Source organism: Eubalaena glacialis, chromosome 2 (assembly GCF_028564815.1).
Source record: "Eubalaena glacialis isolate mEubGla1 chromosome 2, mEubGla1.1.hap2.+ XY, whole genome shotgun sequence".
Taxonomy (NCBI): Eukaryota; Metazoa; Chordata; class Mammalia; order Artiodactyla; family Balaenidae; genus Eubalaena; species Eubalaena glacialis.
Window position 1 is genome coordinate 87215476 of NC_083717.1, and position 72089 is coordinate 87287564.

Genomic DNA, 72089 nt, shown 5'->3' on the forward strand with positions numbered 1-72089 from the left:
GGATACAAACAAAATGTCCATCATCAGATAAATGGACAAAGAAGAAGTGGTATACGTACCGAATGGAATAGTAGCCTCAGAAAAAAATGAACAGTGCCGTTTTCAGGACTACAGATGAGCCTGGAAATAATCATATTAGGTTAAGTTATTCAAAAGGGAATAACAAATATCCTATGATATCATTTATACATGTTATCCTAAGATTTCTACCAATGAACATATTTCCACAGAAAAAGACACTCACAGACTTATAAAACAAACGAATGGTTCGCCAAAATGAAAGGTGGGAGGATGGATAAATTAGGACTATGGGGATAACATACATATACTAATGTATGTTAAATGTATATAAACATATAACATATAAACTCTATGAATTATATAATCACCAATACATATAAAATATATAATCACGAAACACCTGCCAAATACCAAGGGACGTCTACTCAACATCCTGTAAAAAATTACATGGTAACAGGATCCGAAGATGAACAGACATATGTATGAATCATTGAGCACATTCTGTACAGCCAGACAATCACAACACTCTAATCGAATTTACTCCGATAAGAAAGAGAAATTAAATTTAAAAAACAAACATAAGTAAGGAGACATAAACTTCTGGGGGCTTATCCCAGCACACTCCTCTCTAATTTACAACCTCGGAACACTACCTCCAGGAAGACTCTGTTGCCCTAGTAACAAGAGGTGAGAACGTAATAATGCTGCCGCCTTGTGGCTGTTTCCCACAACAGCAGCTTTAAACCCAGTGCTAATGGTTGCTTAATAGTCACAAGGACTGCAGGGCTGTAAATGACACCTGCCCTCAAAAAATGCCCTGGGGTAGGGAATAGGCAAGAAAATTCAAGTTTTCTTTGACAAGTTTTTGAAGAAGTCAATATGAAGAGGGAAGTTGTACTCACACTTTAAAAAAAAAAGGAAAAGAATAAAAAGCACATGCCTAAAGCTCAGTATAAGGAATTATTAGTCACATGCAAATCCAACCTCCAAAAAGGTTTCAGCTCACACCAGTCAAATGACCATCAGCAAACAGTCTACAAACTGTAAATGCTGAAGGGATTTTAGAGAACTGTGTACCTTGTAGCTGCTGTTGGGATGTAAAGTGGTAAGAGCACTAACGAAAACTGAATGGAGCTGCTTTAAAAGGTAAAAATTGAGCTACCATATGACGCGGCAGGGCACCTTTTGGGCCTGTAACCTAAGACCACCAGAATCGGAAAGACAGAGGCAGGCAAATGTGCACTGCAGCATTACTGAAACAGCCAAGACGTGGAAGCAAAAAAAAGGTCCATAAACAGATGAATGGACAAAGAAGAAGTGGTATACGGACTAAATGGAATAGTAGCCTCGGGAAAAAAATGAAAAATGCCGTTTTCAGGACTACAGATGAGCCTAGAAATAATCATATCAGGTTAAGTAAGTCAAAAGGGAATGACAAATATCCTATGATATCATTTATACCTGTTATCCTAAGATTGCTACAAATGGACATATTTCCACAGAAAAAGACACTCACAGACTTATAAAAGAAACTACTGGTTAACCAAAATGAAAGGTGGGAGGATGGATAAATTAGGATTATGGGGCTAACATACATATCCTAATGTATGTTAAATGTATATAAACATATAACATATAAACTCTATGAATTATATAATCACCAATACATATAAAATATATAATGACAAAACACCTACCAAATACCATGCGAGGTCTACTCAACATTCTGTAATAAGACACATGGTAACAGAATCCGAAAATGAACAGACATATGTATGAATCATTGAGCAGATTCTGTACAGCCAGACAATCACAACACTCTAAACCAATATTCTCCGATAAGAAATAGAAATTAAATTAAAAAACAAACAGAAGTAAGGAGACATAAACTTCTGGGGGCTTGTCCCAGCACATTCCCCTCTAATTTACAACCTCGGAACACTACGTCCAGGAAGACTCTGGTGCCCTAATAACAAGAGGTGAGAACGTAATGATGCTGCCGCCTAGTGGGTGTTTCCCACAACAGCAGCTTTAAACCCAGTGCTAATGGTTGCTTAATAGTCACAAGGACTCAGGGCTGTAAATGGCATCTGCCCTCAAAAAATGCCCTGGGGTAGGGAATAGGCAAGAAAATTCAACACATGACAAATCTTTCAAGAAGTCAACATGAAGAGGGAAGTTGTACTCACACTTTAAAAAAAAAAGGAAAACAAAAAAATGGACATGCCTAAAGCTCAGTACAAGGAATTATTAGCCACATACAAATCCAACCTCCAAAAAGGTTTCAGCTCACACCAGTCAAATGACCATCAGCAAACAGTCTACAAACTAGAAATGCTGAAGGGGTTTTAGAGAACTGTGTACCTTCTAGCTGCTGGTGGGATGTAATTGGTAACAGCACTAACGAAAACTGAATGCAGCTGCTTTAAAAGGTAAAAATTGAGCTACCATATGATGCGGCAGGGCACCTTTTGGGCCTATAACCTAAGACCACCAGAATCGGAAAGACAGAGGCAGGCAAATGTGCACTGCAGCAATATTGAAATAGCCACGACATGGAAGCCAAAAGAAGGTCCATAAAACAGATGAATGGACAGAGAAGAAGTGGTATATGGACAGAATGGAATATCAGTCACGAAAAAAATAAAAGAATGGCATATGCAGCACCACAGATGAGCCTAGAGATAATCACACAACGTGAAGTAAGTCAGAATGCGAAAGACAAATGTCCTATGATATCCCTTATGTTATCTGAAAATTCATAAACATGAACATATTTCCATAGAGAAAGACAATCTCAGAATGAGAAGACAACTTATGGTTAAGCCAAAGAAATGGTGTGAGGAATGGATAAATTAGGATATTGGGGTTAACACACATATACTAATACATATAAAAAATATAATCCCCAAAGACCTATGGAATACCAAGAGTGGTCTACTCAACACTCTGTAATAACCGACATGCAACAAGGACCCAAAGATCAATAGATATATGTATATGTGTAAATGAACAAGATTCTGTACACCTAGAACAAAAGACATTTTTCAATCAAATTTGCTCTGATAAAAACTACAACTTAAAGACACAAACAAGAATTAAGGAGGCTAAAACTTATCGGGGTTTGTCCTGGCACATTCCACTCTAATCTGCAACCTCAAAGCACAACTTGCAGCAAGGTTCTGTTTCCCTAGCAAGCAGAGTTGGCAACTTAGAAATGCTGCCACCCTAAGGCCGTTTCCTCAAAGAGCAGCTTTAAATCTACTGCTCATGGTCACTAATATTCACAAGGACGGCAGGGCTGTAAATGACTCATGCCCTCAAAAAATGTCCTGGGGTAGGGAATGGCCATAAAAATCCAAACGCGGTAAATTTTTCAAGAAGGCAATTTGAAGTTGTAAGTTTAGCTCAATCTTAAAAAAAATGAAAAGGACACTGAGAAATGCAAAACATCAGGAATTATTAGACGCATGCAAATCCAATCTACACAAAGGTATCACCTAACACCAGTCACAATGACCATCAGCAAAAAGTCAACAAACAATAGATGTTGAAGAAGTTGTGGAGAATAGTGTAACCTCTCGGTCTAAGTGGGATGTAAACTGGTAACAGCCAATAATAGGAACAGAATGGCAGTGCGTATAAAGGTAAAAATTGAGTCACCATATGATCCGGAAGGCCCACTATTGGGCCTGTCACTTGTGAAAGCCAGAATCAAAAAGACACGGGATGGAAAATCGTGTATTGCAGCAGTATTTACAATAGCTAAGACATGGATACAAACAAAATGTCCATCATCAGATAAATGGACAAAGAAGAAGTGGTATACGTACCGAATGGAATAGTAGCCTCAGAAAAAAATGAACAGTGCCGTTTTCAGGACTACAGATGAGCCTAGAAATAATCATATTAGGTTAAGTTATTCAAAAGGGAATAACAAATATCCTATGATATCATTTATACATGTTATCCTAAGATTTCTACCAATGAACATATTTCCACAGAAAAAGACACTCACAGACTTATAAAACAAACGAATGGTTCGCCAAAATGAAAGGTGGGAGGATGGATAAATTAGGACTATGGGGATAACATACATATACTAATGTATGTTAAATGTATATAAACATATAACATATAAACTCTATGAATTATATAATCACCAATACATATAAGATATATAATCACGAAACACCTGCCAAATACCAAGGGAGGTCTACTCAACATTCTGTAAAAAATTACATGGTAACAGGATCCGAGGATGAACAGACATATGTATGAATCATTGAGCACATTCTGTACAGCCAGACAATCACAACACTCTAATCGAATTTACTCCGATAAGAAAGAGAAATTAAATTTAAAAAACAAACATAAGTAAGGAGACATAAACTTCTGGGGGCTTATCCCAGCACACTCCTCTCTAATTTACAACCTCGGAACACTACCTCCAGGAAGACTCTGTTGCCCTAGTAACAAGAGGTGAGAACGTAATAATGCTGCCGCCTTGTGGCTGTTTCCCACAACAGCAGCTTTAAACCCAGTGCTAATGGTTGCTTAATAGTCACAAGGACTGCAGGGCTGTAAATGACACCTGCCCTCAAAAAATGCCCTGGGGTAGGGAATAGGCAAGAAAATTCAAGTTTTCTTTGACAAGTTTTTGAAGAAGTCAATATGAAGAGGGAAGTTGTACTCACTCTTTAAAAAAAAAAGGAAAAGAATAAAAAGCACATGCCTAAAGCTCAGTATAAGGAATTATTAGTCACATGCAAATCCAACCTCCAAAAAGGTTTCAGCTCACACCAGTCAAATGACCATCAGCAAACAGTCTACAAACTGTAAATGCTGAAGGGATTTTAGAGAACTGTGTACCTTGTAGCTGCTGGTGGGATGTAAAGTGGTAAGAGCACTAACGAAAACTGAATGGAGCTGCTTTAAAAGGTAAAAATTGAGCTACCATATGACGCGGCAGGGCACCTTCTGGGCCTGTAACCTAAGACCACCAGAATCGGAAAGACAGAGGCAGGCAAATGTGCACTGCAGCATTACTGAAATAGCCAAGACGTGGAAGCAAAAAAAAGGTCCATAAACAGATGAATGGACAAAGAAGAAGTGGTATACGGACTAAATGGAATAGTAGCCTCGGGAAAAAAATGAAAAATGCCGTTTTCAGGACTACAGATGAGCCTAGAAATAATCATATCAGGTTAAGTAAGTCAAAAGGGAATGACAAATATCCTATGATATCATTTATACCTGTTATCCTAAGATTGCTACAAATGGACATATTTCCACAGAAAAAGACACTCACAGACTTATAAAAGAAACTACTGGTTAACCAAAATGAAAGGTGGGAGGATGGATACATTAGGATTATGGGGCTAACATACATATCCTAATGTATGTTAAATGTATATAAACATATAACATATAAACTCTATGAATTATATAATCACCAATACATATAAAATATATAATGACAAAACACCTACCAAATACCATGCGAGGTCTACTCAACATTCTGTAATAAGACACATGGTAACAGAATCCGAACATGAACAGACATATGTATGAATCATTGAGCAGATTCTGTACAGCCAGACAATCACAACACTCTAATCCAATATTCTCCGATAAGAAACAGAAATTAAATTAAAAAACAAACAGAAGTAAGGAGACATAAACTTCTGGGGGCTTGTCCCAGCACATTCCCCTCTAATTTACAACCTCGGAACACTACGTCCAGGAAGACTCTGGTGCCCTAATAACAAGAGGTGAGAACGTAATGATGCTGCCGCCTAGTGGGTGTTTCCCACAACAGCAGCTTTAAACCCAGTGCTAATGGTTGCTTAATAGTCACAAGGACTCAGGGCTGTAAATGGCATCTGCCCTCAAAAAATGCCCTGGGGTAGGGAATAGGCAAGAAAATTCAACACATGACAAATCTTTCAAGAAGTCAACATGAAGAGGGAAGTTGTACTCACACTTTAAAAAAAAAAGGAAAACAAAAAAATGGACATGCCTAAAGCTCAGTACAAGGAATTATTAGCCACATACAAATCCAACCTCCAAAAAGGTTTCAGCTCACACCAGTCAAATGACCATCAGCAAACAGTCTACAAACTAGAAATGCTGAAGGGGTTTTAGAGAACTGTGTACCTTCTAGCTGCTGGTGGGATGTAATTGGTAACAGCACTAACGAAAACTGAATGCAGCTGCTTTAAAAGGTAAAAATTGAGCTACCATATGATGCGGCAGGGCACCTTTTGGGCCTATAACCTAAGACCACCAGAATCGGAAAGACAGAGGCAGGCAAATGTGCACTGCAGCAATATTGAAATAGCCACGACATGGAAGCCAAAAGAAGGTCCATAAACAGATGAATGGACAGAGAAGAAGTGGTATATGGACAGAATGGAATATCAGTCACGAAAAAAATAAAAGAATGGCATATGCAGCACCACAGATGAGCCTAGAGATAATCACACAACGTGAAGTAAGTCAGAATGCGAAAGACAAATGTCCTATGATATCCCTTATGTTATCTGAAAATTCATAAACATGAACATATTTCCATAGAGAAAGACAATCTCAGACTGAGAAGACAACTTATGGTTAAGCCAAAGAAATGGTGTGAAGAATGGATAAATTAGGATATTGGGGTTAACACACATATACTAATACATATAAAAAATACAATCCCCAAAGACCTATGGAATACCAAGAGTGGTCTACTCAACACTCTGTAATAACCGACATGGAAAAGGACCCAAAGATCAATAGATATATGTATATGTGTAAATGAACAAGATTCTGTACACCTAGAACAAAAGACATTTTTCAATCAAATTTGCTCTGATAAAAACTACAACTTAAAGACACAAACAAGAATTAAGGAGGCTAAAACTTATCGGGGTTTGTCCTGGCACATTCCACTCTAATCTGCAACCTCAAAGCACAACTTGCAGCAAGGTTCTGTTTCCCTAGCAAGCAGAGTTGGCAACTTAGAAATGCTGCCACCCTAAGGCCGTTTCCTCAAAGAGCAGCTTTAAATCTACTGCTCATGGTCACTAATATTCACAAGGACGGCAGGGCTGTAAATGACTCATGCCCTCAAAAAATGTCCTGGGGTAGGGAATGGCCATAAAAATCCAAACGCGGTAAATTTTTCAAGAAGGCAATTTGAAGTTGTAAGTTTAGCTCAATCTTAAAAAAAATGAAAAGGACACTGAGAAATGCAAAACATCAGGAATTTTATTAGACGCATGCAAATCCAATCTACACAAAGGTATCACCTAACACCAGTCACAATGACCATCAGCAAAAAGTCAACAAACAATAGATGTTGAAGAAGTTGTGGAGAATAGTGTAACCTCTCGGTCTAAGTGGGATGTAAACTGGTAACAGCCAATAATAGGAACAGAATGGCAGTGCGTTTAAAGGTAAAAATTGAGTCACCATATGATCCGGAAGGCCCACTATTGGGCCTGTCACTTGTGAAAGCCAGAATCAAAAAGACACGGGATGGAAAATCGTGTATTGCAGCAGTATTTACAATAGCTAAGACATGGATACAAACAAAATGTCCATCATCAGATAAATGGACAAAGAAGAAGTGGTATACGTACCAAATGGAATAGTAGCCTCAGAAAAAAATGAACAGTGCCGTTTTCAGGACTACAGATGAGCCTAGAAATAATCATATTAGGTTAAGTTATTCAAAAGGGAATAACAAATATCCTATGATATCATTTATACATGTTATCCTAAGATTTCTACCAATGAACATATTTCCACAGAAAAAGACACTCACAGACTTATAAAACAAACGAATGGTTCGCCAAAATGAAAGGTGGGAGGATGGATAAATTAGGACTATGGGGATAACATACATATACTAATGTATGTTAAATGTATATAAACATATAACATATAAACTCTATGAATTATATAATCACCAATACATATAAAATATATAATCACGAAACACCTGCCAAATACCAAGGGAGGTCTACTCAACATCCTGTAAAAAATTACATGGTAACAGGATCCGAAGATGAACAGACATATGTATGAATCATTGAGCACATTCTGTACAGCCAGACAATCACAACACTCTAATCGAATTTACTTCGATAAGAAAGAGAAATTAAATTTAAAAAACAAACATAAGTAAGGAGACATAAACTTCTGGGGGCTTATCCCAGCACACTCCTCTCTAATTTACAACCTCGGAACACTACCTCCAGGAAGACTCTGTTGCCCTAGTAACAAGAGGTGAGAACGTAATAATGCTGCCGCCTTGTGGCTGTTTCCCACAACAGCAGCTTTAAACCCAGTGCTAATGGTTGCTTAATAGTCACAAGGACTGCAGGGCTGTAATTGACACCTGCCCTCAAAAAATGCCCTGGGGTAGGGAATAGGCAAGAAAATTCAAGTTTTCTTTGACAAGTTTTTGAAGAAGTCAATATGAAGAGGGAAGTTGTACTCACTCTTTAAAAAAAAAAAGGAAAAGAATAAAAAGCACATGCCTAAAGCTCAGTATAAGGAATTATTAGTCACATGCAAATCCAACCTCCAAAAAGGTTTCAGCTCACACCAGTCAAATGACCATCAGCAAACAGTCTACAAACTGTAAATGCTGAAGGGATTTTAGAGAACTGTGTACCTTGTAGCTGCTGGTGGGATGTAAAGTGGTAAGAGCACTAACGAAAACTGAATGGAGCTGCTTTAAAAGGTAAAAATTGAGCTACCATATGACGCGGCAGGGCACCTTCTGGGCCTGTAACCTAAGACCACCAGAATCGGAAAGACAGAGGCAGGCAAATGTGCACTGCAGCATTACTGAAATAGCCAAGACGTGGAAGCAAAAAAAAGGTCCATAAACAGATGAATTGACAAAGAAGTGGTATACGGACTAAATGGAATAGTAGCCTCGGGAAAAAAATGAAAAATGCCGTTTTCAGGACTACAGATGAGCCTAGAAATAATCATATCAGGTTAAGTAAGTCAAAAGGGAATGACAAATATCCTATGATATCATTTATACCTGTTATCCTAAGATTGCTACAAATGGACATATTTCCACAGAAAAAGACACTCACAGACTTATAAAAGAAACTACTGGTTAACCAAAATGAAAGGTGGGAGGATGGATACATTAGGATTATGGGGCTAACATACATATCCTAATGTATGTTAAATGTATATAAACATATAACATATAAACTCTATGAATTATATAATCACCAATACATATAAAATATATAATGACAAAACACCTACCAAATACCATGCGAGGTCTACTCAACATTCTGTAATAAGACACATGGTAACAGAATCCGAACATGAACAGACATATGTATGAATCATTGAGCAGATTCTGTACAGCCAGACAATCACAACACTCTAATCCAATATTCTCCGATAAGAAACAGAAATTAAATTAAAAAACAAACAGAAGTAAGGAGACATAAACTTCTGGGGGCTTGTCCCAGCACATTCCCCTCTAATTTACAACCTCGGAACACTACGTCCAGGAAGACTCTGGTGCCCTAATAACAAGAGGTGAGAACGTAATGATGCTGCCGCCTAGTGGGTGTTTCCCACAACAGCAGCTTTAAACCCAGTGCTAATGGTTGCTTAATAGTCACAAGGACTCAGGGCTGTAAATGGCATCTGCCCTCAAAAAATGCCCTGGGGTAGGGAATAGGCAAGAAAATTCAACACATGACAAATCTTTCAAGAAGTCAACATGAAGAGGGAAGTTGTACTCACACTTTAAAAAAAAAGGAAAACAAAAAAATGGACATGCCTAAAGCTCAGTACAAGGAATTATTAGCCACATACAAATCCAACCTCCAAAAAGGTTTCAGCTCACACCAGTCAAATGACCATCAGCAAACAGTCTACAAACTAGAAATGCTGAAGGGGTTTTAGAGAACTGTGTACCTTCTAGCTGCTGGTGGGATGTAATTGGTAACAGCACTAACGAAAACTGAATGCAGCTGCTTTAAAAGGTAAAAATTGAGCTACCATATGATGCGGCAGGGCACCTTTTGGGCCTATAACCTAAGACCACCAGAATCGGAAAGACAGAGGCAGGCAAATGTGCACTGCAGCAATATTGAAATAGCCACGACATGGAAGCCAAAAGAAGGTCCATAAACAGATGAATGGACAGAGAAGAAGTGGTATATGGACAGAATGGAATATCAGTCACGAAAAAAATAAAAGAATGGCATATGCAGCACCACAGATGAGCCTAGAGATAATCACACAACGTGAAGTAAGTCAGAATGCGAAAGACAAATGTCCTATGATATCCCTTATGTTATCTGAAAATTCATAAACATGAACATATTTCCATAGAGAAAGACAATCTCAGACTGAGAAGACAACTTATGGTTAAGCCAAAGAAATGGTGTGAAGAATGGATAAATTAGGATATTGGGGTTAACACACATATACTAATACATATAGAAAATACAATCCCCAAAGACCTATGGAATACCAAGAGTGGTCTACTCAACACTCTGTAATAACCGACATGGAAAAGGACCCAAAGATCAATAGATATATGTATATGTGTAAATGAACAAGATTCTGTACACCTAGAACAAAAGACATTTTTCAATCAAATTTGCTCTGATAAAAACTACAACTTAAAGACACAAACAAGAATTAAGGAGGCTAAAACTTATCGGGGTTTGTCCTGGCACATTCCACTCTAATCTGCAACCTCAAAGCACAACTTGCAGCAAGGTTCTGTTTCCCTAGCAAGCAGAGTTGGCAACTTAGAAATGCTGCCACCCTAAGGCCGTTTCCTCAAAGAGCAGCTTTAAATCTACTGCTCATGGTCACTAATATTCACAAGGACGGCAGGGCTGTAAATGACTCATGCCCTCAAAAAATGTCCTGGGGTAGGGAATGGCCATAAAAATCCAAACGCGGTAAATTTTTCAAGAAGGCAATTTGAAGTTGTAAGTTTAGCTCAATCTTAAAAAAAATGAAAAGGACACTGAGAAATGCAAAACATCAGGAATTTTATTAGACGCATGCAAATCCAATCTACACAAAGGTATCACCTAACACCAGTCACAATGACCATCAGCAAAAAGTCAACAAACAATAGATGTTGAAGAAGTTGTGAAGCATAGTGTAACCTCTCGGTCTAAGTGGGATGTAAACTGGTAACAGCCAATAATAGGAACAGAATGGCAGTGCGTTTAAAGGTAAAAATTGAGTCACCATATGATCCGGAAGGCCCACTATTGGGCCTGTCACTTGTGAAAGCCAGAATCAAAAAGACACGGGATGGAAAATCGTGTATTGCAGCAGTATTTACAATAGCTAAGACATGGATACAAACAAAATGTCCATCATCAGATAAATGGACAAAGAAGAAGTGGTATACGTACTGAATGGAATAGTAGCCTCAGAAAAAAATGAACAGTGCCGTTTTCAGGACTACAGATGAGCCTGGAAATAATCATATTAGGTTAAGTTATTCAAAAGGGAATAACAAATATCCTATGATATCATTTATACATGTTATCCTAAGATTTCTACCAATGAACATATTTCCACAGAAAAAGACACTCACAGACTTATAAAACAAACGAATGGTTCGCCAAAATGAAAGGTGGGAGGATGGATAAATTAGGACTATGGGGATAACATAATATACTAATGTATGTTAAATGTATATAAACATATAACATATAAACTCTATGAATTATATAATCACCAATACATATAAAATATATAATCACGAAACACCTGCCAAATACCAAGGGAGGTCTACTCAACATTCTGTAAAAAATTACATGGTAACAGGATCCGAAGATGAACAGACATATGTATGAATCATTGAGCACATTCTGTACAGCCAGACAATCACAACACTCTAATCGAATTTACTCCGATAAGAAAGAGAAATTAAATTTAAAAAACAAACATAAGTAAGGAGACATAAACTTCTGGGGGCTTATCCCAGCACACTCCTCTCTAATTTACAACCTCGGAACACTACCTCCAGGAAGACTCTGTTGCCCTAGTAACAAGAGGTGAGAACGTAATAATGCTGCCGCCTTGTGGCTGTTTCCCACAACAGCAGCTTTAAACCCAGTGCTAATGGTTGCTTAATAGTCACAAGGACTGCAGGGCTGTAATTGACACCTGCCCTCAAAAAATGCCCTGGGGTAGGGAATAGGCAAGAAAATTCAAGTTTTCTTTGACAAGTTTTTGAAGAAGTCAATATGAAGAGGGAAGTTGTACTCACTCTTTAAAAAAAAAAGGAAAAGAATAAAAAGCACATGCCTAAAGCTCAGTATAAGGAATTATTAGTCACATGCAAATCCAACCTCCAAAAAGGTTTCAGCTCACACCAGTCAAATGACCATCAGCAAACAGTCTACAAACTAGAAATGCTGAAGGGGTTTTAGAGAACTGTGTACCTTCTAGCTGCTGGTGGGATGTAATTGGTAACAGCACTAACGAAAACTGAATGCAGCTGCTTTAAAAGGTAAAAATTGAGCTACCATATGATGCGGCAGGGCACCTTTTGGGCCTATAACCTAAGACCACCAGAATCGGAAAGACAGAGGCAGGCAAATGTGCACTGCAGCAATATTGAAATAGCCACGACATGGAAGCCAAAAGAAGGTCCATAAAACAGATGAATGGACAGAGAAGAAGTGGTATATGGACAGAATGGAATATCAGTCACGAAAAAAATAAAAGAATGGCATATGCAGCACCACAGATGAGCCTAGAGATAATCACACAACGTGAAGTAAGTCAGAATGCGAAAGACAAATGTCGTATGATATCCCTTATGTTATCTGAAAATTCATAAACATGAACATATTTCCATAGAGAAAGACAATCTCAGAATGAGAAGACAACTTATGGTTAAGCCAAAGAAATGGTGTGAGGAATGGATAAATTAGGATATTGGGGTTAACACACATATACTAATACATATAAAAAATATAATCCCCAAAGACCTATGGAATACCAAGAGTGGTCTACTCAACACTCTGTAATAACCGACATGCAACAAGGACCCAAAGATCAATAGATATATGTATATGTGTAAATGAACAAGATTCTGTACACCTAGAACAAAAGACATTTTTCAATCAAATTTGCTCTGATAAAAACTACAACTTAAAGACACAAACAAGAATTAAGGAGGCTAAAACTTATCGGGGTTTGTCCTGGCACATTCCACTCTAATCTGCAACCTCAAAGCACAACTTGCAGCAAGGTTCTGTTTCCCTAGCAAGCAGAGTTGGCAACTTAGAAATGCTGCCACCCTAAGGCCGTTTCCTCAAAGAGCAGCTTTAAATCTACTGCTCATGGTCACTAATATTCACAAGGACGGCAGGGCTGTAAATGACTCATGCCCTCAAAAAATGTCCTGGGGTAGGGAATGGCCATAAAAATCCAAACGCGGTAAATTTTTCAAGAAGGCAATTTGAAGTTGTAAGTTTAGCTCAATCTTAAAAAAAATGAAAAGGACACTGAGAAATGCAAAACATCAGGAATTTTATTAGACGCATGCAAATCCAATCTACACAAAGGTATCACCTAACACCAGTCACAATGACCATCAGCAAAAAGTCAACAAACAATAGATGTTGAAGAAGTTGTGAAGCATAGTGTAACCTCTCGGTCTAAGTGGGATGTAAACTGGTAACAGCCAATAATAGGAACAGAATGGCAGTGCGTTTAAAGGTAAAAATTGAGTCACCATATGATCCGGAAGGCCCACTATTGGGCCTGTCACTTGTGAAAGCCAGAATCAAAAAGACACGGGATGGAAAATCGTGTATTGCAGCAGTATTTACAATAGCTAAGACATGGATACAAACAAAATGTCCATCATCAGATAAATGGACAAAGAAGAAGTGGTATACGTACCGAATGGAATAGTAGCCTCAGAAAAAAATGAACAGTGCCGTTTTCAGGACTACAGATGAGCCTGGAAATAATCATATTAGGTTAAGTTATTCAAAAGGGAATAACAAATATCCTATGATATCATTTATACATGTTATCCTAAGATTTCTACCAATGAACATATTTCCACAGAAAAAGACACTCACAGACTTATAAAACAAACGAATGGTTCGCCAAAATGAAAGGTGGGAGGATGGATAAATTAGGACTATGGGGATAACATACATATACTAATGTATGTTAAATGTATATAAACATATAACATATAAACTCTATGAATTATATAATCACCAATACATATAAAATATATAATCACGAAACACCTGCCAAATACCAAGGGAGGTCTACTCAACATTCTGTAAAAAATTACATGGTAACAGGATCCGAAGATGAACAGACATATGTATGAATCATTGAGCACATTCTGTACAGCCAGACAATCACAACACTCTAATCGAATTTACTCCGATAAGAAAGAGAAATTAAATTTAAAAAACAAACATAAGTAAGGAGACATAAACTTCTGGGGGCTTATCCCAGCACACTCCTCTCTAATTTACAACCTCGGAACACTACCTCCAGGAAGACTCTGTTGCCCTAGTAACAAGAGGTGAGAACGTAATAATGCTGCCGCCTTGTGGCTGTTTCCCACAACAGCAGCTTTAAACCCAGTGCTAATGGTTGCTTAATAGTCACAAGGACTGCAGGGCTGTAATTGACACCTGCCCTCAAAAAATGCCCTGGGGTAGGGAATAGGCAAGAAAATTCAAGTTTTCTTTGACAAGTTTTTGAAGAAGTCAATATGAAGAGGGAAGTTGTACTCACTCTTTAAAAAAAAAAAGGAAAAGAATAAAAAGCACATGCCTAAAGCTCAGTATAAGGAATTATTAGTCACATGCAAATCCAACCTCCAAAAAGGTTTCAGCTCACACCAGTCAAATGACCATCAGCAAACAGTCTACAAACTGTAAATGCTGAAGGGATTTTAGAGAACTGTGTACCTTGTAGCTGCTGGTGGGATGTAAAGTGGTAAGAGCACTAACGAAAACTGAATGGAGCTGCTTTAAAAGGTAAAAATTGAGCTACCATATGACGCGGCAGGGCACCTTCTGGGCCTGTAACCTAAGACCACCAGAATCGGAAAGACAGAGGCAGGCAAATGTGCACTGCAGCATTACTGAAATAGCCAAGACGTGGAAGCAAAAAAAAGGTCCATAAACAGATGAATTGACAAAGAAGTGGTATACGGACTAAATGGAATAGTAGCCTCGGGAAAAAAATGAAAAATGCCGTTTTCAGGACTACAGATGAGCCTAGAAATAATCATATCAGGTTAAGTAAGTCAAAAGGGAATGACAAATATCCTATGATATCATTTATACCTGTTATCCTAAGATTGCTACAAATGGACATATTTCCACAGAAAAAGACACTCACAGACTTATAAAAGAAACTACTGGTTAACCAAAATGAAAGGTGGGAGGATGGATACATTAGGATTATGGGGCTAACATACATATCCTAATGTATGTTAAATGTATATAAACATATAACATATAAACTCTATGAATTATATAATCACCAATACATATAAAATATATAATGACAAAACACCTACCAAATACCATGCGAGGTCTACTCAACATTCTGTAATAAGACACATGGTAACAGAATCCGAACATGAACAGACATATGTATGAATCATTGAGCAGATTCTGTACAGCCAGACAATCACAACACTCTAATCCAATATTCTCCGATAAGAAACAGAAATTAAATTAAAAAACAAACAGAAGTAAGGAGACATAAACTTCTGGGGGCTTGTCCCAGCACATTCCCCTCTAATTTACAACCTCGGAACACTACGTCCAGGAAGACTCTGGTGCCCTAATAACAAGAGTTGAGAACGTAATGATGCTGCCGCCTAGTGGGTGTTTCCCACAACAGCAGCTTTAAACCCAGTGCTAATGGTTGCTTAATAGTCACAAGGACTCAGGGCTGTAAATGGCATCTGCCCTCAAAAAATGCCCTGGGGTAGGGAATAGGCAAGAAAATTCAACACATGACAAATCTTTCAAGAAGTCAACATGAAGAGGGAAGTTGTACTCACACTTTAAAAAAAAAAGGAAAACAAAAAAATGGACATGCCTAAAGCTCAGTACAAGGAATTATTAGCCACATACAAATCCAACCTCCAAAAAGGTTTCAGCTCACACCAGTCAAATGACCATCAGCAAACAGTCTACAAACTAGAAATGCTGAAGGGGTTTTAGAGAACTGTGTACCTTCTAGCTGCTGGTGGGATGTAATTGGTAACAGCACTAACGAAAACTGAATGCAGCTGCTTTAAAAGGTAAAAATTGAGCTACCATATGATGCGGCAGGGCACCTTTTGGGCCTATAACCTAAGACCACCAGAATCGGAAAGACAGAGGCAGGCAAATGTGCACTGCAGCAATATTGAAATAGCCACGACATGGAAGCCAAAAGAAGGTCCATAAACAGATGAATGGACAGAGAAGAAGTGGTATATGGACAGAATGGAATATCAGTCACGAAAAAAATAAAAGAATGGCATATGCAGCACCACAGATGAGCCTAGAGATAATCACACAACGTGAAGTAAGTCAGAATGCGAAAGACAAATGTCCTATGATATCCCTTATGTTATCTGAAAATTCATAAACATGAACATATTTCCATAGAGAAAGACAATCTCAGACTGAGAAGACAACTTATGGTTAAGCCAAAGAAATGGTGTGAAGAATGGATAAATTAGGATATTGGGGTTAACACACATATACTAATACATATAGAAAATACAATCCCCAAAGACCTATGGAATACCAAGAGTGGTCTACTCAACACTCTGTAATAACCGACATGGAAAAGGACCCAAAGATCAATAGATATATGTATATGTGTAAATGAACAAGATTCTGTACACCTAGAACAAAAGACATTTTTCAATCAAATTTGCTCTGATAAAAACTACAACTTAAAGACACAAACAAGAATTAAGGAGGCTAAAACTTATCGGGGTTTGTCCTGGCACATTCCACTCTAATCTGCAACCTCAAAGCACAACTTGCAGCAAGGTTCTGTTTCCCTAGCAAGCAGAGTTGGCAACTTAGAAATGCTGCCACCCTAAGGCCGTTTCCTCAAAGAGCAGCTTTAAATCTACTGCTCATGGTCACTAATATTCACAAGGACGGCAGGGCTGTAAATGACTCATGCCCTCAAAAAATGTCCTGGGGTAGGGAATGGCCATAAAAATCCAAACGCGGTAAATTTTTCAAGAAGGCAATTTGAAGTTGTAAGTTTAGCTCAATCTTAAAAAAAATGAAAAGGACACTGAGAAATGCAAAACATCAGGAATTTTATTAGACGCATGCAAATCCAATCTACACAAAGGTATCACCTAACACCAGTCACAATGACCATCAGCAAAAAGTCAACAAACAATAGATGTTGAAGAAGTTGTGAAGCATAGTGTAACCTCTCGGTCTAAGTGGGATGTAAACTGGTAACAGCCAATAATAGGAACAGAATGGCAGTGCGTTTAAAGGTAAAAATTGAGTCACCATATGATCCGGAAGGCCCACTATTGGGCCTGTCACTTGTGAAAGCCAGAATCAAAAAGACACGGGATGGAAAATCGTGTATTGCAGCAGTATTTACAATAGCTAAGACATGGATACAAACAAAATGTCCATCATCAGATAAATGGACAAAGAAGAAGTGGTATACGTACCGAATGGAATAGTAGCCTCAGAAAAAAATGAACAGTGCCGTTTTCAGGACTACAGATGAGCCTGGAAATAATCATATTAGGTTAAGTTATTCAAAAGGGAATAACAAATATCCTATGATATCATTTATACATGTTATCCTAAGATTTCTACCAATGAACATATTTCCACAGAAAAAGACACTCACAGACTTATAAAACAAACGAATGGTTCGCCAAAATGAAAGGTGGGAGGATGGATAAATTAGGACTATGGGGATAACATACATATACTAATGTATGTTAAATGTATATAAACATATAACATATAAACTCTATGAATTATATAATCACCAATACATATAAAATATATAATCACGAAACACCTGCCAAATACCAAGGGAGGTCTACTCAACATTCTGTAAAAAATTACATGGTAACAGGATCCGAAGATGAACAGACATATGTATGAATCATTGAGCACATTCTGTACAGCCAGACAATCACAACACTCTAATCGAATTTACTCCGATAAGAAAGAGAAATTAAATTTAAAAAACAAACATAAGTAAGGAGACATAAACTTCTGGGGGCTTATCCCAGCACACTCCTCTCTAATTTACAACCTCGGAACACTACCTCCAGGAAGACTCTGTTGCCCTAGTAACAAGAGGTGAGAACGTAATAATGCTGCCGCCTTGTGGCTGTTTCCCACAACAGCAGCTTTAAACCCAGTGCTAATGGTTGCTTAATAGTCACAAGGACTGCAGGGCTGTAAATGACACCTGCCCTCAAAAAATGCCCTGGGGTAGGGAATAGGCAAGAAAATTCAAGTTTTCTTTGACAAGTTTTTGAAGAAGTCAATATGAAGAGGGAAGTTGTACTCACTCTTTAAAAAAAAAAAAGGAAAAGAATAAAAAGCACATGCCTAAAGCTCAGTATAAGGAATTATTAGTCACATGCAAATCCAACCTCCAAAAAGGTTTCAGCTCACACCAGTCAAATGACCATCAGCAAACAGTCTACAAACTGTAAATGCTGAAGGGATTTTAGAGAACTGTGTACCTTGTAGCTGCTGGTGGGATGTAAAGTGGTAAGAGCACTAACGAAAACTGAATGGAGCTGCTTTAAAAGGTAAAAATTGAGCTACCATATGACGCGGCAGGGCACCTTCTGGGCCTGTAACCTAAGACCACCAGAATCGGAAAGACAGAGGCAGGCAAATGTGCACTGCAGCATTACTGAAATAGCCAAGACGTGGAAGCCAAAAAAAGGTCCATAAACAGATGAATGGACAAAGAAGAAGTGGTATACGGACTAAATGGAATAGTAGCCTCGGGAAAAAAATGAAAAATGCCGTTTTCAGGACTACAGATGAGCCTAGAAATAATCATATCAGGTTAAGTAAGTCAAAAGGGAATGACAAATATCCTATGATATCATTTATACCTGTTATCCTAAGATTGCTACAAATGGACATATTTCCACAGAAAAAGACACTCACAGACTTATAAAAGAAACTACTGGTTAACCAAAATGAAAGGTGGGAGGATGGATACATTAGGATTATGGGGCTAACATACATATCCTAATGTATGTTAAATGTATATAAACATATAACATATAAACTCTATGAATTATATAATCACCAATACATATAAAATATATAATGACAAAACACCTACCAAATACCATGCGAGGTCTACTCAACATTCTGTAATAAGACACATGGTAACAGAATCCGAACATGAACAGACATATGTATGAATCATTGAGCAGATTCTGTACAGCCAGACAATCACAACACTCTAATCCAATATTCTCCGATAAGAAACAGAAATTAAATTAAAAAACAAACAGAAGTAAGGAGACATAAACTTCTGGGGGCTTGTCCCAGCACATTCCCCTCTAATTTACAACCTCGGAACACTACGTCCAGGAAGACTCTGGTGCCCTAATAACAAGAGTTGAGAACGTAATGATGCTGCCGCCTAGTGGGTGTTTCCCACAACAGCAGCTTTAAACCCAGTGCTAATGGTTGCTTAATAGTCACAAGGACTCAGGGCTGTAAATGGCATCTGCCCTCAAAAAATGCCCTGGGGTAGGGAATAGGCAAGAAAATTCAACACATGACAAATCTTTCAAGAAGTCAACATGAAGAGGGAAGTTGTACTCACACTTTAAAAAAAAAAGGAAAACAAAAAAATGGACATGCCTAAAGCTCAGTACAAGGAATTATTAGCCACATACAAATCCAACCTCCAAAAAGGTTTCAGCTCACACCAGTCAAATGACCATCAGCAAACAGTCTACAAACTAGAAATGCTGAAGGGGTTTTAGAGAACTGTGTACCTTCTAGCTGCTGGTGGGATGTAATTGGTAACAGCACTAACGAAAACTGAATGCAGCTGCTTTAAAAGGTAAAAATTGAGCTACCATATGATGCGGCAGGGCACCTTTTGGGCCTATAACCGAAGACCACCAGAATCGGAAAGACAGAGGCAGGCAAATGTGCACTGCAGCAATATTGAAATAGCCACGACATGGAAGCCAAAAGAAGGTCCATAAACAGATGAATGGACAGAGAAGAAGTGGTATATGGACAGAATGGAATATCAGTCACGAAAAAAATAAAAGAATGGCATATGCAGCACCACAGATGAGCCTAGAGATAATCACACAACGTGAAGTAAGTCAGAATGCGAAAGACAAATGTCCTATGATATCCCTTATGTTATCTGAAAATTCATAAACATGAACATATTTCCATAGAGAAAGACAATCTCAGACTGAGAAGACAACTTATGGTTAAGCCAAAGAAATGGTGTGAAGAATGGATAAATTAGGATATTGGGGTTAACACACATATACTAATACATATAGAAAATACAATCCCCAAAGACCTATGGAATACCAAGAGTGGTCTACTCAACACTCTGTAATAACCGACATGGAAAAGGACCCAAAGATCAATAGATATATGTATATGTGTAAATGAACAAGATTCTGTACACCTAGAACAAAAGACATTTTTCAATCAAATTTGCTCTGATAAAAACTACAACTTAAAGACACAAACAAGAATTAAGGAGGCTAAAACTTATCGGGGTTTGTCCTGGCACATTCCACTCTAATCTGCAACCTCAAAGCACAACTTGCAGCAAGGTTCTGTTTCCCTAGCAAGCAGAGTTGGCAACTTAGAAATGCTGCCACCCTAAGGCCGTTTCCTCAAAGAGCAGCTTTAAATCTACTGCTCATGGTCACTAATATTCACAAGGACGGCAGGGCTGTAAATGACTCATGCCCTCAAAAAATGTCCTGGGGTAGGGAATGGCCATAAAAATCCAAACGCGGTAAATTTTTCAAGAAGGCAATTTGAAGTTGTAAGTTTAGCTCAATCTTAAAAAAAATGAAAAGGACACTGAGAAATGCAAAACATCAGGAATTTTATTAGACGCATGCAAATCCAATCTACACAAAGGTATCACCTAACACCAGTCACAATGACCATCAGCAAAAAGTCAACAAACAATAGATGTTGAAGAAGTTGTGGAGAATAGTGTAACCTCTCGGTCTAAGTGGGATGTAAACTGGTAACAGCCAATAATAGGAACAGAATGGCAGTGCGTTTAAAGGTAAAAATTGAGTCACCATATGATCCGGAAGGCCCACTATTGGGCCTGTCACTTGTGAAAGCCAGAATCAAAAAGACACGGGATGGAAAATCGTGTATTGCAGCAGTATTTACAATAGCTAAGACATGGATACAAACAAAATGTCCATCATCAGATAAATGGACAAAGAAGAAGTGGTATACGTACCGAATGGAATAGTAGCCTCAGAAAAAAATGAACAGTGCCGTTTTCAGGACTACAGATGAGCCTGGAAATAATCATATTAGGTTAAGTTATTCAAAAGGGAATAACAAATATCCTATGATATCATTTATACATGTTATCCTAAGATTTCTACCAATGAACATATTTCCACAGAAAAAGACACTCACAGACTTATAAAACAAACGAATGGTTCGCCAAAATGAAAGGTGGGAGGATGGATAAATTAGGACTATGGGGATAACATACATATACTAATGTATGTTAAATGTATATAAACATATAACATATAAACTCTATGAATTATATAATCACCAATACATATAAAATATATAATCACGAAACACCTGCCAAATACCAAGGGAGGTCTACTCAACATTCTGTAAAAAATTACATGGTAACAGGATCCGAAGATGAACAGACATATGTATGAATCATTGAGCACATTCTGTACAGCCAGACAATCACAACACTCTAATCGAATTTACTCCGATAAGAAAGAGAAATTAAATTTAAAAAACAAACATAAGTAAGGAGACATAAACTTCTGGGGGCTTATCCCAGCACACTCCTCTCTAATTTACAACCTCGGAACACTACCTCCAGGAAGACTCTGTTGCCCTAGTAACAAGAGGTGAGAACGTAATAATGCTGCCGCCTTGTGGCTGTTTCCCACAACAGCAGCTTTAAACCCAGTGCTAATGGTTGCTTAATAGTCACAAGGACTGCAGGGCTGTAAATGACACCTGCCCTCAAAAAATGCCCTGGGGTAGGGAATAGGCAAGAAAATTCAAGTTTTCTTTGACAAGTTTTTGAAGAAGTCAATATGAAGAGGGAAGTTGTACTCACTCTTTAAAAAAAAAAGGAAAAGAATAAAAAGCACATGCCTAAAGCTCAGTATAAGGAATTATTAGTCACATGCAAATCCAACCTCCAAAAAGGTTTCAGCTCACACCAGTCAAATGACCATCAGCAAACAGTCTACAAACTGTAAATGCTGAAGGGATTTTAGAGAACTGTGTACCTTGTAGCTGCTGGTGGGATGTAAAGTGGTAAGAGCACTAACGAAAACTGAATGGAGCTGCTTTAAAAGGTAAAAATTGAGCTACCATATGACGCGGCAGGGCACCTTCTGGGCCTGTAACCTAAGACCACCAGAATCGGAAAGACAGAGGCAGGCAAATGTGCACTGCAGCATTACTGAAATAGCCAAGACGTGGAAGCAAAAAAAAGGTCCATAAACAGATGAATGGACAAAGAAGAAGTGGTATACGGACTAAATGGAATAGTAGCCTCGGGAAAAAAATGAAAAATGCCGTTTTCAGGACTACAGATGAGCCTAGAAATAATCATATCAGGTTAAGTAAGTCAAAAGGGAATGACAAATATCCTATGATATCATTTATACCTGTTATCCTAAGATTGCTACAAATGGACATATTTCCACAGAAAAAGACACTCACAGACTTATAAAAGAAACTACTGGTTAACCAAAATGAAAGGTGGGAGGATGGATACATTAGGATTATGGGGCTAACATACATATCCTAATGTATGTTAAATGTATATAAACATATAACATATAAACTCTATGAATTATATAATCACCAATACATATAAAATATATAATGACAAAACACCTACCAAATACCATGCGAGGTCTACTCAACATTCTGTAATAAGACACATGGTAACAGAATCCGAACATGAACAGACATATGTATGAATCATTGAGCAGATTCTGTACAGCCAGACAATCACAACACTCTAATCCAATATTCTCCGATAAGAAACAGAAATTAAATTAAAAAACAAACAGAAGTAAGGAGACATAAACTTCTGGGGGCTTGTCCCAGCACATTCCCCTCTAATTTACAACCTCGGAACACTACGTCCAGGAAGACTCTGGTGCCCTAATAACAAGAGTTGAGAACGTAATGATGCTGCCGCCTAGTGGGTGTTTCCCACAACAGCAGCTTTAAACCCAGTGCTAATGGTTGCTTAATAGTCACAAGGACTCAGGGCTGTAAATGGCATCTGCCCTCAAAAAATGCCCTGGGGTAGGGAATAGGCAAGAAAATTCAACACATGACAAATCTTTCAAGAAGTCAACATGAAGAGGGAAGTTGTACTCACACTTTAAAAAAAAAAGGAAAACAAAAAAATGGACATGCCTAAAGCTCAGTACAAGGAATTATTAGCCACATACAAATCCAACCTCCAAAAAGGTTTCAGCTCACACCAGTCAAATGACCATCAGCAAACAGTCTACAAACTAGAAATGCTGAAGGGGTTTTAGAGAACTGTGTACCTTCTAGCTGCTGGTGGGATGTAATTGGTAACAGCACTAACGAAAACTGAATGCAGCTGCTTTAAAAGGTAAAAATTGAGCTACCATATGATGCGGCAGGGCACCTTTTGGGCCTATAACCGAAGACCACCAGAATCGGAAAGACAGAGGCAGGCAAATGTGCACTGCAGCAATATTGAAATAGCCACGACATGGAAGCCAAAAGAAGGTCCATAAACAGATGAATGGACAGAGAAGAAGTGGTATATGGACAGAATGGAATATCAGTCACGAAAAAAATAAAAGAATGGCATATGCAGCACCACAGGTGAGCCTAGAGATAATCACACAACGTGAAGTAAGTCAGAATGCGAAAGACAAATGTCCTATGATATCCCTTATGTTATCTGAAAATTCATAAACATGAACATATTTCCATAGAGAAAGACAATCTCAGACTGAGAAGACAACTTATGGTTAAGCCAAAGAAATGGTGTGAAGAATGGATAAATTAGGATATTGGGGTTAACACACATATACTAATACATATAGAAAATACAATCCCCAAAGACCTATGGAATACCAAGAGTGGTCTACTCAACACTCTGTAATAACCGACATGGAAAAGGACCCAAAGATCAATAGATATATGTATATGTGTAAATGAACAAGATTCTGTACACCTAGAACAAAAGACATTTTTCAATCAAATTTGCTCTGATAAAAACTACAACTTAAAGACACAAACAAGAATTAAGGAGGCTAAAACTTATCGGGGTTTGTCCTGGCACATTCCACTCTAATCTGCAACCTCAAAGCACAACTTGCAGCAAGGTTCTGTTTCCCTAGCAAGCAGAGTTGGCAACTTAGAAATGCTGCCACCCTAAGGCCGTTTCCTCAAAGAGCAGCTTTAAATCTACTGCTCATGGTCACTAATATTCACAAGGACGGCAGGGCTGTAAATGACTCATGCCCTCAAAAAATGTCCTGGGGTAGGGAATGGCCATAAAAATCCAAACGCGGTAAATTTTTCAAGAAGGCAATTTGAAGTTGTAAGTTTAGCTCAATCTTAAAAAAAATGAAAAGGACACTGAGAAATGCAAAACATCAGGAATTTTATTAGACGCATGCAAATCCAATCTACACAAAGGTATCACCTAACACCAGTCACAATGACCATCAGCAAAAAGTCAACAAACAATAGATGTTGAAGAAGTTGTGAAGCATAGTGTAACCTCTCGGTCTAAGTGGGATGTAAACTGGTAACAGCCAATAATAGGAACAGAATGGCAGTGCGTTTAAAGGTAAAAATTGAGTCACCATATGATCCGGAAGGCCCACTATTGGGCCTGTCACTTGTGAAAGCCAGAATCAAAAAGACACGGGATGGAAAATCGTGTATTGCAGCAGTATTTACAATAGCTAAGACATGGATACAAACAAAATGTCCATCATCAGATAAATGGACAAAGAAGAAGTGGTATACGTACCGAATGGAATAGTAGCCTCAGAAAAAAATGAACAGTGCCGTTTTCAGGACTACAGATGAGCCTGGAAATAATCATATTAGGTTAAGTTATTCAAAAGGGAATAACAAATATCCTATGATATCATTTATACATGTTATCCTAAGATTTCTACCAATGAACATATTTCCACAGAAAAAGACACTCACAGACTTATAAAACAAACGAATGGTTCGCCAAAATGAAAGGTGGGAGGATGGATAAATTAGGACTATGGGGATAACATACATATACTAATGTATGTTAAATGTATATAAACATATAACATATAAACTCTATGAATTATATAATCACCAATACATATAAAATATATAATCACGAAACACCTGCCAAATACCAAGGGACGTCTACTCAACATTCTGTAAAAAATTACATGGTAACAGGATCCGAAGATGAACAGACATATGTATGAATCATTGAGCACATTCTGTACAGCCAGACAATCACAACACTCTAATCGAATTTACTCCGATAAGAAAGAGAAATTAAATTTAAAAAACAAACATAAGTAAGGAGACATAAACTTCTGGGGGCTTATCCCAGCACACTCCTCTCTAATTTACAACCTCGGAACACTACCTCCAGGAAGACTCTGTTGCCCTAGTAACAAGAGGTGAGAACGTAATAATGCTGCCGCCTTGTGGCTGTTTCCCACAACAGCAGCTTTAAACCCAGTGCTAATGGTTGCTTAATAGTCACAAGGACTGCAGGGCTGTAAATGACACCTGCCCTCAAAAAATGCCCTGGGGTAGGGAATAGGCAAGAAAATTCAAGTTTTCTTTGACAAGTTTTTGAAGAAGTCAATATGAAGAGGGAAGTTGTACTCACTCTTTAAAAAAAAAAGGAAAAGAATAAAAAGCACATGCCTAAAGCTCAGTATAAGGAATTATTAGTCACATGCAAATCCAACCTCCAAAAAGGTTTCAGCTCACACCAGTCAAATGACCATCAGCAAACAGTCTACAAACTGTAAATGCTGAAGGGATTTTAGAGAACTGTGTACCTTGTAGCTGCTGGTGGGATGTAAAGTGGTAAGAGCACTAACGAAAACTGAATGGAGCTGCTTTAAAAGGTAAAAATTGAGCTACCATATGACGCGGCAGGGCACCTTCTGGGCCTGTAACCTAAGACCACCAGAATCGGAAAGACAGAGGCAGGCAAATGTGCACTGCAGCATTACTGAAATAGCCAAGACGTGGAAGCAAAAAAAAGGTCCATAAACAGATGAATGGACAAAGAAGAAGTGGTATACGGACTAAATGGAATAGTAGCCTCGGGAAAAAAATGAAAAATGCCGTTTTCAGGACTACAGATGAGCCTAGAAATAATCATATCAGGTTAAGTAAGTCAAAAGGGAATGACAAATATCCTATGATATCATTTATACCTGTTATCCTAAGATTGCTACAAATGGACATATTTCCACAGAAAAAGACACTCACAGACTTATAAAAGAAACTACTGGTTAACCAAAATGAAAGGTGGGAGGATGGATACATTAGGATTATGGGGCTAACATACATATCCTAATGTATGTTAAATGTATATAAACATATAACATATAAACTCTATGAATTATATAATCACCAATACATATAAAATATATAATGACAAAACACCTACCAAATACCATGCGAGGTCTACTCAACATTCTGTAATAAGACACATGGTAACAGAATCCGAACATGAACAGACATATGTATGAATCATTGAGCAGATTCTGTACAGCCAGACAATCACAACACTCTAATCCAATATTCTCCGATAAGAAACAGAAATTAAATTAAAAAACAAACAGAAGTAAGGAGACATAAACTTCTGGGGGCTTGTCCCAGCACATTCCCCTCTAATTTACAACCTCGGAACACTACGTCCAGGAAGACTCTGGTGCCCTAATAACAAGAGTTGAGAACGTAATGATGCTGCCGCCTAGTGGGTGTTTCCCACAACAGCAGCTTTAAACCCAGTGCTAATGGTTGCTTAATAGTCACAAGGACTCAGGGCTGTAAATGGCATCTGCCCTCAAAAAATGCCCTGGGGTAGGGAATAGGCAAGAAAATTCAACACATGACAAATCTTTCAAGAAGTCAACATGAAGAGGGAAGTTGTACTCACACTTTAAAAAAAAAAGGAAAAGAACAACATGGACATGCCTAAAGCTCAGTACAAGGAATTATTAGCCACATACAAATCCAACCTCCAAAAAGGTTTCAGCTCACACCAGTCAAATGACCATCAGCAAACAGTCTACAAACTAGAAATGCTGAAGGGGTTTTAGAGAACTGTGTACCTTCTAGCTGCTGGTGGGATGTAATTGGTAACAGCACTAACGAAAACTGAATGCAGCTGCTTTAAAAGGTAAAAATTGAGCTACCATATGATGCGGCAGGGCACCTTTTGGGCCTATAACCTAAGACCACCAGAATCGGAAAGACAGAGGCAGGCAAATGTGCACTGCAGCAATATTGAAATAGCCACGACATGGAAGCCAAAAGAAGGTCCATAAACAGATGAATGGACAGAGAAGAAGTGGTATATGGACAGAATGGAATATCAGTCACGAAAAAAATAAAAGAATGGCATATGCAGCACCACAGGTGAGCCTAGAGATAATCACACAACGTGAAGTAAGTCAGAATGCGAAAGACAAATGTCCTATGATATCCCTTATGTTATCTGAAAATTCATAAACATGAACATATTTCCATAGAGAAAGACAATCTCAGACTGAGAAGACAACTTATGGTTAAGCCAAAGAAATGGTGTGAAGAATGGATAAATTAGGATATTGGGGTTAACACACATATACTAATACATATAGAAAATACAATCCCCAAAGACCTATGGAATACCAAGAGTGGTCTACTCAACACTCTGTAATAACCGACATGGAAAAGGACCCAAAGATCAATAGATATATGTATATGTGTAAATGAACAAGATTCTGTACACCTAGAACAAAAGACATTTTTCAATCAAATTTGCTCTGATAAAAACTACAACTTAAAGACACAAACAAGAATTAAGGAGGCTAAAACTTATCGGGGTTTGTCCTGGCACATTCCACTCTAATCTGCAACCTCAAAGCACAACTTGCAGCAAGGTTCTGTTTCCCTAGCAAGCAGAGTTGGCAACTTAGAAATGCTGCCACCCTAAGGCCGTTTCCTCAAAGAGCAGCTTTAAATCTACTGCTCATGGTCACTAATATTCACAAGGACGGCAGGGCTGTAAATGACTCATGCCCTCAAAAATTGTCCTGGGGTAGGGAATGGCCATAAAAATCCAAACGCGGTAAATTTTTCAAGAAGGCAATTTGAAGTTGTAAGTTTAGCTCAATCTTAAAAAAAATGAAAAGGACACTGAGAAATGCAAAACATCAGGAATTATTAGACGCATGCAAATCCAATCTACACAAAGGTATCACCTAACACCAGTCACAATGACCATCAGCAAAAAGTCAACAAACAATAGATGTTGAAGAAGTTGTGGAGAATAGTGTAACCTCTCGGTCTACGTGGGATGTAAACTGGTAACAGCCAATAATAGGAACAGAATGGCAGTGCGTTTAAAGGTAAAAATTGAGTCACCATATGATCCGGAAGGCCCACTATTGGGCCTGTCACTTGTGAAAGCCAGAATCAAAAAGACACGGGATGGAAAATCGTGTATTGCAGCAGTATTTACAATAGCTAAGACATGGATACAAACAAAATGTCCATCATCAGATAAATGGACAAAGAAGAAGTGGTATACGTACCGAATGGAATAGTAGCCTCAGAAAAAAATGAACAGTGCCGTTTTCAGGACTACAGATGAGCCTAGAAATAATCATATTAGGTTAAGTTATTCAAAAGGGAATAACAAATATCCTATGATATCATTTATACATGTTATCCTAAGATTTCTACCAATGAACATATTTCCACAGAAAAAGACACTCACAGACTTATAAAACAAACGAATGGTTCGCCAAAATGAAAGGTGGGAGGATGGATAAATTAGGACTATGGGGATAACATACATATACTAATGTATGTTAAATGTATATAAACATATAACATATAAACTCTATGAATTATATAATCACCAATACATATAAGATATATAATCACGAAACACCTGCCAAATACCAAGGGAGGTCTACTCAACATTCTGTAAAAAATTACATGGTAACAGGATCCGAGGATGAACAGACATATGTATGAATCATTGAGCACATTCTGTACAGCCAGACAATCACAACACTCTAATCGAATTTACTCCGATAAGAAAGAGAAATTAAATTTAAAAAACAAACATAAGTAAGGAGACATAAACTTCTGGGGGCTTATCCCAGCACACTCCTCTCTAATTTACAACCTCGGAACACTACCTCCAGGAAGACTCTGTTGCCCTAGTAACAAGAGGTGAGAACGTAATAATGCTGCCGCCTTGTGGCTGTTTCCCACAACAGCAGCTTTAAACCCAGTGCTAATGGTTGCTTAATAGTCAGAAGGACTGCAGGGCTGTAAATGACACCTGCCCTCAAAAAATGCCCTGGGGTAGGGAATAGGCAAGAAAATTCAAGTTTTCTTTGACAAGTTTTTGAAGAAGTCAATATGAAGAGGGAAGTTGTACTCACTCTTTAAAAAAAAAAGGAAAAGAATAAAAAGCACATGCCTAAAGCTCAGTATAAGGAATTATTAGTCACATGCAAATCCAACCTCCAAAAAGGTTTCAGCTCACACCAGTCAAATGACCATCAGCAAACAGTCTACAAACTGTAAATGCTGAAGGGATTTTAGAGAACTGTGTACCTTGTAGCTGCTGGTGGGATGTAAAGTGGTAAGAGCACTAACGAAAACTGAATGGAGCTGCTTTAAAAGGTAAAAATTGAGCTACCATATGACGCGGCAGGGCACCTTCTGGGCCTGTAACCTAAGACCACCAGAATCGGAAAGACAGAGGCAGGCAAATGTGCACTGCAGCATTACTGAAATAGCCAAGACGTGGAAGCAAAAAAAAGGTCCATAAACAGATGAATGGACAAAGAAGAAGTGGTATACGGACTAAATGGAATAGTAGCCTCGGGAAAAAAATGAAAAATGCCGTTTTCAGGACTACAGATGAGCCTAGAAATAATCATATCAGGTTAAGTAAGTCAAAAGGGAATGACAAATATCCTATGATATCATTTATACCTGTTATCCTAAGATTGCTACAAATGGACATATTTCCACAGAAAAAGACACTCACAGACTTATAAAAGAAACTACTGGTTAACCAAAATGAAAGGTGGGAGGATGGATACATTAGGATTATGGGGCTAACATACATATCCTAATGTATGTTAAATGTATATAAACATATAACATATAAACTCTATGAATTATATAATCACCAATACATATAAAATATATAATGACAAAACACCTACCAAATACCATGCGAGGTCTACTCAACATTCTGTAATAAGACACATGGTAACAGAATCCGAACATGAACAGACATATGTATGAATCATTGAGCAGATTCTGTACAGCCAGACAATCACAACACTCTAATCCAATATTCTCCGATAAGAAATAGAAATTAAATTAAAAAACAAACAGAAGTAAGGAGACATAAACTTCTGGGGGCTTGTCCCAGCACATTCCCCTCTAATTTACAACCTCGGAACACTACGTCCAGGAAGACTCTGGTGCCCTAATAACAAGAGTTGAGAACGTAATGATGCTGCCGCCTAGTGGGTGTTTCCCACAACAGCAGCTTTAAACCCAGTGCTAATGGTTGCTTAATAGTCACAAGGACTCAGGGCTGTAAATGGCATCTGCCCTCAAAAAATGCCCTGGGGTAGGGAATAGGCAAGAAAATTCAACACATGACAAATCTTTCAAGAAGTCAACATGAAGAGGGAAGTTGTACTCACACTTTAAAAAAAAAAGGAAAACAAAAAAATGGACATGCCTAAAGCTCAGTACAAGGAATTATTAGCCACATACAAATCCAACCTCCAAAAAGGTTTCAGCTCACACCAGTCAAATGACCATCAGCAAACAGTCTACAAACTAGAAATGCTGAAGGGGTTTTAGAGAACTGTGTACCTTCTAGCTGCTGGTGGGATGTAATTGGTAACAGCACTAACGAAAACTGAATGCAGCTGCTTTAAAAGGTAAAAATTGAGCTACCATATGATGCGGCAGGGCACCTTTTGGGCCTATAACCTAAGACCACCAGAATCGGAAAGACAGAGGCAGGCAAATGTGCACTGCAGCAATATTGAAATAGCCACGACATGGAAGCCAAAAGAAGGTCCATAAAACAGATGAATGGACAGAGAAGAAGTGGTATATGGACAGAATGGAATATCAGTCACGAAAAAAATAAAAGAATGGCATATGCAGCACCACAGATGAGCCTAGAGATAATCACACAACGTGAAGTAAGTCAGAATGCGAAAGACAAATGTCCTATGATATCCCTTATGTTATCTGAAAATTCATAAACATGAACATATTTCCATAGAGAAAGACAATCTCAGAATGAGAAGACAACTTATGGTTAAGCCAAAGAAATGGTGTGAGGAATGGATAAATTAGGATATTGGGGTTAACACACATATACTAATACATATAAAAAATATAATCCCCAAAGACCTATGGAATACCAAGAGTGGTCTACTCAACACTCTGTAATAACCGACATGGAAAAGGACCCAAAGATCAATAGATATATGTATATGTGTAAATGAACAAGATTCTGTACACCTAGAACAAAAGACATTTTTCAATCAAATTTGCTCTGATAAAAACTACAACTTAAAGACACAAACAAGAATTAAGGAGGCTAAAACTTATCGGGGTTTGTCCTGGCACATTCCACTCTAATCTGCAACCTCAAAGCACAACTTGCAGCAAGGTTCTGTTTCCCTAGCAAGCAGAGTTGGCAACTTAGAAATGCTGCCACCCTAAGGCCGTTTCCTCAAAGAGCAGCTTTAAATCTACTGCTCATGGTCACTAATATTCACAAGGACGGCAGGGCTGTAAATGACTCATGCCCTCAAAAAATGTCCTGGGGTAGGGAATGGCCATAAAAATCCAAACGCGGTAAATTTTTCAAGAAGGCAATTTGAAGTTGTAAGTTTAGCTCAATCTTAAAAAAAATGAAAAGGACACTGAGAAATGCAAAACATCAGGAATTATTAGACGCATGCAAATCCAATCTACACAAAGGTATCACCTAACACCAGTCACAATGACCATCAGCAAAAAGTCAACAAACAATAGATGTTGAAGAAGTTGTGGAGAATAGTGTAACCTCTCGGTCTAAGTGGGATGTAAACTGGTAACAGCCAATAATAGGAACAGAATGGCAGTGCGTTTAAAGGTAAAAATTGAGTCACCATATGATCCGGAAGGCCCACTATTGGGCCTGTCACTTGTGAAAGCCAGAATCAAAAAGACACGGGATGGAAAATCGTGTATTGCAGCAGTATTTACAATAGCTAAGACATGGATACAAACAAAATGTCCATCATCAGATAAATGGACAAAGAAGAAGTGGTATACGTACCGAATGGAATAGTAGCCTCAGAAAAAAATGAACAGTGCCGTTTTCAGGACTACAGATGAGCCTGGAAATAATCATATTAGGTTAAGTTATTCAAAAGGGAATAACAAATATCCTATGATATCATTTATACATGTTATCCTAAGATTTCTACCAATGAACATATTTCCACAGAAAAAGACACTCACAGACTTATAAAACAAACGAATGGTTCGCCAAAATGAAAGGTGGGAGGATGGATAAATTAGGACTATGGGGATAACATACATATACTAATGTATGTTAAATGTATATAAACATATAACATATAAACTCTATGAATTATATAATCACCAATACATATAAAATATATAATCACGAAACACCTGCCAAATACCAAGGGACGTCTACTCAACATCCTGTAAAAAATTACATGGTAACAGGATCCGAAGATGAACAGACATATGTATGAATCATTGAGCACATTCTGTACAGCCAGACAATCACAACACTCTAATCGAATTTACTCCGATAAGAAAGAGAAATTAAATTTAAAAAACAAACATAAGTAAGGAGACATAAACTTCTGGGGGCTTATCCCAGCACACTCCTCTCTAATTTACAACCTCGGAACACTACCTCCAGGAAGACTCTGTTGCCCTAGTAACAAGAGGTGAGAACGTAATAATGCTGCCGCCTTGTGGCTGTTTCCCACAACAGCAGCTTTAAACCCAGTGCTAATGGTTGCTTAATAGTCACAAGGACTGCAGGGCTGTAAATGACACCTGCCCTCAAAAAATGCCCTGGGGTAGGGAATAGGCAAGAAAATTCAAGTTTTCTTTGACAAGTTTTTGAAGAAGTCAATATGAAGAGGGAAGTTGTACTCACACTTTAAAAAAAAAAGGAAAAGAATAAAAAGCACATGCCTAAAGCTCAGTATAAGGAATTATTAGTCACATGCAAATCCAACCTCCAAAAAGGTTTCAGCTCACACCAGTCAAATGACCATCAGCAAACAGTCTACAAACTGTAAATGCTGAAGGGATTTTAGAGAACTGTGTACCTTGTAGCTGCTGTTGGGATGTAAAGTGGTAAGAGCACTAACGAAAACTGAATGGAGCTGCTTTAAAAGGTAAAAATTGAGCTACCATATGACGCGGCAGGGCACCTTTTGGGCCTGTAACCTAAGACCACCAGAATCGGAAAGACAGAGGCAGGCAAATGTGCACTGCAGCATTACTGAAACAGCCAAGACGTGGAAGCAAAAAAAAGGTCCATAAACAGATGAATGGACAAAGAAGAAGTGGTATACGGACTAAATGGAATAGTAGCCTCGGGAAAAAAAATGAAAAATGCCGTTTTCAGGACTACAGATGAGCCTAGAAATAATCATATCAGGTTAAGTAAGTCAAAAGGGAATGACAAATATCCTATGATATCATTTATACCTGTTATCCTAAGATTGCTACAAATGGACATATTTCCACAGAAAAAGACACTCACAGACTTATAAAAGAAACTACTGGTTAACCAAAATGAAAGGTGGGAGGATGGATAAATTAGGATTATGGGGCTAACATACATATCCTAATGTATGTTAAATGTATATAAACATATAACATATAAACTCTATGAATTATATAATCACCAATACATATAAAATATATAATGACAAAACACCTACCAAATACCATGCGAGGTCTACTCAACATTCTGTAATAAGACACATGGTAACAGAATCCGAAAATGAACAGACATATGTATGAATCATTGAGCAGATTCTGTACAGCCAGACAATCACAACACTCTAAACCAATATTCTCCGATAAGAAATAGAAATTAAATTAAAAAACAAACAGAAGTAAGGAGACATAAACTTCTGGGGGCTTGTCCCAGCACATTCCCCTCTAATTTACAACCTCGGAACACTACGTCCAGGAAGACTCTGGTGCCCTAATAACAAGAGGTGAGAACGTAATGATGCTGCCGCCTAGTGGGTGTTTCCCACAACAGCAGCTTTAAACCCAGTGCTAATGGTTGCTTAATAGTCACAAGGACTCAGGGCTGTAAATGGCATCTGCCCTCAAAAAATGCCCTGGGGTAGGGAATAGGCAAGAAAATTCAACACATGACAAATCTTTCAAGAAGTCAACATGAAGAGGGAAGTTGTACTCACACTTTAAAAAAAAAAGGAAAACAAAAAAATGGACATGCCTAAAGCTCAGTACAAGGAATTATTAGCCACATACAAATCCAACCTCCAAAAAGGTTTCAGCTCACACCAGTCAAATGACCATCAGCAAACAGTCTACAAACTAGAAATGCTGAAGGGGTTTTAGAGAACTGTGTACCTTCTAGCTGCTGGTGGGATGTAATTGGTAACAGCACTAACGAAAACTGAATGCAGCTGCTTTAAAAGGTAAAAATTGAGCTACCATATGATGCGGCAGGGCACCTTTTGGGCCTATAACCTAAGACCACCAGAATCGGAAAGACAGAGGCAGGCAAATGTGCACTGCAGCAATATTGAAATAGCCACGACATGGAAGCCAAAAGAAGGTCCATAAAACAGATGAATGGACAGAGAAGAAGTGGTATATGGACAGAATGGAATATCAGTCACGAAAAAAATAAAAGAATGGCATATGCAGCACCACAGATGAGCCTAGAGATAATCACACAACGTGAAGTAAGTCAGAATGCGAAAGACAAATGTCCTATGATATCCCTTATGTTATCTGAAAATTCATAAACATGAACATATTTCCATAGAGAAAGACAATCTCAGAATGAGAAGACAACTTATGGTTAAGCCAAAGAAATGGTGTGAGGAATGGATAAATTAGGATATTGGGGTTAACACACATATACTAATACATATAAAAAATATAATCCCCAAAGACCTATGGAATACCAAGAGTGGTCTACTCAACACTCTGTAATAACCGACATGCAACAAGGACCCAAAGATCAATAGATATATGTATATGTGTAAATGAACAAGATTCTGTACACCTAGAACAAAAGACATTTTTCAATCAAATTTGCTCTGATAAAAACTACAACTTAAAGACACAAACAAGAATTAAGGAGGCTAAAACTTATCGGGGTTTGTCCTGGCACATTCCACTCTAATCTGCAACCTCAAAGCACAACTTGCAGCAAGGTTCTGTTTCCCTAGCAAGCAGAGTTGGCAACTTAGAAATGCTGCCACCCTAAGGCCGTTTCCTCAAAGAGCAGCTTTAAATCTACTGCTCATGGTCACTAATATTCACAAGGACGGCAGGGCTGTAAATGACTCATGCCCTCAAAAAATGTCCTGGGGTAGGGAATGGCCATAAAAATCCAAACGCGGTAAATTTTTCAAGAAGGCAATTTGAAGTTGTAAGTTTAGCTCAATCTTAAAAAAAATGAAAAGGACACTGAGAAATGCAAAACATCAGGAATTATTAGACGCATGCAAATCCAATCTACACAAAGGTATCACCTAACACCAGTCACAATGACCATCAGCAAAAAGTCAACAAACAATAGATGTTGAAGAAGTTGTGGAGAATAGTGTAACCTCTCGGTCTAAGTGGGATGTAAACTGGTAACAGCCAATAATAGGAACAGAATGGCAGTGCGTTTAAAGGTAAAAATTGAGTCACCATATGATCCGGAAGGCCCACTATTGGGCCTGTCACTTGTGAAAGCCAGAATCAAAAAGACACGGGATGGAAAATCGTGTATTGCAGCAGTATTTACAATAGCTAAGACATGGATACAAACAAAATGTCCATCATCAGATAAATGGACAAAGAAGAAGTGGTATACGTACCGAATGGAATAGTAGCCTCAGAAAAAAATGAACAGTGCCGTTTTCAGGACTACAGATGAGCCTAGAAATAATCATATTAGGTTAAGTTATTCAAAAGGGAATAACAAATATCCTATGATATCATTTATACATGTTATCCTAAGATTTCTACCAATGAACATATTTCCACAGAAAAAGACACTCACAGACTTATAAAACAAACGAATGGTTCGCCAAAATGAAAGGTGGGAGGATGGATAAATTAGGACTATGGGGATAACATACATATACTAATGTATGTTAAATGTATATAAACATATAACATATAAACTCTATGAATTATATAATCACCAATACATATAAGATATATAATCACGAAACACCTGCCAAATACCAAGGGAGGTCTACTCAACATTCTGTAAAAAATTACATGGTAACAGGATCCGAGGATGAACAGACATATGTATGAATCATTGAGCACATTCTGTACAGCCAGACAATCACAACACTCTAATCGAATTTACTCCGATAAGAAAGAGAAATTAAATTTAAAAAACAAACATAAGTAAGGAGACATAAACTTCTGGGGGCTTATCCCAGCACACTCCTCTCTAATTTACAACCTCGGAACACTACCTCCAGGAAGACTCTGTTGCCCTAGTAACAAGAGGTGAGAACGTAATAATGCTGCCGCCTTGTGGCTGTTTCCCACAACAGCAGCTTTAAACCCAGTGCTAATGGTTGCTTAATAGTCACAAGGACTGCAGGGCTGTAAATGACACCTGCCCTCAAAAAATGCCCTGGGGTAGGGAATAGGCAAGAAAATTCAAGTTTTCTTTGACAAGTTTTTGAAGAAGTCAATATGAAGAGGGAAGTTGTACTCACTCTTTAAAAAAAAAAGGAAAAGAATAAAAAGCACATGCCTAAAGCTCAGTATAAGGAATTATTAGTCACATGCAAATCCAACCTCCAAAAAGGTTTCAGCTCACACCAGTCAAATGACCATCAGCAAACAGTCTACAAACTGTAAATGCTGAAGGGATTTTAGAGAACTGTGTACCTTGTAGCTGCTGGTGGGATGTAAAGTGGTAAGAGCACTAACGAAAACTGAATGGAGCTGCTTTAAAAGGTAAAAATTGAGCTACCATATGACGCGGCAGGGCACCTTCTGGGCCTGTAACCTAAGACCACCAGAATCGGAAAGACAGAGGCAGGCAAATGTGCACTGCAGCATTACTGAAATAGCCAAGACGTGGAAGCAAAAAAAAGGTCCATAAACAGATGAATGGACAAAGAAGAAGTGGTATACGGACTAAATGGAATAGTAGCCTCGGGAAAAAAATGAAAAATGCCGTTTTCAGGACTACAGATGAGCCTAGAAATAATCATATCAGGTTAAGTAAGTCAAAAGGGAATGACAAATATCCTATGATATCATTTATACCTGTTATCCTAAGATTGCTACAAATGGACATATTTCCACAGAAAAAGACACTCACAGACTTATAAAAGAAACTACTGGTTAACCAAAATGAAAGGTGGGAGGATGGATACATTAGGATTATGGGGCTAACATACATATCCTAATGTATGTTAAATGTATATAAACATATAACATATAAACTCTATGAATTATATAATCACCAATACATATAAAATATATAATGACAAAACACCTACCAAATACCATGCGAGGTCTACTCAACATTCTGTAATAAGACACATGGTAACAGAATCCGAACATGAACAGACATATGTATGAATCATTGAGCAGATTCTGTACAGCCAGACAATCACAACACTCTAATCCAATATTCTCCGATAAGAAACAGAAATTAAATTAAAAAACAAACAGAAGTAAGGAGACATAAACTTCTGGGGGCTTGTCCCAGCACATTCCCCTCTAATTTACAACCTCGGAACACTACGTCCAGGAAGACTCTGGTGCCCTAATAACAAGAGTTGAGAACGTAATGATGCTGCCGCCTAGTGGGTGTTTCCCACAACAGCAGCTTTAAACCCAGTGCTAATGGTTGCTTAATAGTCACAAGGACTCAGGGCTGTAAATGGCATCTGCCCTCAAAAAATGCCCTGGGGTAGGGAATAGGCAAGAAAATTCAACACATGACAAATCTTTCAAGAAGTCAACATGAAGAGGGAAGTTGTACTCACACTTTAAAAAAAAAAGGAAAACAAAAAAATGGACATGCCTAAAGCTCAGTACAAGGAATTATTAGCCACATACAAATCCAACCTCCAAAAAGGTTTCAGCTCACACCAGTCAAATGACCATCAGCAAACAGTCTACAAACTAGAAATGCTGAAGGGGTTTTAGAGAACTGTGTACCTTCTAGCTGCTGGTGGGATGTAATTGGTAACAGCACTAATGAAAACTGAATGCAGCTGCTTTAAAAGGTAAAAATTGAGCTACCATATGATGCGGCAGGGCACCTTTTGGGCCTATAACCTAAGACCACCAGAATCGGAAAGACAGAGGCAGGCAAATGTGCACTGCAGCAATATTGAAATAGCCACGACATGGAAGCCAAAAGAAGGTCCATAAACAGATGAATGGACAGAGAAGAAGTGGTATATGGACAGAATGGAATATCAGTCACGAAAAAAATAAAAGAATGGCATATGCAGCACCACAGATGAGCCTAGAGATAATCACACAACGTGAAGTAAGTCAGAATGCGAAAGACAAATGTCCTATGATATCCCTTATGTTATCTGAAAATTCATAAACATGAACATATTTCCATAGAGAAAGACAATCTCAGACTGAGAAGACAACTTATGGTTAAGCCAAAGAAATGGTGTGAAGAATGGATAAATTAGGATATTGGGGTTAACACACATATACTAATACATATAAAAAATACAATCCCCAAAGACCTATGGAATACCAAGAGTGGTCTACTCAACACTCTGTAATAACCGACATGGAAAAGGACCCAAAGATCAATAGATATATGTATATGTGTAAATGAACAAGATTCTGTACACCTAGAACAAAAGACATTTTTCAATCAAATTTGCTCTGATAAAAACTACAACTTAAAGACACAAACAAGAATTAAGGAGGCTAAAACTTATGGGGGTTTGTCCTGGCACATTCCACTCTAATCTGCAACCTCAAAGCACAACTTGCAGCAAGGTTCTGTTTCCCTAGCAAGCAGAGTTGGCAACTTAGAAATGCTGCCACCCTAAGGCCGTTTCCTCAAAGAGCAGCTTTAAATCTACTGCTCATGGTCACTAATATTCACAAGGACGGCAGGGCTGTAAATGACTCATGCCCTCAAAAAATGTCCTGGGGTAGGGAATGGCCATAAAAATCCAAACGCGGTAAATTTTTCAAGAAGGCAATTTGAAGTTGTAAGTTTAGCTCAATCTTAAAAAAAATGAAAAGGACACTGAGAAATGCAAAACATCAGGAATTATTAGACGCATGCAAATCCAATCTACACAAAGGTATCACCTAACACCAGTCACAATGACCATCAGCAAAAAGTCAACAAACAATAGATGTTGAAGAAGTTGTGGAGAATAGTGTAACCTCTCGGTCTAAGTGGGATGTAAACTGGTAACAGCCAATAATAGGAACAGAATGGCAGTGCGTTTAAAGGTAAAAATTGAGTCACCATATGATCCGGAAGGCCCACTATTGGGCCTGTCACTTGTGAAAGCCAGAATCAAAAAGACACGGGATGGAAAATCGTGTATTGCAGCAGTATTTACAATAGCTAAGACATGGATACAAACAAAATGTCCATCATCAGATAAATGGACAAAGAAGAAGTGGTATACGTACCGAATGGAATAGTAGCCTCAGAAAAAAATGAACAGTGCCGTTTTCAGGACTACAGATGAGCCTAGAAATAATCATATTAGGTTAAGTTATTCAAAAGGGAATAACAAATATCCTATGATATCATTTATACATGTTATCCTAAGATTTCTACCAATGAACATATTTCCACAGAAAAAGACACTCACAGACTTATAAAACAAACGAATGGTTCGCCAAAATGAAAGGTGGGAGGATGGATAAATTAGGACTATGGGGATAACATACATATACTAATGTATGTTAAATGTATATAAACATATAACATATAAACTCTATGAATTATATAATCACCAATACATATAAAATATATAATCACGAAACACCTGCCAAATACCAAGGGACGTCTACTCAACATCCTGTAAAAAATTACATGGTAACAGGATCCGAAGATGAACAGACATATGTATGAATCATTGAGCACATTCTGTACAGCCAGACAATCACAACACTCTAATCGAATTTACTCCGATAAGAAAGAGAAATTAAATTTAAAAAACAAACATAAGTAAGGAGACATAAACTTCTGGGGGCTTATCCCAGCACACTCCTCTCTAATTTACAACCTCGGAACACTACCTCCAGGAAGACTCTGTTGCCCTAGTAACAAGAGGTGAGAACGTAATAATGCTGCCGCCTTGTGGCTGTTTCCCACAACAGCAGCTTTAAACCCAGTGCTAATGGTTGCTTAATAGTCAGAAGGACTGCAGGGCTGTAAATGACACCTGCCCTCAAAAAATGCCCTGGGGTAGGGAATAGGCAAGAAAATTCAAGTTTTCTTTGACAAGTTTTTGAAGAAGTCAATATGAAGAGGGAAGTTGTACTCACTCTTTAAAAAAAAAAAAGGAAAAGAATAAAAAGCACATGCCTAAAGCTCAGTATAAGGAATTATTAGTCACATGCAAATCCAACCTCCAAAAAGGTTTCAGCTCACACCAGTCAAATGACCATCAGCAAACAGTCTACAAACTGTAAATGCTGAAGGGATTTTAGAGAACTGTGTACCTTGTAGCTGCTGGTGGGATGTAAAGTGGTAAGAGCACTAACGAAAACTGAATGGAGCTGCTTTAAAAGGTAAAAATTGAGCTACCATATGACGCAGCAGGGCACCTTTTGGGCCTGTAACCTAAGACCACCAGAATCGGAAAGACAGAGGCAGGCAAATGTGCACTGCAGCATTACTGAAATAGCCAAGACGTGGAAGCAAAAAAAAGGTCCATAAACAGATGAATGGACAAAGAAGAAGTGGTATACGGACTAAATGGAATAGTAGCCTCGGGAAAAAAATGAAAAATGCCGTTTTCAGGACTACAGATGAGCCTAGAAATAATCATATCAGGTTAAGTAAGTCAAAAGGGAATGACAAATATCCTATGATATCATTTATACCTGTTATCCTAAGATTGCTACAAATGGACATATTTCCACAGAAAAAGACACTCACAGACTTATAAAAGAAACTACTGGTTAACCAAAATGAAAGGTGGGAGGATGGATACATTAGGATTATGGGGCTAACATACATATCCTAATGTATGTTAAATGTATATAAACATATAACATATAAACTCTATGAATTATATAATCACCAATACATATAAAATATATAATGACAAAACACCTACCAAATACCATGCGAGGTCTACTCAACATTCTGTAATAAGACACATGGTAACAGAATCCGAACATGAACAGACATATGTATGAATCATTGAGCAGATTCTGTACAGCCAGACAATCACAACACTCTAATCCAATATTCTCCGATAAGAAATAGAAATTAAATTAAAAAACAAACAGAAGTAAGGAGACATAAACTTCTGGGGGCTTGTCCCAGCACATTCCCCTCTAATTTACAACCTCGGAACACTACGTCCAGGAAGACTCTGGTGCCCTAATAACAAGAGGTGAGAACGTAATGATGCTGCCGCCTAGTGGGTGTTTCCCACAACAGCAGCTTTAAACCCAGTGCTAATGGTTGCTTAATAGTCACAAGGACTCAGGGCTGTAAATGGCATCTGCCCTCAAAAAATGCCCTGGGGTAGGGAATAGGCAAGAAAATTCAACACATGACAAATCTTTCAAGAAGTCAACATGAAGAGGGAAGTTGTACTCACACTTTAAAAAAAAAAGGAAAACAAAAAAATGGACATGCCTAAAGCTCAGTACAAGGAATTATTAGCCACATACAAATCCAACCTCCAAAAAGGTTTCAGCTCACACCAGTCAAATGACCATCAGCAAACAGTCTACAAACTAGAAATGCTGAAGGGGTTTTAGAGAACTGTGTACCTTCTAGCTGCTGGTGGGATGTAATTGGTAACAGCACTAACGAAAACTGAATGCAGCTGCTTTAAAAGGTAAAAATTGAGCTACCATATGATGCGGCAGGGCACCTTTTGGGCCTATAACCTAAGACCACCAGAATCGGAAAGACAGAGGCAGGCAAATGTGCACTGCAGCAATATTGAAATAGCCACGACATGGAAGCCAAAAGAAGGTCCATAAAACAGATGAATGGACAGAGAAGAAGTGGTATATGGACAGAATGGAATATCAGTCACGAAAAAAATAAAAGAATGGCATATGCAGCACCACAGATGAGCCTAGAGATAATCACACAACGTGAAGTAAGTCAGAATGCGAAAGACAAATGTCCTATGATATCCCTTATGTTATCTGAAAATTCATAAACATGAACATATTTCCATAGAGAAAGACAATCTCAGAATGAGAAGACAACTTATGGTTAAGCCAAAGAAATGGTGTGAGGAATGGATAAATTAGGATATTGGGGTTAACACACATATACTAATACATATAAAAAATATAATCCCCAAAGACCTATGGAATACCAAGAGTGGTCTACTCAACACTCTGTAATAACCGACATGGAAAAGGACCCAAAGATCAATAGATATATGTATATGTGTAAATGAACAAGATTCTGTACACCTAGAACAAAAGACATTTTTCAATCAAATTTGCTCTGATAAAAACTACAACTTAAAGACACAAACAAGAATTAAGGAGGCTAAAACTTATCGGGGTTTGTCCTGGCACATTCCACTCTAATCTGCAACCTCAAAGCACAACTTGCAGCAAGGTTCTGTTTCCCTAGCAAGCAGAGTTGGCAACTTAGAAATGCTGCCACCCTAAGGCCGTTTCCTCAAAGAGCAGCTTTAAATCTACTGCTCATGGTCACTAATATTCACAAGGACGGCAGGGCTGTAAATGACTCATGCCCTCAAAAAATGTCCTGGGGTAGGGAATGGCCATAAAAATCCAAACGCGGTAAATTTTTCAAGAAGGCAATTTGAAGTTGTAAGTTTAGCTCAATCTTAAAAAAAATGAAAAGGACACTGAGAAATGCAAAACATCAGGAATTATTAGACGCATGCAAATCCAATCTACACAAAGGTATCACCTAACACCAGTCACAATGACCATCAGCAAAAAGTCAACAAACAATAGATGTTGAAGAAGTTGTGGAGAATAGTGTAACCTCTCGGTCTAAGTGGGATGTAAACTGGTAACAGCCAATAATAGGAACAGAATGGCAGTGCGTTTAAAGGTAAAAATTGAGTCACCATATGATCCGGAAGGCCCACTATTGGGCCTGTCACTTGTGAAAGCCAGAATCAAAAAGACACGGGATGGAAAATCGTGTATTGCAGCAGTATTTACAATAGCTAAGACATGGATACAAACAAAATGTCCATCATCAGATAAATGGACAAAGAAGAAGTGGTATACGTACCGAATGGAATAGTAGCCTCAGAAAAAAATGAACAGTGCCGTTTTCAGGACTACAGATGAGCCTGGAAATAATCATATTAGGTTAAGTTATTCAAAAGGGAATAACAAATATCCTATGATATCATTTATACATGTTATCCTAAGATTTCTACCAATGAACATATTTCCACAGAAAAAGACACTCACAGACTTATAAAACAAACGAATGGTTCGCCAAAATGAAAGGTGGGAGGATGGATAAATTAGGACTATGGGGATAACATACATATACTAATGTATGTTAAATGTATATAAACATATAACATATAAACTCTATGAATTATATAATCACCAATACATATAAAATATATAATCACGAAACACCTGCCAAATACCAAGGGACGTCTACTCAACATCCTGTAAAAAATTACATGGTAACAGGATCCGAAGATGAACAGACATATGTATGAATCATTGAGCACATTCTGTACAGCCAGACAATCACAACACTCTAATCGAATTTACTCCGATAAGAAAGAGAAATTAAATTTAAAAAACAAACATAAGTAAGGAGACATAAACTTCTGGGGGCTTATCCCAGCACACTCCTCTCTAATTTACAACCTCGGAACACTACCTCCAGGAAGACTCTGTTGCCCTAGTAACAAGAGGTGAGAACGTAATAATGCTGCCGCCTTGTGGCTGTTTCCCACAACAGCAGCTTTAAACCCAGTGCTAATGGTTGCTTAATAGTCACAAGGACTGCAGGGCTGTAAATGACACCTGCCCTCAAAAAATGCCCTGGGGTAGGGAATAGGCAAGAAAATTCAAGTTTTCTTTGACAAGTTTTTGAAGAAGTCAATATGAAGAGGGAAGTTGTACTCACACTTTAAAAAAAAAAGGAAAAGAATAAAAAGCACATGCCTAAAGCTCAGTATAAGGAATTATTAGTCACATGCAAATCCAACCTCCAAAAAGGTTTCAGCTCACACCAGTCAAATGACCATCAGCAAACAGTCTACAAACTGTAAATGCTGAAGGGATTTTAGAGAACTGTGTACCTTGTAGCTGCTGTTGGGATGTAAAGTGGTAAGAGCACTAACGAAAACTGAATGGAGCTGCTTTAAAAGGTAAAAATTGAGCTACCATATGACGCGGCAGGGCACCTTTTGGGCCTGTAACCTAAGACCACCAGAATCGGAAAGACAGAGGCAGGCAAATGTGCACTGCAGCATTACTGAAACAGCCAAGACGTGGAAGCAAAAAAAAGGTCCATAAACAGATGAATGGACAAAGAAGAAGTGGTATACGGACTAAATGGAATAGTAGCCTCGGGAAAAAAATGAAAAATGCCGTTTTCAGGACTACAGATGAGCCTAGAAATAATCATATCAGGTTAAGTAAGTCAAAAGGGAATGACAAATATCCTATGATATCATTTATACCTGTTATCCTAAGATTGCTACAAATGGACATATTTCCACAGAAAAAGACACTCACAGACTTATAAAAGAAACTACTGGTTAACCAAAATGAAAGGTGGGAGGATGGATAAATTAGGATTATGGGGCTAACATACATATCCTAATGTATGTTAAATGTATATAAACATATAACATATAAACTCTATGAATTATATAATCACCAATACATATAAAATATATAATGACAAAACACCTACCAAATACCATGCGAGGTCTACTCAACATTCTGTAATAAGACACATGGTAACAGAATCCGAAAATGAACAGACATATGTATGAATCATTGAGCAGATTCTGTACAGCCAGACAATCACAACACTCTAAACCAATATTCTCCGATAAGAAATAGAAATTAAATTAAAAAACAAACAGAAGTAAGGAGACATAAACTTCTGGGGGCTTGTCCCAGCACATTCCCCTCTAATTTACAACCTCGGAACACTACGTCCAGGAAGACTCTGGTGCCCTAATAACAAGAGGTGAGAACGTAATGATGCTGCCGCCTAGTGGGTGTTTCCCACAACAGCAGCTTTAAACCCAGTGCTAATGGTTGCTTAATAGTCACAAGGACTCAGGGCTGTAAATGGCATCTGCCCTCAAAAAATGCCCTGGGGTAGGGAATAGGCAAGAAAATTCAACACATGACAAATCTTTCAAGAAGTCAACATGAAGAGGGAAGTTGTACTCACACTTTAAAAAAAAAAGGAAAACAAAAAAATGGACATGCCTAAAGCTCAGTACAAGGAATTATTAGCCACATACAAATCCAACCTCCAAAAAGGTTTCAGCTCACACCAGTCAAATGACCATCAGCAAACAGTCTACAAACTAGAAATGCTGAAGGGGTTTTAGAGAACTGTGTACCTTCTAGCTGCTGGTGGGATGTAATTGGTAACAGCACTAACGAAAACTGAATGCAGCTGCTTTAAAAGGTAAAAATTGAGCTACCATATGATGCGGCAGGGCACCTTTTGGGCCTATAACCTAAGACCACCAGAATCGGAAAGACAGAGGCAGGCAAATGTGCACTGCAGCAATATTGAAATAGCCACGACATGGAAGCCAAAAGAAGGTCCATAAAACAGATGAATGGACAGAGAAGAAGTGGTATATGGACAGAATGGAATATCAGTCACGAAAAAAATAAAAGAATGGCATATGCAGCACCACAGATGAGCCTAGAGATAATCACACAACGTGAAGTAAGTCAGAATGCGAAAGACAAATGTCCTATGATATCCCTTATGTTATCTGAAAATTCATAAACATGAACATATTTCCATAGAGAAAGACAATCTCAGAATGAGAAGACAACTTATGGTTAAGCCAAAGAAATGGTGTGAGGAATGGATAAATTAGGATATTGGGGTTAACACACATATACTAATACATATAAAAAATATAATCCCCAAAGACCTATGGAATACCAAGAGTGGTCTACTCAACACTCTGTAATAACCGACATGCAACAAGGACCCAAAGATCAATAGATATATGTATATGTGTAAATGAACAAGATTCTGTACACCTAGAACAAAAGACATTTTTCAATCAAATTTGCTCTGATAAAAACTACAACTTAAAGACACAAACAAGAATTAAGGAGGCTAAAACTTATCGGGGTTTGTCCTGGCACATTCCACTCTAATCTGCAACCTCAAAGCACAACTTGCAGCAAGGTTCTGTTTCCCTAGCAAGCAGAGTTGGCAACTTAGAAATGCTGCCACCCTAAGGCCGTTTCCTCAAAGAGCAGCTTTAAATCTACTGCTCATGGTCACTAATATTCACAAGGACGGCAGGGCTGTAAATGACTCATGCCCTCAAAAAATGTCCTGGGGTAGGGAATGGCCATAAAAATCCAAACGCGGTAAATTTTTCAAGAAGGCAATTTGAAGTTGTAAGTTTAGCTCAATCTTAAAAAAAATGAAAAGGACACTGAGAAATGCAAAACATCAGGAATTATTAGACGCATGCAAATCCAATCTACACAAAGGTATCACCTAACACCAGTCACAATGACCATCAGCAAAAAGTCAACAAACAATAGATGTTGAAGAAGTTGTGGAGAATAGTGTAACCTCTCGGTCTAAGTGGGATGTAAACTGGTAACAGCCAATAATAGGAACAGAATGGCAGTGCGTTTAAAGGTAAAAATTGAGTCACCATATGATCCGGAAGGCCCACTATTGGGCCTGTCACTTGTGAAAGCCAGAATCAAAAAGACACGGGATGGAAAATCGTGTATTGCAGCAGTATTTACAATAGCTAAGACATGGATACAAACAAAATGTCCATCATCAGATAAATGGACAAAGAAGAAGTGGTATACGTACCGAATGGAATAGTAGCCTCAGAAAAAAATGAACAGTGCCGTTTTCAGGACTACAGATGAGCCTAGAAATAATCATATTAGGTTAAGTTATTCAAAAGGGAATAACAAATATCCTATGATATCATTTATACATGTTATCCTAAGATTTCTACCAATGAACATATTTCCACAGAAAAAGACACTCACAGACTTATAAAACAAACGAATGGTTCGCCAAAATGAAAGGTGGGAGGATGGATAAATTAGGACTATGGGGATAACATACATATACTAATGTATGTTAAATGTATATAAACATATAACATATAAACTCTATGAATTATATAATCACCAATACATATAAGATATATAATCACGAAACACCTGCCAAATACCAAGGGAGGTCTACTCAACATTCTGTAAAAAATTACATGGTAACAGGATCCGAGGATGAACAGACATATGTATGAATCATTGAGCACATTCTGTACAGCCAGACAATCACAACACTCTAATCGAATTTACTCCGATAAGAAAGAGAAATTAAATTTAAAAAACAAACATAAGTAAGGAGACATAAACTTCTGGGGGCTTATCCCAGCACACTCCTCTCTAATTTACAACCTCGGAACACTACCTCCAGGAAGACTCTGTTGCCCTAGTAACAAGAGGTGAGAACGTAATAATGCTGCCGCCTTGTGGCTGTTTCCCACAACAGCAGCTTTAAACCCAGTGCTAATGGTTGCTTAATAGTCACAAGGACTGCAGGGCTGTAAATGACACCTGCCCTCAAAAAATGCCCTGGGGTAGGGAATAGGCAAGAAAATTCAAGTTTTCTTTGACAAGTTTTTGAAGAAGTCAATATGAAGAGGGAAGTTGTACTCACTCTTTAAAAAAAAAAGGAAAAGAATAAAAAGCACATGCCTAAAGCTCAGTATAAGGAATTATTAGTCACATGCAAATCCAACCTCCAAAAAGGTTTCAGCTCACACCAGTCAAATGACCATCAGCAAACAGTCTACAAACTGTAAATGCTGAAGGGATTTTAGAGAACTGTGTACCTTGTAGCTGCTGGTGGGATGTAAAGTGGTAAGAGCACTAACGAAAACTGAATGGAGCTGCTTTAAAAGGTAAAAATTGAGCTACCATATGACGCGGCAGGGCACCTTCTGGGCCTGTAACCTAAGACCACCAGAATCGGAAAGACAGAGGCAGGCAAATGTGCACTGCAGCATTACTGAAATAGCCAAGACGTGGAAGCAAAAAAAAGGTCCATAAACAGATGAATGGACAAAGAAGAAGTGGTATACGGACTAAATGGAATAGTAGCCTCGGGAAAAAAATGAAAAATGCCGTTTTCAGGACTACAGATGAGCCTAGAAATAATCATATCAGGTTAAGTAAGTCAAAAGGGAATGACAAATATCCTATGATATCATTTATACCTGTTATCCTAAGATTGCTACAAATGGACATATTTCCACAGAAAAAGACACTCACAGACTTATAAAAGAAACTACTGGTTAACCAAAATGAAAGGTGGGAGGATGGATACATTAGGATTATGGGGCTAACATACATATACTAATGTATGTTAAATGTATATAAACATATAACATATAAACTCTATGAATTATATAATCACCAATACATATAAAATATATAATGACAAAACACCTACCAAATACCATGCGAGGTCTACTCAACATTCTGTAATAAGACACATGGTAACAGAATCCGAACATGAACAGACATATGTATGAATCATTGAGCAGATTCTGTACAGCCAGACAATCACAACACTCTAATCCAATATTCTCCGATAAGAAACAGAAATTAAATTAAAAAACAAACAGAAGTAAGGAGACATAAACTTCTGGGGGCTTGTCCCAGCACATTCCCCTCTAATTTACAACCTCGGAACACTACGTCCAGGAAGACTCTGGTGCCCTAATAACAAGAGTTGAGAACGTAATGATGCTGCCGCCTAGTGGGTGTTTCCCACAACAGCAGCTTTAAACCCAGTGCTAATGGTTGCTTAATAGTCACAAGGACTCAGGGCTGTAAATGGCATCTGCCCTCAAAAAATGCCCTGGGGTAGGGAATAGGCAAGAAAATTCAACACATGACAAATCTTTCAAGAAGTCAACATGAAGAGGGAAGTTGTACTCACACTTTAAAAAAAAAAGGAAAACAAAAAATGGACATGCCTAAAGCTCAGTACAAGGAATTATTAGCCACATACAAATCCAACCTCCAAAAAGGTTTCAGCTCACACCAGTCAAATGACCATCAGCAAACAGTCTACAAACTAGAAATGCTGAAGGGGTTTTAGAGAACTGTGTACCTTCTAGCTGCTGGTGGGATGTAATTGGTAACAGCACTAACGAAAACTGAATGCAGCTGCTTTAAAAGGTAAAAATTGAGCTACCATATGATGCGGCAGGGCACCTTTTGGGCCTATAACCTAAGACCACCAGAATCGGAAAGACAGAGGCAGGCAAATGTGCACTGCAGCAATATTGAAATAGCCACGACATGGAAGCCAAAAGAAGGTCCATAAACAGATGAATGGACAGAGAAGAAGTGGTATATGGACAGAATGGAATATCAGTCACGAAAAAAATAAAAGAATGGCATATGCAGCACCACAGATGAGCCTAGAGATAATCACACAACGTGAAGTAAGTCAGAATGCGAAAGACAAATGTCCTATGATATCCCTTATGTTATCTGAAAATTCATAAACATGAACATATTTCCATAGAGAAAGACAATCTCAGACTGAGAAGACAACTTATGGTTAAGCCAAAGAAATGGTGTGAAGAATGGATAAATTAGGATATTGGGGTTAACACACATATACTAATACATATAAAAAATACAATCCCCAAAGACCTATGGAATACCAAGAGTGGTCTACTCAACACTCTGTAATAACCGACATGGAAAAGGACCCAAAGATCAATAGATATATGTATATGTGTAAATGAACAAGATTCTGTACACCTAGAACAAAAGACATTTTTCAATCAAATTTGCTCTGATAAAAACTACAACTTAAAGACACAAACAAGAATTAAGGAGGCTAAAACTTATCGGGGTTTGTCCTGGCACATTCCACTCTAATCTGCAACCTCAAAGCACAACTTGCAGCAAGGTTCTGTTTCCCTAGCAAGCAGAGTTGGCAACTTAGAAATGCTGCCACCCTAAGGCCGTTTCCTCAAAGAGCAGCTTTAAATCTACTGCTCATGGTCACTAATATTCACAAGGACGGCAGGGCTGTAAATGACTCATGCCCTCAAAAAATGTCCTGGGGTAGGGAATGGCCATAAAAATCCAAACGCGGTAAATTTTTCAAGAAGGCAATTTGAAGTTGTAAGTTTAGCTCAATCTTAAAAAAAATGAAAAGGACACTGAGAAATGCAAAACATCAGGAATTATTAGACGCATGCAAATCCAATCTACACAAAGGTATCACCTAACACCAGTCACAATGACCATCAGCAAAAAGTCAACAAACAATAGATGTTGAAGAAGTTGTGGAGAATAGTGTAACCTCTCGGTCTAAGTGGGATGTAAACTGGTAACAGCCAATAATAGGAACAGAATGGCAGTGCGTTTAAAGGTAAAAATTGAGTCACCATATGATCCGGAAGGCCCACTATTGGGCCTGTCACTTGTGAAAGCCAGAATCAAAAAGACACGGGATGGAAAATCGTGTATTGCAGCAGTATTTACAATAGCTAAGACATGGATACAAACAAAATGTCCATCATCAGATAAATGGACAAAGAAGAAGTGGTATACGTACCGAATGGAATAGTAGCCTCAGAAAAAAATGAACAGTGCCGTTTTCAGGACTACAGATGAGCCTAGAAATAATCATATTAGGTTAAGTTATTCAAAAGGGAATAACAAATATCCTATGATATCATTTATACATGTTATCCTAAGATTTCTACCAATGAACATATTTCCACAGAAAAAGACACTCACAGACTTATAAAACAAACGAATGGTTCGCCAAAATGAAAGGTGGGAGGATGGATAAATTAGGACTATGGGGATAACATACATATACTAATGTATGTTAAATGTATATAAACATATAACATATAAACTCTATGAATTATATAATCACCAATACATATAAAATATATAATCACGAAACACCTGCCAAATACCAAGGGACGTCTACTCAACATCCTGTAAAAAATTACATGGTAACAGGATCCGAAGATGAACAGACATATGTATGAATCATTGAGCACATTCTGTACAGCCAGACAATCACAACACTCTAATCGAATTTACTCCGATAAGAAAGAGAAATTAAATTTAAAAAACAAACATAAGTAAGGAGACATAAACTTCTGGGGGCTTATCCCAGCACACTCCTCTCTAATTTACAACCTCGGAACACTACCTCCAGGAAGACTCTGTTGCCCTAGTAACAAGAGGTGAGAACGTAATAATGCTGCCGCCTTGTGGCTGTTTCCCACAACAGCAGCTTTAAACCCAGTGCTAATGGTTGCTTAATAGTCACAAGGACTGCAGGGCTGTAAATGACACCTGCCCTCAAAAAATGCCCTGGGGTAGGGAATAGGCAAGAAAATTCAAGTTTTCTTTGACAAGTTTTTGAAGAAGTCAATATGAAGAGGGAAGTTGTACTCACACTTTAAAAAAAAAAGGAAAAGAATAAAAAGCACATGCCTAAAGCTCAGTATAAGGAATTATTAGTCACATGCAAATCCAACCTCCAGAAAGGTTTCAGCTCACACCAGTCAAATGACCATCAGCAAACAGTCTACAAACTGTAAATGCTGAAGGGATTTTAGAGAACTGTGTACCTTGTAGCTGCTGGTGGGATGTAAAGTGGTAAGAGCACTAACGAAAACTGAATGGAGCTGCTTTAAAAGGTAAAAATTGAGCTACCATATGACGCGGCAGGGCACCTTCTGGGCCTGTAACCTAAGACCACCAGAATCGGAAAGACAGAGGCAGGCAAATGTGCACTGCAGCATTACTGAAATAGCCAAGACGTGGAAGCAAAAAAAAGGTCCATAAACAGATGAATTGACAAAGAAGTGGTATACGGACTAAATGGAATAGTAGCCTCGGGAAAAAAATGAAAAATGCCGTTTTCAGGACTACAGATGAGCCTAGAAATAATCATATCAGGTTAAGTAAGTCAAAAGGGAATGACAAATATCCTATGATATCATTTATACCTGTTATCCTAAGATTGCTACAAATGGACATATTTCCACAGAAAAAGACACTCACAGACTTATAAAAGAAACTACTGGTTAACCAAAATGAAAGGTGGGAGGATGGATACATTAGGATTATGGGGCTAACATACATATCCTAATGTATGTTAAATGTATATAAACATATAACATATAAACTCTATGAATTATATAATCACCAATACATATAAAATATATAATGACAAAACACCTACCAAATACCATGCGAGGTCTACTCAACATTCTGTAATAAGACACATGGTAACAGAATCCGAACATGAACAGACATATGTATGAATCATTGAGCAGATTCTGTACAGCCAGACAATCACAACACTCTAATCCAATATTCTCCGATAAGAAACAGAAATTAAATTAAAAAACAAACAGAAGTAAGGAGACATAAACTTCTGGGGGCTTGTCCCAGCACATTCCCCTCTAATTTACAACCTCGGAACACTACGTCCAGGAAGACTCTGGTGCCCTAATAACAAGAGTTGAGAACGTAATGATGCTGCCGCCTAGTGGGTGTTTCCCACAACAGCAGCTTTAAACCCAGTGCTAATGGTTGCTTAATAGTCACAAGGACTCAGGGCTGTAAATGGCATCTGCCCTCAAAAAATGCCCTGGGGTAGGGAATAGGCAAGAAAATTCAACACATGACAAATCTTTCAAGAAGTCAACATGAAGAGGGAAGTTGTACTCACACTTTAAAAAAAAAAGGAAAACAAAAAAATGGACATGCCTAAAGCTCAGTACAAGGAATTATTAGCCACATACAAATCCAACCTCCAAAAAGGTTTCAGCTCACACCAGTCAAATGACCATCAGCAAACAGTCTACAAACTAGAAATGCTGAAGGGGTTTTAGAGAACTGTGTACCTTCTAGCTGCTGGTGGGATGTAATTGGTAACAGCACTAACGAAAACTGAATGCAGCTGCTTTAAAAGGTAAAAATTGAGCTACCATATGATGCGGCAGGGCACCTTTTGGGCCTATAACCGAAGACCACCAGAATCGGAAAGACAGAGGCAGGCAAATGTGCACTGCAGCAATATTGAAATAGCCACGACATGGAAGCCAAAAGAAGGTCCATAAACAGATGAATGGACAGAGAAGAAGTGGTATATGGACAGAATGGAATATCAGTCACGAAAAAAATAAAAGAATGGCATATGCAGCACCACAGATGAGCCTAGAGATAATCACACAACGTGAAGTAAGTCAGAATGCGAAAGACAAATGTCCTATGATATCCCTTATGTTATCTGAAAATTCATAAACATGAACATATTTCCATAGAGAAAGACAATCTCAGACTGAGAAGACAACTTATGGTTAAGCCAAAGAAATGGTGTGAAGAATGGATAAATTAGGATATTGGGGTTAACACACATATACTAATACATATAGAAAATACAATCCCCAAAGACCTATGGAATACCAAGAGTGGTCTACTCAACACTCTGTAATAACCGACATGGAAAAGGACCCAAAGATCAATAGATATATGTATATGTGTAAATGAACAAGATTCTGTACACCTAGAACAAAAGACATTTTTCAATCAAATTTGCTCTGATAAAAACTACAACTTAAAGACACAAACAAGAATTAAGGAGGCTAAAACTTATCGGGGTTTGTCCTGGCACATTCCACTCTAATCTGCAACCTCAAAGCACAACTTGCAGCAAGGTTCTGTTTCCCTAGCAAGCAGAGTTGGCAACTTAGAAATGCTGCCACCCTAAGGCCGTTTCCTCAAAGAGCAGCTTTAAATCTACTGCTCATGGTCACTAATATTCACAAGGACGGCAGGGCTGTAAATGACTCATGCCCTCAAAAAATGTCCTGGGGTAGGGAATGGCCATAAAAATCCAAACGCGGTAAATTTTTCAAGAAGGCAATTTGAAGTTGTAAGTTTAGCTCAATCTTAAAAAAAATGAAAAGGACACTGAGAAATGCAAAACATCAGGAATTTTATTAGACGCATGCAAATCCAATCTACACAAAGGTATCACCTAACACCAGTCACAATGACCATCAGCAAAAAGTCAACAAACAATAGATGTTGAAGAAGTTGTGAAGCATAGTGTAACCTCTCGGTCTAAGTGGGATGTAAACTGGTAACAGCCAATAATAGGAACAGAATGGCAGTGCGTTTAAAGGTAAAAATTGAGTCACCATATGATCCGGAAGGCCCACTATTGGGCCTGTCACTTGTGAAAGCCAGAATCAAAAAGACACGGGATGGAAAATCGTGTATTGCAGCAGTATTTACAATAGCTAAGACATGGATACAAACAAAATGTCCATCATCAGATAAATGGACAAAGAAGAAGTGGTATACGTACTGAATGGAATAGTAGCCTCAGAAAAAAATGAACAGTGCCGTTTTCAGGACTACAGATGAGCCTGGAAATAATCATATTAGGTTAAGTTATTCAAAAGGGAATAACAAATATCCTATGATATCATTTATACATGTTATCCTAAGATTTCTACCAATGAACATATTTCCACAGAAAAAGACACTCACAGACTTATAAAACAAACGAATGGTTCGCCAAAATGAAAGGTGGGAGGATGGATAAATTAGGACTATGGGGATAACATACATATACTAATGTATGTTAAATGTATATAAACATATAACATATAAACTCTATGAATTATATAATCACCAATACATATAAAATATATAATCACGAAACACCTGCCAAATACCAAGGGAGGTCTACTCAACATTCTGTAAAAAATTACATGGTAACAGGATCCGAAGATGAACAGACATATGTATGAATCATTGAGCACATTCTGTACAGCCAGACAATCACAACACTCTAATCGAATTTACTCCGATAAGAAAGAGAAATTAAATTTAAAAAACAAACATAAGTAAGGAGACATAAACTTCTGGGGGCTTATCCCAGCACACTCCTCTCTAATTTACAACCTCGGAACACTACCTCCAGGAAGACTCTGTTGCCCTAGTAACAAGAGGTGAGAACGTAATAATGCTGCCGCCTTGTGGCTGTTTCCCACAACAGCAGCTTTAAACCCAGTGCTAATGGTTGCTTAATAGTCACAAGGACTGCAGGGCTGTAATTGACACCTGCCCTCAAAAAATGCCCTGGGGTAGGGAATAGGCAAGAAAATTCAAGTTTTCTTTGACAAGTTTTTGAAGAAGTCAATATGAAGAGGGAAGTTGTACTCACTCTTTAAAAAAAAAAGGAAAAGAATAAAAAGCACATGCCTAAAGCTCAGTATAAGGAATTATTAGTCACATGCAAATCCAACCTCCAAAAAGGTTTCAGCTCACACCAGTCAAATGACCATCAGCAAACAGTCTACAAACTAGAAATGCTGAAGGGGTTTTAGAGAACTGTGTACCTTCTAGCTGCTGGTGGGATGTAATTGGTAACAGCACTAACGAAAACTGAATGCAGCTGCTTTAAAAGGTAAAAATTGAGCTACCATATGATGCGGCAGGGCACCTTTTGGGCCTATAACCTAAGACCACCAGAATCGGAAAGACAGAGGCAGGCAAATGTGCACTGCAGCAATATTGAAATAGCCACGACATGGAAGCCAAAAGAAGGTCCATAAAACAGATGAATGGACAGAGAAGAAGTGGTATATGGACAGAATGGAATATCAGTCACGAAAAAAATAAAAGAATGGCATATGCAGCACCACAGATGAGCCTAGAGATAATCACACAACGTGAAGTAAGTCAGAATGCGAAAGACAAATGTCCTATGATATCCCTTATGTTATCTGAAAATTCATAAACATGAACATATTTCCATAGAGAAAGACAATCTCAGAATGAGAAGACAACTTATGGTTAAGCCAAAGAAATGGTGTGAGGAATGGATAAATTAGGATATTGGGGTTAACACACATATACTAATACATATAAAAAATATAATCCCCAAAGACCTATGGAATACCAAGAGTGGTCTACTCAACACTCTGTAATAACCGACATGCAACAAGGACCCAAAGATCAATAGATATATGTATATGTGTAAATGAACAAGATTCTGTACACCTAGAACAAAAGACATTTTTCAATCAAATTTGCTCTGATAAAAACTACAACTTAAAGACACAAACAAGAATTAAGGAGGCTAAAACTTATCGGGGTTTGTCCTGGCACATTCCACTCTAATCTGCAACCTCAAAGCACAACTTGCAGCAAGGTTCTGTTTCCCTAGCAAGCAGAGTTGGCAACTTAGAAATGCTGCCACCCTAAGGCCGTTTCCTCAAAGAGCAGCTTTAAATCTACTGCTCATGGTCACTAATATTCACAAGGACGGCAGGGCTGTAAATGACTCATGCCCTCAAAAAATGTCCTGGGGTAGGGAATGGCCATAAAAATCCAAACGCGGTAAATTTTTCAAGAAGGCAATTTGAAGTTGTAAGTTTAGCTCAATCTTAAAAAAAATGAAAAGGACACTGAGAAATGCAAAACATCAGGAATTTTATTAGACGCATGCAAATCCAATCTACACAAAGGTATCACCTAACACCAGTCACAATGACCATCAGCAAAAAGTCAACAAACAATAGATGTTGAAGAAGTTGTGAAGCATAGTGTAACCTCTCGGTCTAAGTGGGATGTAAACTGGTAACAGCCAATAATAGGAACAGAATGGCAGTGCGTTTAAAGGTAAAAATTGAGTCACCATATGATCCGGAAGGCCCACTATTGGGCCTGTCACTTGTGAAAGCCAGAATCAAAAAGACACGGGATGGAAAATCGTGTATTGCAGCAGTATTTACAATAGCTAAGACATGGATACAAACAAAATGTCCATCATCAGATAAATGGACAAAGAAGAAGTGGTATACGTACCGAATGGAATAGTAGCCTCAGAAAAAAATGAACAGTGCCGTTTTCAGGACTACAGATGAGCCTGGAAATAATCATATTAGGTTAAGTTATTCAAAAGGGAATAACAAATATCCTATGATATCATTTATACATGTTATCCTAAGATTTCTACCAATGAACATATTTCCACAGAAAAAGACACTCACAGACTTATAAAACAAACGAATGGTTCGCCAAAATGAAAGGTGGGAGGATGGATAAATTAGGACTATGGGGATAACATACATATACTAATGTATGTTAAATGTATATAAACATATAACATATAAACTCTATGAATTATATAATCACCAATACATATAAAATATATAATCACGAAACACCTGCCAAATACCAAGGGAGGTCTACTCAACATTCTGTAAAAAATTACATGGTAACAGGATCCGAAGATGAACAGACATATGTATGAATCATTGAGCACATTCTGTACAGCCAGACAATCACAACACTCTAATCGAATTTACTCCGATAAGAAAGAGAAATTAAATTTAAAAAACAAACATAAGTAAGGAGACATAAACTTCTGGGGGCTTATCCCAGCACACTCCTCTCTAATTTACAACCTCGGAACACTACCTCCAGGAAGACTCTGTTGCCCTAGTAACAAGAGGTGAGAACGTAATAATGCTGCCGCCTTGTGGCTGTTTCCCACAACAGCAGCTTTAAACCCAGTGCTAATGGTTGCTTAATAGTCACAAGGACTGCAGGGCTGTAATTGACACCTGCCCTCAAAAAATGCCCTGGGGTAGGGAATAGGCAAGAAAATTCAAGTTTTCTTTGACAAGTTTTTGAAGAAGTCAATATGAAGAGGGAAGTTGTACTCACTCTTTAAAAAAAAAAAGGAAAAGAATAAAAAGCACATGCCTAAAGCTCAGTATAAGGAATTATTAGTCACATGCAAATCCAACCTCCAAAAAGGTTTCAGCTCACACCAGTCAAATGACCATCAGCAAACAGTCTACAAACTGTAAATGCTGAAGGGATTTTAGAGAACTGTGTACCTTGTAGCTGCTGGTGGGATGTAAAGTGGTAAGAGCACTAACGAAAACTGAATGGAGCTGCTTTAAAAGGTAAAAATTGAGCTACCATATGACGCGGCAGGGCACCTTCTGGGCCTGTAACCTAAGACCACCAGAATCGGAAAGACAGAGGCAGGCAAATGTGCACTGCAGCATTACTGAAATAGCCAAGACGTGGAAGCAAAAAAAAGGTCCATAAACAGATGAATGGACAAAGAAGAAGTGGTATACGGACTAAATGGAATAGTAGCCTCGGGAAAAAAATGAAAAATGCCGTTTTCAGGACTACAGATGAGCCTAGAAATAATCATATCAGGTTAAGTAAGTCAAAAGGGAATGACAAATATCCTATGATATCATTTATACCTGTTATCCTAAGATTGCTACAAATGGACATATTTCCACAGAAAAAGACACTCACAGACTTATAAAAGAAACTACTGGTTAACCAAAATGAAAGGTGGGAGGATGGATACATTAGGATTATGGGGCTAACATACATATCCTAATGTATGTTAAATGTATATAAACATATAACATATAAACTCTATGAATTATATAATCACCAATACATATAAAATATATAATGACAAAACACCTACCAAATACCATGCGAGGTCTACTCAACATTCTGTAATAAGACACATGGTAACAGAATCCGAACATGAACAGACATATGTATGAATCATTGAGCAGATTCTGTACAGCCAGACAATCACAACACTCTAATCCAATATTCTCCGATAAGAAACAGAAATTAAATTAAAAAACAAACAGAAGTAAGGAGACATAAACTTCTGGGGGCTTGTCCCAGCACATTCCCCTCTAATTTACAACCTCGGAACACTACGTCCAGGAAGACTCTGGTGCCCTAATAACAAGAGTTGAGAACGTAATGATGCTGCCGCCTAGTGGGTGTTTCCCACAACAGCAGCTTTAAACCCAGTGCTAATGGTTGCTTAATAGTCACAAGGACTCAGGGCTGTAAATGGCATCTGCCCTCAAAAAATGCCCTGGGGTAGGGAATAGGCAAGAAAATTCAACACATGACAAATCTTTCAAGAAGTCAACATGAAGAGGGAAGTTGTACTCACACTTTAAAAAAAAAAGGAAAACAAAAAAATGGACATGCCTAAAGCTCAGTACAAGGAATTATTAGCCACATACAAATCCAACCTCCAAAAAGGTTTCAGCTCACACCAGTCAAATGACCATCAGCAAACAGTCTACAAACTAGAAATGCTGAAGGGGTTTTAGAGAACTGTGTACCTTCTAGCTGCTGGTGGGATGTAATTGGTAACAGCACTAACGAAAACTGAATGCAGCTGCTTTAAAAGGTAAAAATTGAGCTACCATATGATGCGGCAGGGCACCTTTTGGGCCTATAACCTAAGACCACCAGAATCGGAAAGACAGAGGCAGGCAAATGTGCACTGCAGCAATATTGAAATAGCCACGACATGGAAGCCAAAAGAAGGTCCATAAACAGATGAATGGACAGAGAAGAAGTGGTATATGGACAGAATGGAATATCAGTCACGAAAAAAATAAAAGAATGGCATATGCAGCACCACAGATGAGCCTAGAGATAATCACACAACGTGAAGTAAGTCAGAATGCGAAAGACAAATGTCCTATGATATCCCTTATGTTATCTGAAAATTCATAAACATGAACATATTTCCATAGAGAAAGACAATCTCAGACTGAGAAGACAACTTATGGTTAAGCCAAAGAAATGGTGTGAAGAATGGATAAATTAGGATATTGGGGTTAACACACATATACTAATACATATAGAAAATACAATCCCCAAAGACCTATGGAATACCAAGAGTGGTCTACTCAACACTCTGTAATAACCGACATGGAAAAGGACCCAAAGATCAATAGATATATGTATATGTGTAAATGAACAAGATTCTGTACACCTAGAACAAAAGACATTTTTCAATCAAATTTGCTCTGATAAAAACTACAACTTAAAGACACAAACAAGAATTAAGGAGGCTAAAACTTATCGGGGTTTGTCCTGGCACATTCCACTCTAATCTGCAACCTCAAAGCACAACTTGCAGCAAGGTTCTGTTTCCCTAGCAAGCAGAGTTGGCAACTTAGAAATGCTGCCACCCTAAGGCCGTTTCCTCAAAGAGCAGCTTTAAATCTACTGCTCATGGTCACTAATATTCACAAGGACGGCAGGGCTGTAAATGACTCATGCCCTCAAAAAATGTCCTGGGGTAGGGAATGGCCATAAAAATCCAAACGCGGTAAATTTTTCAAGAAGGCAATTTGAAGTTGTAAGTTTAGCTCAATCTTAAAAAAAATGAAAAGGACACTGAGAAATGCAAAACATCAGGAATTTTATTAGACGCATGCAAATCCAATCTACACAAAGGTATCACCTAACACCAGTCACAATGACCATCAGCAAAAAGTCAACAAACAATAGATGTTGAAGAAGTTGTGAAGCATAGTGTAACCTCTCGGTCTAAGTGGGATGTAAACTGGTAACAGCCAATAATAGGAACAGAATGGCAGTGCGTTTAAAGGTAAAAATTGAGTCACCATATGATCCGGAAGGCCCACTATTGGGCCTGTCACTTGTGAAAGCCAGAATCAAAAAGACACGGGATGGAAAATCGTGTATTGCAGCAGTATTTACAATAGCTAAGACATGGATACAAACAAAATGTCCATCATCAGATAAATGGACAAAGAAGAAGTGGTATACGTACCGAATGGAATAGTAGCCTCAGAAAAAAATGAACAGTGCCGTTTTCAGGACTACAGATGAGCCTGGAAATAATCATATTAGGTTAAGTTATTCAAAAGGGAATAACAAATATCCTATGATATCATTTATACATGTTATCCTAAGATTTCTACCAATGAACATATTTCCACAGAAAAAGACACTCACAGACTTATAAAACAAACGAATGGTTCGCCAAAATGAAAGGTGGGAGGATGGATAAATTAGGACTATGGGGATAACATACATATACTAATGTATGTTAAATGTATATAAACATATAACATATAAACTCTATGAATTATATAATCACCAATACATATAAAATATATAATCACGAAACACCTGCCAAATACCAAGGGAGGTCTACTCAACATTCTGTAAAAAATTACATGGTAACAGGATCCGAAGATGAACAGACATATGTATGAATCATTGAGCACATTCTGTACAGCCAGACAATCACAACACTCTAATCGAATTTACTCCGATAAGAAAGAGAAATTAAATTTAAAAAACAAACATAAGTAAGGAGACATAAACTTCTGGGGGCTTATCCCAGCACACTCCTCTCTAATTTACAACCTCGGAACACTACCTCCAGGAAGACTCTGTTGCCCTAGTAACAAGAGGTGAGAACGTAATAATGCTGCCGCCTTGTGGCTGTTTCCCACAACAGCAGCTTTAAACCCAGTGCTAATGGTTGCTTAATAGTCACAAGGACTGCAGGGCTGTAAATGACACCTGCCCTCAAAAAATGCCCTGGGGTAGGGAATAGGCAAGAAAATTCAAGTTTTCTTTGACAAGTTTTTGAAGAAGTCAATATGAAGAGGGAAGTTGTACTCACTCTTTAAAAAAAAAAAAGGAAAAGAATAAAAAGCACATGCCTAAAGCTCAGTATAAGGAATTATTAGTCACATGCAAATCCAACCTCCAAAAAGGTTTCAGCTCACACCAGTCAAATGACCATCAGCAAACAGTCTACAAACTGTAAATGCTGAAGGGATTTTAGAGAACTGTGTACCTTGTAGCTGCTGGTGGGATGTAAAGTGGTAAGAGCACTAACGAAAACTGAATGGAGCTGCTTTAAAAGGTAAAAATTGAGCTACCATATGACGCGGCAGGGCACCTTCTGGGCCTGTAACCTAAGACCACCAGAATCGGAAAGACAGAGGCAGGCAAATGTGCACTGCAGCATTACTGAAATAGCCAAGACGTGGAAGCAAAAAAAAGGTCCATAAACAGATGAATGGACAAAGAAGAAGTGGTATACGGACTAAATGGAATAGTAGCCTCGGGAAAAAAATGAAAAATGCCGTTTTCAGGACTACAGATGAGCCTAGAAATAATCATATCAGGTTAAGTAAGTCAAAAGGGAATGACAAATATCCTATGATATCATTTATACCTGTTATCCTAAGATTGCTACAAATGGACATATTTCCACAGAAAAAGACACTCACAGACTTATAAAAGAAACTACTGGTTAACCAAAATGAAAGGTGGGAGGATGGATACATTAGGATTATGGGGCTAACATACATATCCTAATGTATGTTAAATGTATATAAACATATAACATATAAACTCTATGAATTATATAATCACCAATACATATAAAATATATAATGACAAAACACCTACCAAATACCATGCGAGGTCTACTCAACATTCTGTAATAAGACACATGGTAACAGAATCCGAACATGAACAGACATATGTATGAATCATTGAGCAGATTCTGTACAGCCAGACAATCACAACACTCTAATCCAATATTCTCCGATAAGAAACAGAAATTAAATTAAAAAACAAACAGAAGTAAGGAGACATAAACTTCTGGGGGCTTGTCCCAGCACATTCCCCTCTAATTTACAACCTCGGAACACTACGTCCAGGAAGACTCTGGTGCCCTAATAACAAGAGTTGAGAACGTAATGATGCTGCCGCCTAGTGGGTGTTTCCCACAACAGCAGCTTTAAACCCAGTGCTAATGGTTGCTTAATAGTCACAAGGACTCAGGGCTGTAAATGGCATCTGCCCTCAAAAAATGCCCTGGGGTAGGGAATAGGCAAGAAAATTCAACACATGACAAATCTTTCAAGAAGTCAACATGAAGAGGGAAGTTGTACTCACACTTTAAAAAAAAAAGGAAAACAAAAAAATGGACATGCCTAAAGCTCAGTACAAGGAATTATTAGCCACATACAAATCCAACCTCCAAAAAGGTTTCAGCTCACACCAGTCAAATGACCATCAGCAAACAGTCTACAAACTAGAAATGCTGAAGGGGTTTTAGAGAACTGTGTACCTTCTAGCTGCTGGTGGGATGTAATTGGTAACAGCACTAACGAAAACTGAATGCAGCTGCTTTAAAAGGTAAAAATTGAGCTACCATATGATGCGGCAGGGCACCTTTTGGGCCTATAACCGAAGACCACCAGAATCGGAAAGACAGAGGCAGGCAAATGTGCACTGCAGCAATATTGAAATAGCCACGACATGGAAGCCAAAAGAAGGTCCATAAACAGATGAATGGACAGAGAAGAAGTGGTATATGGACAGAATGGAATATCAGTCACGAAAAAAATAAAAGAATGGCATATGCAGCACCACAGATGAGCCTAGAGATAATCACACAACGTGAAGTAAGTCAGAATGCGAAAGACAAATGTCCTATGATATCCCTTATGTTATCTGAAAATTCATAAACATGAACATATTTCCATAGAGAAAGACAATCTCAGACTGAGAAGACAACTTATGGTTAAGCCAAAGAAATGGTGTGAAGAATGGATAAATTAGGATATTGGGGTTAACACACATATACTAATACATATAGAAAATACAATCCCCAAAGACCTATGGAATACCAAGAGTGGTCTACTCAACACTCTGTAATAACCGACATGGAAAAGGACCCAAAGATCAATAGATATATGTATATGTGTAAATGAACAAGATTCTGTACACCTAGAACAAAAGACATTTTTCAATCAAATTTGCTCTGATAAAAACTACAACTTAAAGACACAAACAAGAATTAAGGAGGCTAAAACTTATCGGGGTTTGTCCTGGCACATTCCACTCTAATCTGCAACCTCAAAGCACAACTTGCAGCAAGGTTCTGTTTCCCTAGCAAGCAGAGTTGGCAACTTAGAAATGCTGCCACCCTAAGGCCGTTTCCTCAAAGAGCAGCTTTAAATCTACTGCTCATGGTCACTAATATTCACAAGGACGGCAGGGCTGTAAATGACTCATGCCCTCAAAAAATGTCCTGGGGTAGGGAATGGCCATAAAAATCCAAACGCGGTAAATTTTTCAAGAAGGCAATTTGAAGTTGTAAGTTTAGCTCAATCTTAAAAAAAATGAAAAGGACACTGAGAAATGCAAAACATCAGGAATTTTATTAGACGCATGCAAATCCAATCTACACAAAGGTATCACCTAACACCAGTCACAATGACCATCAGCAAAAAGTCAACAAACAATAGATGTTGAAGAAGTTGTGAAGCATAGTGTAACCTCTCGGTCTAAGTGGGATGTAAACTGGTAACAGCCAATAATAGGAACAGAATGGCAGTGCGTTTAAAGGTAAAAATTGAGTCACCATATGATCCGGAAGGCCCACTATTGGGCCTGTCACTTGTGAAAGCCAGAATCAAAAAGACACGGGATGGAAAATCGTGTATTGCAGCAGTATTTACAATAGCTAAGACATGGATACAAACAAAATGTCCATCATCAGATAAATGGACAAAGAAGAAGTGGTATACGTACCGAATGGAATAGTAGCCTCAGAAAAAAATGAACAGTGCCGTTTTCAGGACTACAGATGAGCCTGGAAATAATCATATTAGGTTAAGTTATTCAAAAGGGAATAACAAATATCCTATGATATCATTTATACATGTTATCCTAAGATTTCTACCAATGAACATATTTCCACAGAAAAAGACACTCACAGACTTATAAAACAAACGAATGGTTCGCCAAAATGAAAGGTGGGAGGATGGATAAATTAGGACTATGGGGATAACATAAATATACTAATGTATGTTAAATGTATATAAACATATAACATATAAACTCTATGAATTATATAATCACCAATACATATAAAATATATAATCACGAAACACCTGCCAAATACCAAGGGAGGTCTACTCAACATTCTGTAAAAAATTACATGGTAACAGGATCCGAAGATGAACAGACATATGTATGAATCATTGAGCACATTCTGTACAGCCAGACAATCACAACACTCTAATCGAATTTACTCCGATAAGAAAGAGAAATTAAATTTAAAAAACAAACATAAGTAAGGAGACATAAACTTCTGGGGGCTTATCCCAGCACACTCCTCTCTAATTTACAACCTCGGAACACTACCTCCAGGAAGACTCTGTTGCCCTAGTAACAAGAGGTGAGAACGTAATAATGCTGCCGCCTTGTGGCTGTTTCCCACAACAGCAGCTTTAAACCCAGTGCTAATGGTTGCTTAATAGTCACAAGGACTGCAGGGCTGTAAATGACACCTGCCCTCAAAAAATGCCCTGGGGTAGGGAATAGGCAAGAAAATTCAAGTTTTCTTTGACAAGTTTTTGAAGAAGTCAATATGAAGAGGGAAGTTGTACTCACTCTTTAAAAAAAAAAGGAAAAGAATAAAAAGCACATGCCTAAAGCTCAGTATAAGGAATTATTAGTCACATGCAAATCCAACCTCCAAAAAGGTTTCAGCTCACACCAGTCAAATGACCATCAGCAAACAGTCTACAAACTGTAAATGCTGAAGGGATTTTAGAGAACTGTGTACCTTGTAGCTGCTGGTGGGATGTAAAGTGGTAAGAGCACTAACGAAAACTGAATGGAGCTGCTTTAAAAGGTAAAAATTGAGCTACCATATGACGCGGCAGGGCACCTTCTGGGCCTGTAACCTAAGACCACCAGAATCGGAAAGACAGAGGCAGGCAAATGTGCACTGCAGCATTACTGAAATAGCCAAGACGTGGAAGCAAAAAAAAGGTCCATAAACAGATGAATGGACAAAGAAGAAGTGGTATACGGACTAAATGGAATAGTAGCCTCGGGAAAAAAATGAAAAATGCCGTTTTCAGGACTACAGATGAGCCTAGAAATAATCATATCAGGTTAAGTAAGTCAAAAGGGAATGACAAATATCCTATGATATCATTTATACCTGTTATCCTAAGATTGCTACAAATGGACATATTTCCACAGAAAAAGACACTCACAGACTTATAAAAGAAACTACTGGTTAACCAAAATGAAAGGTGGGAGGATGGATACATTAGGATTATGGGGCTAACATACATATCCTAATGTATGTTAAATGTATATAAACATATAACATATAAACTCTATGAATTATATAATCACCAATACATATAAAATATATAATGACAAAACACCTACCAAATACCATGCGAGGTCTACTCAACATTCTGTAATAAGACACATGGTAACAGAATCCGAACATGAACAGACATATGTATGAATCATTGAGCAGATTCTGTACAGCCAGACAATCACAACACTCTAATCCAATATTCTCCGATAAGAAACAGAAATTAAATTAAAAAACAAACAGAAGTAAGGAGACATAAACTTCTGGGGGCTTGTCCCAGCACATTCCCCTCTAATTTACAACCTCGGAACACTACGTCCAGGAAGACTCTGGTGCCCTAATAACAAGAGTTGAGAACGTAATGATGCTGCCGCCTAGTGGGTGTTTCCCACAACAGCAGCTTTAAACCCAGTGCTAATGGTTGCTTAATAGTCACAAGGACTCAGGGCTGTAAATGGCATCTGCCCTCAAAAAATGCCCTGGGGTAGGGAATAGGCAAGAAAATTCAACACATGACAAATCTTTCAAGAAGTCAACATGAAGAGGGAAGTTGTACTCACACTTTAAAAAAAAAAGGAAAACAAAAAAATGGACATGCCTAAAGCTCAGTACAAGGAATTATTAGCCACATACAAATCCAACCTCCAAAAAGGTTTCAGCTCACACCAGTCAAATGACCATCAGCAAACAGTCTACAAACTAGAAATGCTGAAGGGGTTTTAGAGAACTGTGTACCTTCTAGCTGCTGGTGGGATGTAATTGGTAACAGCACTAACGAAAACTGAATGCAGCTGCTTTAAAAGGTAAAAATTGAGCTACCATATGATGCGGCAGGGCACCTTTTGGGCCTATAACCGAAGACCACCAGAATCGGAAAGACAGAGGCAGGCAAATGTGCACTGCAGCAATATTGAAATAGCCACGACATGGAAGCCAAAAGAAGGTCCATAAACAGATGAATGGACAGAGAAGAAGTGGTATATGGACAGAATGGAATATCAGTCACGAAAAAAATAAAAGAATGGCATATGCAGCACCACAGATGAGCCTAGAGATAATCACACAACGTGAAGTAAGTCAGAATGCGAAAGACAAATGTCCTATGATATCCCTTATGTTATCTGAAAATTCATAAACATGAACATATTTCCATAGAGAAAGACAATCTCAGACTGAGAAGACAACTTATGGTTAAGCCAAAGAAATGGTGTGAAGAATGGATAAATTAGGATATTGGGGTTAACACACATATACTAATACATATAAAAAATACAATCCCCAAAGACCTATGGAATACCAAGAGTGGTCTACTCAACACTCTGTAATAACCGACATGGAAAAGGACCCAAAGATCAATAGATATATGTATATGTGTAAATGAACAAGATTCTGTACACCTAGAACAAAAGACATTTTTCAATCAAATTTGCTCTGATAAAAACTACAACTTAAAGACACAAACAAGAATTAAGGAGGCTAAAACTTATCGGGGTTTGTCCTGGCACATTCCACTCTAATCTGCAACCTCAAAGCACAACTTGCAGCAAGGTTCTGTTTCCCTAGCAAGCAGAGTTGGCAACTTAGAAATGCTGCCACCCTAAGGCCGTTTCCTCAAAGAGCAGCTTTAAATCTACTGCTCATGGTCACTAATATTCACAAGGACGGCAGGGCTGTAAATGACTCATGCCCTCAAAAAATGTCCTGGGGTAGGGAATGGCCATAAAAATCCAAACGCGGTAAATTTTTCAAGAAGGCAATTTGAAGTTGTAAGTTTAGCTCAATCTTAAAAAAAATGAAAAGGACACTGAGAAATGCAAAACATCAGGAATTATTAGACGCATGCAAATCCAATCTACACAAAGGTATCACCTAACACCAGTCACAATGACCATCAGCAAAAAGTCAACAAACAATAGATGTTGAAGAAGTTGTGGAGCATAGTGTAACCTCTCGGTCTAAGTGGGATGTAAACTGGTAACAGCCAATAATAGGAACAGAATGGCAGTGCGTTTAAAGGTAAAAATTGAGTCACCATATGATCCGGAAGGCCCACTATTGGGCCTGTCACTTGTGAAAGCCAGAATCAAAAAGACACGGGATGGAAAATCGTGTATTGCAGCAGTATTTACAATAGCTAAGACATGGATACAAACAAAATGTCCATCATCAGATAAATGGACAAAGAAGAAGTGGTATACGTACCGAATGGAATAGTAGCCTCAGAAAAAAATGAACAGTGCCGTTTTCAGGACTACAGATGAGCCTAGAAATAATCATATTAGGTTAAGTTATTCAAAAGGGAATAACAAATATCCTATGATATCATTTATACATGTTATCCTAAGATTTCTACCAATGAACATATTTCCACAGAAAAAGACACTCACAGACTTATAAAACAAACGAATGGTTCGCCAAAATGAAAGGTGGGAGGATGGATAAATTAGGACTATGGGGATAACATACATATACTAATGTATGTTAAATGTATATAAACATATAACATATAAACTCTATGAATTATATAATCACCAATACATATAAGATATATAATCACGAAACACCTGCCAAATACCAAGGGAGGTCTACTCAACATTCTGTAAAAAATTACATGGTAACAGGATCCGAAGATGAACAGACATATGTATGAATCATTGAGCACATTCTGTACAGCCAGACAATCACAACACTCTAATCGAATTTACTCCGATAAGAAAGAGAAATTAAATTTAAAAAACAAACATAAGTAAGGAGACATAAACTTCTGGGGGCTTATCCCAGCACACTCCTCTCTAATTTACAACCTCGGAACACTACCTCCAGGAAGACTCTGTTGCCCTAGTAACAAGAGGTGAGAACGTAATAATGCTGCCGCCTTGTGGCTGTTTCCCACAACAGCAGCTTTAAACCCAGTGCTAATGGTTGCTTAATAGTCACAAGGACTGCAGGGCTGTAATTGACACCTGCCCTCAAAAAATGCCCTGGGGTAGGGAATAGGCAAGAAAATTCAAGTTTTCTTTGACAAGTTTTTGAAGAAGTCAATATGAAGAGGGAAGTTGTACTCACTCTTTAAAAAAAAAAAGGAAAAGAATAAAAAGCACATGCCTAAAGCTCAGTATAAGGAATTATTAGTCACATGCAAATCCAACCTCCAAAAAGGTTTCAGCTCACACCAGTCAAATGACCATCAGCAAACAGTCTACAAACTGTAAATGCTGAAGGGATTTTAGAGAACTGTGTACCTTGTAGCTGCTGGTGGGATGTAAAGTGGTAAGAGCACTAACGAAAACTGAATGGAGCTGCTTTAAAAGGTAAAAATTGAGCTACCATATGACGCGGCAGGGCACCTTCTGGGCCTGTAACCTAAGACCACCAGAATCGGAAAGACAGAGGCAGGCAAATGTGCACTGCAGCATTACTGAAATAGCCAAGACGTGGAAGCAAAAAAAAGGTCCATAAACAGATGAATTGACAAAGAAGTGGTATACGGACTAAATGGAATAGTAGCCTCGGGAAAAAAATGAAAAATGCCGTTTTCAGGACTACAGATGAGCCTAGAAATAATCATATCAGGTTAAGTAAGTCAAAAGGGAATGACAAATATCCTATGATATCATTTATACCTGTTATCCTAAGATTGCTACAAATGGACATATTTCCACAGAAAAAGACACTCACAGACTTATAAAAGAAACTACTGGTTAACCAAAATGAAAGGTGGGAGGATGGATACATTAGGATTATGGGGCTAACATACATATCCTAATGTATGTTAAATGTATATAAACATATAACATATAAACTCTATGAATTATATAATCACCAATACATATAAAATATATAATGACAAAACACCTACCAAATACCATGCGAGGTCTACTCAACATTCTGTAATAAGACACATGGTAACAGAATCCGAACATGAACAGACATATGTATGAATCATTGAGCAGATTCTGTACAGCCAGACAATCACAACACTCTAATCCAATATTCTCCGATAAGAAACAGAAATTAAATTAAAAAACAAACAGAAGTAAGGAGACATAAACTTCTGGGGGCTTGTCCCAGCACATTCCCCTCTAATTTACAACCTCGGAACACTACGTCCAGGAAGACTCTGGTGCCCTAATAACAAGAGTTGAGAACGTAATGATGCTGCCGCCTAGTGGGTGTTTCCCACAACAGCAGCTTTAAACCCAGTGCTAATGGTTGCTTAATAGTCACAAGGACTCAGGGCTGTAAATGGCATCTGCCCTCAAAAAATGCCCTGGGGTAGGGAATAGGCAAGAAAATTCAACACATGACAAATCTTTCAAGAAGTCAACATGAAGAGGGAAGTTGTACTCACACTTTAAAAAAAAAAGGAAAACAAAAAAATGGACATGCCTAAAGCTCAGTACAAGGAATTATTAGCCACATACAAATCCAACCTCCAAAAAGGTTTCAGCTCACACCAGTCAAATGACCATCAGCAAACAGTCTACAAACTAGAAATGCTGAAGGGGTTTTAGAGAACTGTGTACCTTCTAGCTGCTGGTGGGATGTAATTGGTAACAGCACTAACGAAAACTGAATGCAGCTGCTTTAAAAGGTAAAAATTGAGCTACCACATGATGCGGCAGGGCACCTTTTGGGCCTATAACCGAAGACCACCAGAATCGGAAAGACAGAGGCAGGCAAATGTGCACTGCAGCAATATTGAAATA